Here is a 61480-nt window from a genome sequence, read left to right as displayed (position 1 = left end):
TGCGAGCCGGAGGCGCTCGCCAAGCGCCCGGCCGCGCTGCCCCTGCTGGAGCGCGGGAGCGAGGGCGCCGCCGCCGGCTCGCTGCCCTCCACGCCGCCGCCGGCCGACGACGACGACGACGACGAGCTGTACCGCCAGTCGCTGGAGATCATCTCGCGCTACCTGCGGGAGCAGGCGGGCGGCCGCAAGGACGCCAAGCCGCTGGGCGCGCCGGGCCGGCGGGCGCTCGAGACCCTGCGGCGCGTGGGCGACGGCGTGCAGCGCAACCACGAGACGGCCTTCCAGGGTAAGGGCGCCGGGGCGGGCCGGCCGGGGGGCATTGTTTCCGCCCCGCCGGCCGTTGGCCTCTCAGTGGCCGGAAAGGGTGGGAGGTCAGCGGCGGCGTGGGGTCCGCCGGAGTCCCCCCTCGCCGCGGGTGGACAGGGGTCCCGCCCCGCGGCGCACAAAGGAGGCTCTGAGGTTGCGGCCTTTTCTCCTCCCCCCCCCCCCCAGGCATGCTTCGGAAACTGGACATCAAGAACGATGACGATGTGAAATCTTTTTCTCGAGTGATGGTCCATGTTTTCAAAGATGGCGTAACAAACTGGGGCAGGATTGTGACTCTTATTTCTTTTGGTGCCTTTGTGGCCAAACACTTGAAGAGCATAAACCAGGAAAGCTGCATCGAACCATTAGCAGAAAGTATCACAGATGTTCTTGTAAGGACGAAACGGGACTGGCTTGTCAAACAAAGAGGCTGGGTAAGTTTGCCTCATCGTTTAAAGGGGCCGTGGAGTGGAAATGGGGTGCAGGGTTTTGTGTAGGTGGGAGCACGGAATGGTTTTTACGGAGCTCCTCCCCGGTTTCAGATCGAAGTTCTGTATCTCTGGTTGCTTGATGTTGGTTGTTGTAAGTGGTAGGTCCAGAGAGAAAGTGGTTATGACTCGTTTTGAATTGTACCATAAGGTCTTGTATTCTGTAGGTTGTTCTTCTAATTCAGTTGGATAATCTTCAGAGCAGTGGATTCAAACCGTGAAGAAGTAAGAGTCACCTGTGGTGACTAAATTACGTTTCCATTGGGCCCCTCATTTTAATCATATGGATCCTGCATTTTAGAAGTTAATACCCAAAGAGCTCTGGTGTAAGGTGCACACAGCCTTGTCAGGAAGCACTGACCCATGGGAGAAATGCTAGAGGGGTCTCTGAAGAGTGGTTAGAATTTTTGTCTTGTCTGAAAACGGGAGCCTCACAATTCTTTTGTTCAGAATATGCCAAAATAATTGAGGTGCAATACGGCTGCTGTAAGTTTGAGTGTAACCGAATTCACTGAAAAGAACTCTACAAGCACCTCTTTTCCATCCTAGGAGTGGATAATGGATCCACCATTGTTGTGGGAGATGTTTTAATTCCCATACTTGAAAAATGTGCTTTTCTTTTTGTTTTCTAGGATGGGTTTGTGGAATTCTTCCACGTACAGGACCTAGAAGGCGGCATCAGAAATGTGCTGCTGGCTTTTGCAGGTGTTGCTGGAGTAGGGGCTGGTCTGGCTTACCTAATCAGATAGCCTTGAGTACAGTGGGTGACTCCAGCCACCAAACTACATGCTTCTGTGGACACAAGTGTATTTATCAAGTTGGACTTGAAGCTGCCCGCCTTTAACAATCCATGAATTCTTCTCTAGCAACATAGCCAGAGAGAAAGCAAGTGGCAACAGGATTGTGGCTAACAAGAATAAATACATGGGAAAAGTGCTCCCTCTGGAAGATTAATGTCTGAAAGAAGCAAAGTTCACTCTCAGCAACTTTGGGAGGCCATGGAGGAGGACTTGTAGATTGAATGAGAGTGGGTGGATGGAAAATTCGATTTCCTTGTTTAAAACTAGAAGAGGGGCCAGTCACCAGGCTAGTCATAGTCAGTAACCTCGCAGAATCCGTTGTTCTGCTGTAGTGTTGAAGAGGAGCAGTAACAGTGGTGGAGACCTGTGGGAAATGGATTTTTAAGCTACAAGTGACCGAACTATGACTAGAAGCTGCGGTGCTGTCCGAGAATTGGAAAGGAGGCGCGCTCTTAGCCTTGCCAGGTGGACTTCCAGACAGGGCCCAAGTGGGACTTTAGACCTGTCCACACTGACCTGGTTTGGATGATTCTTAAGTTTATTAGCCTCGTAATGGCCAAACGTACTTGACTTAAGGTTCACTAATTAGTTACCAAACGGAATAGCCTCAATTTTTAAGAAAAGCCGCTTATAAAATATTTGTCTGTAAAAATTGTATATATTTTTACAGAAAATCTATTTCTTTGAACATAAAAAGAGGGAACTCTTGGGACTAGTTTTTTTCATGCCCTTTTGAAAATTGCAACTTCTCTAGTTAGAAATCTATTTCTTACAGCTTTTTAAAGACTTTGTCATGATCAGTTCTAGAGTATATACAGAACCAGCTGTATGTGTGGACTGGTTGTAGAATAAATCATAACTATGCAGGCTTAATTTTCCAATCTGATTTTGTATTTAAGGATCACAGGTAGATGTAAGGCATTTGATCCAACCCTGTTGACAGTGAAGTTGTGAAGTTTGGGAGCGCTCTAGAGTCTTAACAATGGTGCTATTTACGGGGCTTACTTGTTCAGTACAAGGTGAAGCCTGGTGGTGTCAATAAAACAAATACATATTTCTTTTCTACTAATTATTGCCAGCCTTTGTTTTGAATTTCTGTCTTGTCTGTAGATGTCCCGCCTGTTGTATTGAATTAACCTTTCCTTCCTCTCCCTTTACACAGCGGGCTTGTTTGCTGTGCTCTCTCTGCCCCCTACGGATAGAATTGAAGTCTATATTTCCCCCTGGGATCTTGACTGGCCATCTTAGTTCTCTGCAGTAGAATCCACATCTCACCCCCAAAACTGGGGACATGAGTAACCTCCCTCCTTCCTATCAGGATTGGCAGGACTTTCTTGTTAGAGGGTAGTAATGCTTCCTCTTTGAGCCCCCGACAACGGTAACAGCTATGGGCATTTTTGGATTGGCATATTTCCCATTGTTACTTTGTCCTATTTTGGCAAGAAAACTATCAACAGTCTCCTTGGGAATTTCAAAAGTTGGCGTGAGCTGCATAGCTTTATCTACAGTTTTATCGAATATGCTCACTTATATTTAGAGAAAGGTGAGTTTGGAAAACTCTGGATATATGAAGCCACTGGTAAACCGAAGTGTTTGAGCTAGGGTTGTCTGAAAGCTGGCCTTGCAAGTCCTGACCTTTAGTCAGGACTAAGATAAAAATAGGGCATGAATCAAATGACTAAGAATGTAATGGGGAAGAAGTGCCCTGCCTGCCCATAAGGTCATCTTGCTGGAGCTGTTGTACCCATGTATTTATTTATCCTCCTCGATCCATAAATTGCTAATTTATGTTTGTCTCTTTGGGGTTGAAAGCACTTTATGTAGTTTGATTAGCCCTGTAAGTTCAAGTGACTGAAGGTTAGCCTCCCATACCCAGTCTTGTAAGTTTTGTTTACTAGGAGCCTGACTTCCCAGCTCACCAGGTGTGATAGCTGAAGTACAGACAGGATCTTAGTAGGTGTCTTAGGTGTGGGGCTGTGAAGACTTGGAGAGGCCAAGTGCTCGGGAAGAGGGATTGATTTAGATGGAGAAGAGGCATGTGGTCTTGAGTGCTGACTAGCTGGGTAGTTGGGGCTCCGCCTCCAAAGTGAAGAGGGAGGGGCTGCTTGGAAAGATGGCTCTCAGTAAATCTGTCTTTTACTTCTCAGGGAAAACATTGCTCAAGCATCAGCATGTACATGCTACCCAGGGTGAACATCTTCGTTTTGGTAGAGCAGCTGGCATTTTTAACAGCTGTTACCGAAAGGGTTAGGACCAAGTGGCTTGTAAAAAAAATGTTTCCCTAACTTCTGTTTCTTATCCCTGAGGAAAAATAAATAAACCTTTTTTTTTTTCCCTAAGTAAGGTGTGGTATGGGTCTTTTTTTTTTTTTTTTTTTTTTTTAATCGCCTTTCTCTTTTTTGGGGGAGGGAGGTAGATCAGGGTGGGGTAGGGGTTGGGTTCAGGGTTTCTCTGTAGCCTTGGCTATCCTGGATTTGCGTTGTAGACCAGGCTGGCCTCATAGATCCTGCTTCTGGCCTGTTGCCTTTCTGTTACACAAGTCTTTTTAGAGAAGTCAGTAGAACGAATACATGTTAAGTGAGTTAAAAGCAAATGTCACAAAGTTGACTTCCCTTGTAACAAAGGAATGTAGTGCCTGTAGTTTAAATTGAAAGTCTTGTTTTTAATGTAACACTGTTTTAAACTACTGTGCTATTTGGGTGATGGAGAATGCTTTTCATTTCCTTTGAGGAGACAATCTTAAGCTGATCTCTTAGCAGAAAGCCAAGTTTCTTGTATGTTCACTAGCCAAGATAGACCTTGAACTTCTAATGCTCTTGCAGGATTTTGGGTATGATCAACCTACCCCTTGTAGGGCATGTGCTTGGACAAAAGGACCCCCCCCAACCTCTCAAACCCACCAGTCAACTGCAAGCTTTCACCTTGTGAGATACCAAGTGTCAGTGTACAGGAAAATGATTTCATGACCTGGGAGGAACTAAGTTCAACTTGGAAGTCAAGGCTGTCCCACTGTGGGGCACGGAAATCAAACTCAGGCTTGCTGGCAAGTGCTCTTAAACCCACTCGGCCACCTCACCAGCCCAAAGGCTGGGTATGTTTAATGTCAGAGGGTTACACAAGCAACGTCTCCACTTTATAGTCCTTTTGAGATGAACAAGATCAATCACTTGAGGTTTTTAGTAGGGCTTGCTATCCATCAGTGTCCCTTCTTCCAAGAACAAGTCGAGAAGAAGCCAGTTTGAAGAACTGTCCTGCCTTTATTGTCAAATACCTTGAAAGGAAGCTGAATCACCATGGAAATGTGCAAATTTGAGTTTTGCATAGGTGGTTTTCAGCCACAAACACCAAACGCTAATCATGCAAACAGGATCCTTCGCCTTCTCGATTTTGATGGTTTAAAACATCTGTTCCCTCTTCACATGGGTTTCATTACCAGATGATTTTTTTACTGTAAAGCTGTTCTGTGCTGGGCATTCATGCCCAGCAGTACCTCCTGGAGTTCAAGGCTGCCATGGGCTGGATAGTGAAATGTTATAAAAGTGTGTGTGTGGGCAAGAGCTGGAGAGATGGCCCTGCCATTTAGGAGCTCTGACTGTTCCCAGCATCCATGGAAGGCAGCTCATCACCTGAGGAACTGATGCTCTCCTATCTGGAGCCCTGTTCACATTCTCAGGCACAGAGGGAAAGGAAAGCGGCCCATTTGTTGGGAATGTGGTTCAGTGGCTGTGTGAACTCACGAGGTCCCAAGTCTGGTTCCTAGGACTGAAAAAGCAGAGTTGTGGACAAGTGTTCCCTTAGCAGAGGCATGTTGGGACAGTGACACTTAACATGCTAAATCTTGCTTGGCGTACACCTGTGATCCCAGCAGAAAGATTGCCTCAGGCCCAAAGCAAGCCTGTGCTATATAACAAGACCCTGTCTCAAAGACAGGCCCCCAAATGTTGACCTGGATTAAGTTCTCAGTATGGTTCCTGTTGACAATTTGCAGTTCTTGACACAGGGCCTGGGCTTTCATTGAACTTTGGATACTTCTGCCTTGGCCTTACATGCCACCAACATGGGCCCCACTGATGTTTCATGACTGGCCCTTACCTTAACTTGAATCAAGCCTGGGGCAGTGGTACAAGCCACTCCAGGAGGCAGAGGCAGGCAGATCTCTTGAGGCCAGGATGCAGGGCTACACAGAGAAATCCTGTCTCAAACAAGAGGTGAGGCCAGGAGAGAAATGGTGCAATCCTGGGAAGCTTGGTGGCTTGGAGATAGAGGCCCTGCTGTTAAGGGCAGTCTTTGCCGCTTGGGGGGTTTGAAGCCAGTTCAGGCTGCCTGGAAAGTTGTTTGGGGAAATGGTTAAAAGTGGCTGTGGTGGCACACATCCTAATTTCACCACCACTTGGGAGGAGTTTAAAGCCAACTAGGACTGTTACTCAGAGTCACTGGAGGAATGACACACACACACACACACACACACACACACACACTCCCACCCCTGCGTTTGATACAGCTAAGGTTCGGCTTGCTTGTTGCTAGGGTAGGAACCCAGAGCCTTTTGAATGCCAGGCGAGCCATCAGACAGCATCTAGTCCTTTCCTTTTCTGGTGTTGACATCGGAGCTGTGTTGGTGAGGGCCCCTGCAGTCGAAGCCACAACTGCTGCTCTGCACACAAGTTGTGCTGAGCACCTGCTAGTCCTGTCCAGTGAGTCAGCCAGGTCATGGTGTTGCTGGAGTGCTTTCCAAGGTAGGGTGTCACTCATTTGTTGGCTGTATGTTTGGGTGCATGTTTACAGTCCCCTGCAGTGCCACCTGCTCCCCACCTTTTCTTGAGATGAGGTTACGCTCTAGCCCAGGCTGGGATCGAATTTGGCGTGACAGCCTTGCCTCCGAAGAGCCTTGCCTCTGAAGCCCTGACGTGAGGTGACCTTTTCTCCGAAAACAGATTTTGGTAAACTAGAGGATTTTACAAAAATGAGAGTGAGGAAAGTACCATTAGTGCACAGCGTGGCTACAGGCTGCTCCCACAGCTGAATCTACAGAGTGTTTTAGTGCTTCTGGGCTTGTTCAGTGATTTCAAAATTCTGCCTTCAGGAACCTCCTCCACCCCTCTTCAAAGGCTTCTCTGCGGATTTGAAAGCTTCTTAGTCAACAGTAGTTTCAGTGTTAGCTTAGCTTATCTCAGTTATGTGAAGCATCCGGAAGGGGGGAGGGGCATCCGCCTGGGAGGCCTGGGACTACAACAACTTGAGAATTGACTATTTTGTCTTTGGAGACCAAATGGTCACTGTGTTGCCCAGGGAAAACCTGGACTTAGTGACTCTCCTACCCGAGACAAGGGAGAAGGGACTTGCTTCGGGTCAGTAATTCCTTACTAATAATTTGAGACAGGATCTCATATACCCTAGGCTAGCCTTGAACTCCCTACTTGGTAGAGGTTGCCCTTGAACTACTGATCTTCCTGCCTTCGCCTCTCAGGTGCTGAAATTATAGGCCTTTACTGCTGCACCAGGCTGTCCACTGATAGTTGTTCCTTTCCTACCTCCGCCTCTTGGGTTTGGTAGGTTTGTGATTCTACAAAATAATAGTTCCCGACGGCTGGGAGATGTCTTAGGACCCCTTCCAAGAACAAAGTACCATTGATCTTTAAATTACCAAGACCAACTTTGCAGTGGTTTGAAAGCCACTGTAGACTGCTGGGTGTGGTTGAACACGCCTGTAATCCCAGACTCTAGGAGGCAGGGGCAGGCAGCTCACAAGAGTTCTAGGCCAGCCTGGTCTACAAATGAGTCCAGAACAGGCAAGGTTACACAGAGAACCCCGTCTCAAACAAATACAGTGAACTGTGGTTTTGTTCATTCGTTTGGGAGTGGGGTTTTTTGCTGGTTTTTTTTTTTTTTTTTTTTTTTTTTTAAGATTCTATATTCATTTATTTTAGTTTTTGAGACAGGGCTTCACTATGTAGCTGTGGCTATCCTGGAATTTGCCGGCCAGGCAAATTTATAAACCAGGTTGGCCTCAAACTCAGCTCCACCTGCCCCTCCTCCCAGGTGCTAGGATGTGTGTTGTGTGTCACCACATCCTGCTGTGTTTATTTTTGATCCAGGGTCCACTACGTAGTTTTAGCTGGTGTGGAACTTGCTGTATAGTGGATCATGAGAGCCTTGAATGCCCAGAGATCTACCTCCCAAGTGCTGGGACTAAAGGTTCATGGCCCAGCCAGCCTGGCTTTATTTAGTTTTAGTTACCTGAATGTGGGAGAGAGTTCTGTGCCTGTGAGTGGGTTGGACCCTTTGAAGCTGGAGTTGGACATTTTCAGGCTACCTGGTTTCTGCAAGAGCACCGTATGCTCCTAATGGCTGAGTTCCCACCACCGGCCCCCCCCCCCCCCCCACACACACAAAGGAGCCTAGATTGGAGTTTTCCTTTTCCTCCTGGGGTAGGGATAGATAGTACTATATGTTCTGGGTAGTGGCACATTTCTGCCTAGCTCGCAGGGGAACAACTGATGTGACCCCACAGTCTACCACAGTGTACTGGGAGTTTTTGATACTACATTGACTAGCTATATTAAGTGCCTGGCCTTACTCCAGACAGTCTTGTTCCGTGGGCTGTCTTCCTCATGCTGGGATTACTACCCTGTCCTTAACTAAATTTCTGCATGGATAACCTATTGTACTAGAGCTCAAAGCTCACAGCTGCCCAGCCCTTCACCTTCCCGACTCTCAAGAGTCGGAAAGCAAGCATGTTTTTGAGCTTAGGACTGAAAGCTACACTCTACACAACAAAATTTAGTAGGAACCCCTGAAAGTTACTAAATGCATGCTGGCTTCTACCCTTGTTCCCGTGGGAGACTCAGGCCCTCTTCCTGTTCTGATTCAGAAACCAGTTTGCTCTGGCTGCCAGACTTCCCCAGACTGCATTTTTCTTGCCCATGAGCTCATTGTTTTGGCTTCTTTGCCGTATAAGTCCACCCAGCCCGTTGGGGAGGTCTCAGCTCCTGCTCCCCTAACTGGCCCGGCCTGCATTCCATTCAGAATTTCACCACCCCCACCCCCACTTGCTGTGGTCACGTGTGTGTTTATTCAAGTTAGCCTGGGACAAGGTGTGCTGGGAAAGAGTCCAAGAAAATAGTCAAGAAACAGCTTAACTGTTAGGTAATATCCTGGGTTTAAGAAGCTTGCAGCTTTTTTTTTTTTTTTTTAGGACATGATTTGTGGTGTGTACTCGAACTTGCAGCATTCTCCTGTCTCAGCCACCACTGCATGTTAAAATCCCGAGCATGAGCTGCCGTGCCTGCTATTCCTCTACCTAGGTCTGCCTGCCGTGCTTTCTTGCTCAGCTCACACCTCCGCTCCTCAGTGTGCCTGGAGCAATCTCTGCCTGGGAAGTGGGCCTGGGGGAGACAGCTGGGCAAGGATGGCAGCTGTCAGCTTTGTTCCAGCTTCCTGAGGATGACAGTCTCCTTTATTTCCTTAGGTCTGGGGTGAGGGCTGCAAGGAGGGTGCTTCTCCTATCGGGGAGTGTTCTGGATTTGTAGCAGCCTGAGATACGCACTCCCACCTTCCCTCTGCCATCTCCTCATTAAACAAAGAAGTCCTTAAATTATGCCAACAGTTCCAGCACATGAGAGGCAGACGCAAAAGGATCGCCTCCAGTTCAAGGGCAGCTTGGGCTACAAAAAAACTATTCCAAATAAAATAAGATAAAACTAACGTTAAAAAAAAACAACAAAAAAACTGCAGACAGAGGCTGTGGGAAGTGACGTTACCTCATTTCTCAGAAATCCCTCATGAGGCAGTGAAACAGAAACAGGGAAACAACTGTGTTGAAATGAGGGTGTGTGTGTGTGTGTATGTGTGTGTGTGTGTGTGTGTAGATACTGTGGCTTGTTTTGAATTGTTTTGGTCCTGGGGATCTATTTGGGGCCCTTAGGCATGCTAAGCATAAACTCTCCCACTGAGGAGGACCCCAAACCTGACCCAACATCGGCTTTAGGAACAGCCACTCTGCCAAGCACCTTGGTAATGCTGGGTTCAGGGAGCCCTTGTTGCCTGGCCACATCCTGCACACGCGCACACTCACACACACACTTGGGTGGTTGAAGTCTGCTCTGAAGTAGGATGGCTGTCTCTCTGTTTTGTTGTGTCTATGCAGAACACAGCAGTGAAGCCAGGTGTGGTCGGTAGAAAGCAAAGGGAGCTCTGGCTTGGTGGCCAGCCTCGTGCACGAGTGACGCCCTGTCTTAGAGGAGATGGGAATCGGGGCTTGGGGACTGGAGGGCGGCAGTTCAGTCCCCACCGTCACAGGTGCCTCACAGGTGCCTGTCGCTCTGGCTTCAGGTGATGCAATGCTCCTTCCTGGCGATTGGGGGCACCTGTATACACGCGAGTATGCACACATAGGCAAAAATAAATTTCAGGGCTGCAGAGATGGCTCAGAGGTTAAGAGCACTGGCTGTTCTTTCAAAGGTCCTGAGTTCAATTCCTAGCAACCACGTGGTGGCTCACAACCATCTATAATGAGATCTGGTGCCCTCTTCTGGCATGCAGGCATAGGTTCAGGCAGAATATTGTATAAATAAACATCTTTTTTTAAAAAAAAGACAATAAATTTTAAACTTTAAGAAAGAAGAATGTATCAATGCTGAGGGGAAAAAAAAAAAAACACGTGGCATACGGATATGGCAAAAACGACCAGTGTGGTGGCCCACACCTGTGACCCCAGCACTCGGGAGGCAGAGGGAGGTGCATCTCCGAATTTGAGGCCAGCCTGGTCCCAGAGCGAGTTCTGGGACAGCCAGGGCTACGCAGAGAAACTGGAAAAAAACAAAACAACAAAAGGCATTCTGTTGCTTTGAAAATAGCTTACTGAAATAACAGCATCAAGCTTGTCATAGGAAAAATTCTTACTGCTTACAATAATAACGGTGAATGTGGATAATTAGTGTGTCCCTACCTCGAAAGCCCCAGAACTACAGGCCACCAACACCTGACTTGCATTATTGACTAATTATAATTTTGTTTTGTTTTCTTTTTTTTTTCTTTCTTTTTTATTTTTTTAGTATTTCAAGACAGGGCTTCTCTGTGTAGCTTTTGCTGTCCTGGAACTCACACTGTAGACCAGGGTGGTCTCGAACACCCAGAGATCTGCCTGCTGAGATTAAAGGCAGGTGCCACCGCACCTGGCTCTGTGTGCCATTGGGAACACCTGTGTGCCACATCGCACAGGTAGAGGTCAGGGGTCAACCTTGAGGAGGCTGTTCTCTCGTACCCTGTGAGGAATCCAGCCCCAGAAGTCCTGCTTGGCAACAGCACCTTCCGTCCCTGGATCACCTGGCTGGAGACACGGGGTTAGGGAAGATGCAGGTGTGGACGGCAGAAGATAGCTTGTAGGCATCGGTCTCGGGTTCCTCTTAGGGCATCAGTCTCAGTGGCAAATGCCTTGACCCACACAGCCAACTTGACAGCCTGGCTTGTGCTTTAAAATAGTTAATAAAAGTCTGAGGCTGGAGAGATGATTCAGGTTAAGAGCACTGGCTGCTCTGCCAACAGTCCTGAGTTCCAGCAACCATCTATAATGACATCTGATGCTGCCTATTGGTGGGCAAGTGTACATGCAGACAGAACATTGTATACACAATAAACACATAAATAAACATTAAAAAAGCCTGGAAAGTATTTTGTGATTTGTGGCAATATTATGCAATTGAAAGTGTCCTACGCGGGTGGGAGCACAGCTTTGCTCATTTAACGTGGCTGCAGCACACAGTGCAGCCTGTGCACCCTAAGCATCGACCATGCAGTTGGGTAGAGAAAAGAGTGCTGGCTGCTCCTCCAGAGTTCAAGTCCCAGCATCTGCGAGGCAGCGCACAACTGTTTGTAACTCCCAGTCCAGGGGCTACGACACCCCACACCGACATACGTGCGAACAAACTGCCAGTGCGCTTAGAAACAACAAAGCCCAGGGCAACAACCCGGCACCCGTCCCAGGGGGACAGGGAAGCCGAGATCTTTGGCATGAGAAAGTGTTAGCTGGTCCAGGGCCGGGTGGGCTCGGCACCTCCCATGTTAGGGAGCCCGTGTGGCACCCTTCCCTTGCATTGGGATCTAGGCATTTAGAATGCGGCTCTCCTACGGCAAAGCCTGGAAGAATCCAGTGTGGAAGCAGCAGGAAAGCTCAGCTCGGCAGGTAAAGGCACTTGCTGCCAAGTGTGATGACCTAGTGCTGTTCCCAGGACCCACGTGATAGAAAGTTGACCCCTGATCTCAGCACTTGCATGTCCTCCACGCACAAAATAAGCGGGTGGGGGGAGGCTTGGGTGGCTCCTTCACACCTGAACCAACAGGTTTTGGTTCCCACGCAGGAAATGAATGCACTGGTCTGTTTACTTTTGTGGGGGTGGGAGCGGAGCGAAATGGAGGGTTCATTCTGTGGTCCAGGTTGGCCTGGACCTCCGGATCGTTTCCTCGGCTTCAGGTGTTGGGGCAAAGGCGTGCAGCACACCGGCGCTCCGGCTCTGAGCAGACACAGCTGATGCTCCCACCAGCGAATCGCTGGTCTCCAGTCCTTCCCACCATCCAGCCTTAGCCCCGAAACACCCTTCTTTGAAGTTTCCCCCATCACTCCGGTAGAGGAGCTCAACCTCAGATCCGTGACTAGTGCTAGTTATGTTGAGGGTAACTCACGCTCTCTCCTCGTCAGACCTAGGTACTTTCCTGACACTTCCCACTTCCTGTACAAAGAAGGTGCCTTTTTCACCTCTTCACCTGCCTGCAACAAGTGAACCTCTCTCTTAAGACACCCCCACTCAGCCCAGGGACCCTGGGCTTGAGGGGTGCTGGGGTGGAAAGGGAGACCTCCACAGGCCACTCAAGCAAGGTGCTCCTTAAGGGCCCCCGGTTCAGTCTGCTAATAAGAGAAATCAAAGGATGTAAAGATGTAACAATAGCAAATGTTAACCCCCGAATACAACAGCCGGGTTTGGCGTGGGGGCTCCACCCCGAGCTCTGGAGCATCACCGCAAGCTCCAGGCAAGCCAGAGTTGTGGAGGAGCAGGCAAGAAAAGAAAGAAAGCGGACAGCTGCAGAGAGCTGGAAGGCAGAAGCTCCTACATTCCCTCCATCTCACATCCTTGATCCTTAGAGTCCCCCTTGACCCTCCCCTACAGCCTTGGCACAGGTAGCTTGTGCAGAGACACTCAAGCCCTGGGCAGCAGCCTGGTATTTTGGGCTCCACTTCACTCATGGGGACCAGAAAGTGGACGGGGCAGGGAGTGTAGAAACTCTGGCAGGCCCACCTTTGCAGCTGGGCGCACCTGCCTACCGCGTGGCCGAGAGGGGTGAGGAAGGCCAGTCACTGAAGTTAGCAGAGGCTGAAGCGCAATTGAGCAGGTATTTACCCCAGGAAGTTGAAGTAAGCGGGAGGGGAATCCCTGCCCACTGGAGCCTTTTAAAAATAACGCATGCCCCAGAGCTTCCTGCATGCAAAGTGGACTCTCACCCAGCTCCGCCCAGCACAGCTGAACCTGAGACCACACAGTCCATCAGTATCCCTGAACCACCTCCTCCTGGCAGCAGACACTCAGAACGGAGGACTCCTTGCCATGTGCTGGCCTCTGCGCACGCTTGTGCTCTGTGCACGTCCTTTCTCCTGTCCCTGCCACCCCATCTCAAGTCTCAAAGGTCCAGTTCTTTTAAGCCCTTGCCTAAATTCCCCCCAGCGCACCCAAACCAGGGCTTCACCACATCAACCCGCCCCTGCTCAGACCCTCCAGAGTTTCAGAGGTCAGCAAAGCAGTGTCTGGCCACATCGCTCCTTCTTGGGGACAGGGGGAAGGCTGCCTTAAGTCAGGCCTCCCTTCCCAGAAAGGTCTGCTCTGACCCCACACTGCTCACAGTCCCTAAGGACAGTCCAGTCCTTAGGGACTGCGAGGAGGAAGAGGAGGGCAGGGCTCCTCCCACCCCCCAGAGTGGGACCACACTCAGGGGCTATCAGAAAAAGAAGGGAAGTGTTCTTGAGGTTCAGGGGAACTCCAGAAGGCCAGGGCTTGTTCTCCACCTGTGATTGGCTCTCAAGCCCAGACCAAACTCTAACCCTGCCCAGCAACAGCCCTAAAAGGCCTGAGAAGGGAGGGGAAGTTGAGCCGTGGCCTCCACCCTAGCCCTGCTTCCAGGAACTGATGGGAGTCGGCGCAGCCACCCTCCTTTGCTCTGGGACTCTGCCTTCCCTGCCTGTGTCTAGAAACTAGTTCCTATGCCCCGTGTTCCTAGACCCCACATCTTTGACTTCCCTTCCAGGCTCTCCAGAGAAAGAAATACATCTTGACACCTCTTCAGAGGCAGAGCATTCTTGTAGCCTCCTTGCTTAAGCTCTGTCCTGGGTGAAGTCAGTTTTCCCCCCGCCCCCCCTTGGTGTTTCTTGAGTCAGGGCCTTGGCCTTGTGATTCCTCTGCCTTAGCTGGGATCACCCCATGGCTTCATTATTGTTATTATTATTATTATTATTATTATGAAGAAAAAAAGAGAAAGGAAAGGACATGACTGCTCCTAGGTATGATGAAGAAAACTTACAGATAAAAGGGAGAGCATAACCAGAGGCAGCCACAGCTGGGAGAATCCAGAGTGGTCAGGACCATAAGGAGATGGGGGAGGGGAGAAAGGAGCCAGGTGTAGCAGCCACGAGGCCAAAGGTACAAAAGGGGCGGGTGTCCAGCCTGGTTAATTATATAGGAAAGAGCAGCCCAGGCCCTGGAGCTGGGAGAGCCAGGGCAGGGGGTGGAGTATACCAGTCAAACCCTGTAACAGGTAGAAACTGAGGGATGCTGGGAGATCCTGGCAGCCAGGTCCTCTTTGATATGATAAGTAGGTGCCTCCGGCCGTTTGTCTACGTTTGAAAAATAACAATTTTCCAACCCCTCCTTCCTCACCCACTCTCCTGCCACTGTGCTGTCTGTCTGCGCAACCACATCCAGCCCGAGGAGTCCCAGTGTACCGAGCTAAAGGATTTGCTACAGTAGAGAAACCCCCGCAGAGTCTAAATATGGTCAGAAAACAGAGTCGCTAAGAAAAACTGTCTGCAGGCTTTTGCTAATGGCCGAACTCAGCTCGTGTGGAGAAGCAGGGATGGGATGGGCTGCCCCCAAAGGGGGTAAGGGGGCTCCTGACCTCAGAAACTCGGGCCTCAGAACTGTAAGGGCAAGGGAAGGAAGGGTTTGCGCTAGGGAAAAAGCTGAACCCTTTACCTTTAGCAAGTTATTTACTTTGAAAGAAACACAGGCGAGAGAGAAGGGGAGGAGGCCGGTGAGACATCTCTGAGGAATGTGTCTCTGGCAGGACATCGGGTACTGCCCTTGGCCCCTCCTCCCTCAGTCCCAGAGAGTCAGGCGAGGGAGCAAAGTCACCACCACGTGCCCCGGTGGGAAGCCGTAAGCCAGGCTTTCAACAGGGAAGTGGGTAAAAGACATGACAGAGCTATAGCAAGAGGACCTGAAAAGTGGAACCCGCACACACGAGCCAGCTTGGCCCTGGATCGAAAAGTCCTGCTGGCTTCCTACCCAGGAGGAGCCCACCACAGGCTCTGTGCCGGGGTCCTTGCACCCACCGGGCTCCCAATCAGGGAGTAGTGACCTCTAGTGGCCCATGAGCCACCTGCAGTTCTGGGCAGGACAGGGTCTCAGAGCCTGGCCGCCCAGCTCTGAGGCTTTCCTCCACAGCCCTTGAAAGACCACCCTGCCCTCCGATCCCAACGTGCTGGTCCCCCTCACGCACCATATTCTGGCTTCACACTGCTCGGATGGCGGGGTCCCCACGAGGGTGATGGAAAGCATGTTTCTTACTTGTCACAATCAACTTTAATAAAAAATAAATTAGTTCTGGGGTGGGCATCGTTTTCGGCGTGAAGCGGGGGCTGGGGCCAGGGCGTTTTAGGCTGACATTTGTCTACCTCACCCTCTACAAAACTGGTCCCTGCTCTGGAGAGGTGCTCCTCCCTGGGCAGGGCAGGGTAGCAGCGGCACCCCCAGCTGGGCAGGGAGGTCGGGGTGCAGAGACTAGATAAGGCAGGATCCACAAGGTCGCTGGAGGGGCGTGAGGGGCCTGACGCGGAAATGATTGGGCCGCAACACTGGACGTCCACCTCAGGGAGCACACTCCGAGTGGCTCAGGTTCGTGTGGAAACGTAACCTTCCTCCGCGGCCCGGGCCGCGGCCCACGCTCTCTCAGCCTGCTTTTGAGGAAGCCATATACATGTGGAGGGGGACAGCCGCCCAGGGAGGCCAGGGGCATCACACCGCCCTCGCCCTGGAGGACACCTCCGGTGAGACTGAGACGGGGTGAAAAGCCAGAGGACACAGAGTGGCTAGTCAACGGGTGACCGGTGGCGGCGTGAGAAAACCACGAAAGACGGGGTCTCCTGGGCCCGGTTCAAGCAGGCTCCGGCTGGGACCGCTCCAGGACGTGCGCGCAGGAGCGGCAGCAGGTCGCTGTGTAGTAGGGGTAGACGCAGAGCCGGGCCTGCACCACCAGGGGGCAGTGTGGAGAGCTGTCCTTGCATTGGTCATCTGAGGACAGGGGTCAAAGGGCACAAGACAGGACTGGCGTCCCCCCCCCCCCCCCGGAAGCGCGCTCTCCACGCCCACCAGCCCATCTCACATCTGCCCCCCCACCCCGTTCCAGCTAAACCCCCTCTGTTCGGGGTGGGCGGGGAAGCTCTTTACCCGGGCGCTGGTTGCAGGGTTGGCCGTTACAGGGCCGCTTCCTGGAGGGTCGCAGGTGAGGGGGACATCGGGCGCTGAGAGTGTGGTTGGCGCTCAGGCACTGGACCTCTCTCGTCTGCGTGCCTCCCTGGCAGGAGCGAGAACACTGGGGAGACCATAGCCATCAGAGGAGATCTCTCAGGTTCCCAGGGCCGCTGCCCTGGCCACCCCCTTCCTCTCTGCAGGATAATGGCAGAACATTATCCAGGGACACGATGAAATCCCAGATGGAGGGGATCTGTGTCCTCCGAGGCTACGTGACATGGGGGCAAAACTCAACTGGGTTGTCCTGGGCTGGTAGGGACCTGGCTGCGTGCACAGCTTTGCTGGAGGCCCAGGCGGAGCAGGGCGCGGGAGCCAGGCACTCACCGGGCTCCAGAGCGTAGAAAACCATCGGTCCTCACAGGCCTGGCCCTGGCAGGGCTGCAGGGCAGGGGGCCTGGGCAGGTGGGAACAGTTGCCGGGAGGAGTCACGTTGAACTCAGCCCCCAGTTTGGACACACAAATAACGTCTCTGTGCTGTGTGCCGGACCCACACTCTGAGGAGCACTGTAAGGCAGGGGGAGAGAGATCACCCTTCCGCCACCAGCGTGGAACTCACAGGACTGGCTTCACTCCCTCCTGATGGTCTCAGGGCCCTCAGCTGACCTCACTCCAGGGCCCTGTGTACCAGCGCCACGTCCTCTCACAGGGCCCCAGGCTGCAGGCTCGCATGTCCGGAGGGCGGCTCCTGAGGGGGCAGCCCTGCTCGCTGCTCCCCGCTTCCCGGTCTCCCTGCAGGCTCTCCCCGCTCCTCAGGCACACCACAGAGCGCCTCTGGATTCCTGTCCCGCACTCCGCCGAGCACTGTCGGAAGGAGAGGGCCTGTGTGAAGGGAGGCTGCCGGGGCCAGGACCCAGGTGGGGAGGGCCCCCATCCGGGGAGCTCAGGAATGCCCCTGGGGCGCCAGCCTGGGGGAGAAGACAGCTGCTGGCCTCGAACTTGGTGTAAGGCTGAGATAACCTTAAATGTCTGGTCCTCTGGCCTCTTTGTGTGCTGGGATTACAGGCGTGTGCCACCACATCCGGTTTATGTGGTGGTGGGGATCATAAGTAGGGCATCATACATGCTAGACAGGCACGCTACCAACCCAGCTACAGCCCACCTTGTTCATCTTTTTTATAAAATTGCACATATGTGATTTTTTTTTAAGGCAGGATCTCCTTAGGTAGCGCTGGCCTTCTTGGAACTCACTGTGTGAAGCACACTAGCCTCAAACTCGGGTAGGATTAAAGTGTTGGTCACCGCCTCGTCCAGCCTATGTGTGTGCTGTGCGGGCGCGGGGCGCATACGATTGGTCCCCTCCCTCCACTGTGAGCTCCTCGCTCAGGTCATCAGGCTTTCCCTGCAAGTGCTTTTCACCTGCTGAGCCATCTGCTCGGTCTGTTGTTTTATGTGTGTGTGCCTGCGTGTGCCACAGAGGCCAGGAGAGGGTGCACAGAGCTCGTGGAACTGGAGTCGTCAGTGGTTGTAAGCCACTTGATGTAAGTGCTGAGAACTGAACCCAGGTCCTCGGGACGAGCAGGGTGTGCCTGCCCTTACCTACTGAGCCATCTCTCCCGCCCATATTTTGTTCGTTGGTTGGTAGTATTTTTTTCAGACAGGGTCTCGTTTTGTAGCCCTGGCTAGGCTAGAACTCAGTATGTAGACCAGGCTGGCCTCAAACTCACAGAGATCCCCCTGCCTCAGCTGGGATTAAAGTTGTGCGCTGCCATCCTTGGTTAGCCCGGTTTTGTTTTCATTTTTTTTAAATATGTAATTTATTTTATGTAGGTAAGTGCTCTATCTGCATGTACACCAGCACGCCAGAAGAGGGCACCAGATCTCATTACAGGTGATTGTGAGCCACCATGTGGTTGCTGGGAATTGAACTCAGGACCTCTGGAAGAGCAGTTGTTTTTGTTTTTGTTTTCGAGACAGGGTTTCTCTGTGTAGCCTTGGCTGTCCTGGACTCTTTGAAGACTAGGCTGGCCTCAAACTCAACAGCAGTCCGCCTGCCTGCCTCTGCCTCTCAGAGTGCTGAGATCACAGGTGTGCACCACCATGCCTGGGTCTGCTAGGTGATCGTGGCGCACACCTTTAGTCCCAGCACTCAGGAGGCAGAGGCAGGCATATCTCTGTGAGTTTGAGGCCAGCCTGCTCTTCAGAGCTAGTTCTAGGACAGCCAAGGCTACACAAAGAAACCCTGTCTCCAAACAAAACAAAATAAAACCAGAGGGGTTCTACTACAGCTCATGTGACCAGGAGCTGTGGAGTCCAGCCTGGCCTGGCCCTCTCAAATCAGCCTCCCAAATACCGACGTGACGGGTGGGAAGGTCAGTATTGCCTACTCAACTCTGAGTCCCTAGGTCACGAACAAAAAGTTCCAGCAGTGAAAGTCTGTGTCGCACAGGCTGTGACAGGGTGGCCCGGGGCGCAGTCGGCAGGGAAGCCGGACTTGCCCGAAGAAGTGTGGGACCCACCTTGGAACTCCAGTCACTGTAGAACCAGGCTGTGGTACAGGGGCCCATGTCGCAGGCCTCTCTGCTGGGAGGTGGGGGTGGCCCGGAAGCACATTCCTGCTTGCTCACTTCATCACCGTTGTTTCCAACACACCGAACCTGCCGGCTCCTTTGACCGCGACCACAGCGCACAGAGCACTGAAGGATGAGAGACCCAGGCCGGGCGTCAGCCATCCTCCAGCCCCGCTTCTACGGAACCAGGGCTCTACAGACGGAGGGAGCGGAGCACAGGGCCGCAGGCTGCCAGTCCTGCCTGGTGCGTCCATCTGACTGATACTGTCTGTAAAGTTCCTTTCTCACCTGGCTCCAGGGGGAGCTAATCTCCCAGTGGCCACAGAGGTGCAGCTGACAAGGCTGGGTGATGTTGGGCCGGGGCAGGTGGGCACAACGCTCTGGAGGTACTGAGGAGCCACCGTCTCCAAACTCCTGTCTGCAGAGCAGCTGGCGGTGCTGGGTGCCAGGGCCACAGGATCGGCTACAGGAAGTCCACTCACCAGCCTCCCAGCTGTGGGCGGGGCAGCGGGAAGGGGGTTGGGGGTGAGCAGAGACCTGTGGGGACGCTAGCCTGGACCCTCAGGGGAGAGGAGGCAGAGCTCACACTGCATTTCTAGCCGGGAAGGAGGTTGAAAGGGTTTTCTTCTAATGTCTCCCTGCGCCAGGAGCTGTGAAATTGCTACACAGTCCAGGTAAGAACCTGAGGGCAGGGAACAAGCCCGGGACCATATCCGGGTTAAGTATCCTGACCCTCCCTGTGGGCCATACTCACTATGGGGGACACGGGGGCCCATGGCAGGGTTCAGGGGAGGCCGGGGGTTTGGCACCCATGGCACAGCTCTGGTCCTCCAACTCCTCTCCCGACTCACGGGAAATGCAGAGGAAAAGGGGGCGCCAGACACCTGAAGGGAAAAGGAAGGCAGTCGGGGGAGGCAGGGCTCAGGGCCCAGATCCAGCGAGGTTCCACACACAGGGTCCAGGACAGACCCACGGTCCAGGATATAGAACCTATGCAGATCCATCTAGAACGGGGCTTTGGGATGAGGTGCCCGCAAGACAGGCATGAAGTCTCACCTTTTCCACAGGATGCTGAGCATGCAGAGTGCCCTGCCTGCTTCCAGTATCCCACCGAAGACCCAGCCGACCTGACGTGAGTCGCAGCAGGCACTTGGGGAATCCGCACCTGACGCTGGAGCGTGCCTGGTGCCCGAACTGGGCGGGGGGCTGAAGCGAGCAGGGGCTCCCCCCGCAGCATCTCTGTCGGGAAGTCCAGGGGCCAGATCAGATGGCTCCCTGCAACCCAGGAGCCCCATGGCAGCCTCGCCCTCCGCTTCTGGGTCTGGGGATCCTGGTTTTACCAGGCTGAGGCTGCAGGGCCGGACGCTGGGTGGACGGACTCTCTAGGACCGCAGGCGGGGAAGAGATGACATACTGATAAAAAACCCCGGGGTTGTCCTCCTGGAAGATCATCTGAGAGAGAAGATAACAAATGTTTCGGGCGTACACGAGCTTCTGCCATCTTTGATCCCCACTGCCTCGCCCTCAGGGGCCTTCCTCTCCAACTGCCTGGCCCCACCTCCCGCTTCAGGCTCACATAGACATCCACGGGCTGGGTGGTAGGGCCTTCGGCGGACAGACTCTCGCCCTTGCCTTCCTCCCTCGGAGGCCGGTTATACTGGAAGACAGTCCCGATGGCCGGATAGGCCCCTGGAGGATCCACAGCCCAGTTCCCATTGATGATGGAGCTGCCTCCAGGCCCACGAAGTGCTGAAAGACGGAGACCTGAGCTGAGCGATAGTGTGCTGGCTGGTGCTGTCTATGTCCTGAAGCCCTTGTGTGCCCAGAAGCCAAGGACCTCAGCCACCACCTTCCCCACCCTCTCCACAGGCCTGGGAGAAGGCCACCAACCTCTTCCTGTTGGGCCTTTTGCTGGGCTGAAGAGGGTGTGGAAGGCACATCAAAGAAACAGGATGGCCTGGGGCTGGGGGCCGAGGCCCAGTTTCTCACCGAGGTAATTGGAACTGGGTCTGAGCTGGGCAATCTGCAGGCGGGAGGCGCCAGCCGGGATCCACAGGATCTTCTGATAGCCCAAGGGGCCCCCTCGATCCGTGAGGTTTCCCGAAACAAGACGACAGGTAGAACCATCGCCTCCACAGACCCCACAGCCATCCGGACGCCTGCCAGAGCCAAGGATCCCATCACAGCCGGGGCTCTGGGGAGAGTGAGGTGAGGCAGGGCCACACAAAAGCCAGGCACACCTCACACCTGGCCCTACTCCACTCAGGGCCCCAGCTCAGCCCTGCCCTTCTGGTGCTTCCAGCGAGAGTGTGTTCTGTGAGCTCCTCCATCCTCAACCGGGTTTGGAGAACCCTAGCCAAGTCTGGTAGGACCCTGCCCTCCACCTACCCCTTACCCTGCAGCAAAAACTTCCCCCTTGACGGCCTCAGTCTAGCGTTTTCACTTTTGTAATAATGAACTAAAGGAGTGTGTGTGTGTGTGTGTGTGTGTGCACGCACACATGATCGAAGGTGCACATGCAGAAATCAACGCCTTGCCCTCCCTCACCAACGCTCTGTCCTCCCTCACCAGCACCCTGCCCTCCCTCACCAACACCCTGCCCTCCCTCACCAGCACCCTGCCCTCCCTCACCAGCACCCTGCCCTCCCTCACCAACGCTCTGCCCTCCCTCACCAACACCCTGCCTTCCCTCACCAAGCAGCGTCCAGCCACACAAATGTCTAAGGATCCGGGCTGGCACAGGGTCCCATCCTGCACCTTTTCCGTGTGACGGACATAGAACCGGAAGCCACGGGGACGGCAGTTCAGCTCACAGCGCTGGGAGCCCTGAACTAAAGGATGTTGGTGAGTTAGCTGGGATCCCTGGAGGACGCAGCACCGCAGAGCCCCGACAGCCTCTATCACATGTGGGGCACGCTGATGCTGCTGCGGAGGCAGGGAGGGCCGGCTGCCCGTGCTGAGGGCTTTACGGTATTTGTTAAGCCATGTTGGGCTCACGTTATATGTTATGTCATGTTACGCTTGTGAATTTGACTGATTCTCCCCGCTGGAGGTCCCTGGGCAGGGTGTCAGCATGCTTGGCCAGGGCTCACCTCCTGATCCTGGCAGAGCTGGAGGAGAGGCTGAAGCAGCATTACACATAGCCGGAGCCTGCACAGCAAGGGGGTGAGGACGTCAGAGGGAGCCAGAGGCTTACAGCACTGCCCGCCCCACCCAGGCTCCCCACAGCCTGGCTGCCAGCTTCTCAGGAAGCACAAGTTCCTTGTCGCTTGCCAGCCCCCCTCCAGCATCCCTTCCCTGCTCTTTCTCTTTCTACTCCTCCCCTTCCTCTCTCTCCTCTCTTTTGTTGCTGATTTGTTGTCTGTTCTTTTTTTTCTTCGAGACAGAAACCCTGTTGTAGCCTTGGCTGCCCTGCAACTCTCTCTGTAGACCAGGCTGGCCTCAAAGTCACAGAGATCCACCTGCCTCTGCCTCCCCAAGTGCTGGGACTACAGGGGTGCAGGGCCAAAGCCCCTCCCAGAGACAGAGCTGTCCCCTGAACGGACACCCCTGGCGCTTACCTGCCCAGCCAGGCCTCCATCGCTCTTCCGTGACCGCCCCTGGGCTGGGCAACAGGGGGCAGGGCAGCTACTCTGGCATCTGGGCATGGAGGGTGCTCTGAGGAGGAAGGAGCACGGTGCTTACCCCTCTAGATATCTGGGGGAACTGAAGGGCTGTCTTAGCACAGCACCAACAGTGTGGGGGGGATGGTCCATCCCTTTAGGACTTAAGGGTGGGAGTAATAAGGGGTGTTGTCTTGGTCATCTGCTGAGGCGAGGGTGGGAGTCTGACCTCAGCCTCCCAGTTCAGTTTAGTCCCCTCCCTATGGCCCAAGATGGGCTTAGCTCCTCAGGAAGCCTGAGGAGGGGCTGTTTGTGGGCAGCTTGGACCCAGGAGGTCCTTTTTCCCAGAGCTCCAGGACCTAGAGGAGGCAGGTTATGCCAGGCGCCCCTGTAAGGGGACAGCCAGAGGCCTCTTAGTATCAGGTGTAGGGGCACAAGCCTTAATACCACACTTGGGGTGGTATTTTCCTCCCCTCTTAACTAAGCTGCTGTGGAAGGAACAGTCTCATGGGCTGCCACAGGCATTTTTTGTCCAGGGGACACGCTAAATGGGAAAAGGTGGTGACTTAACCTTGCTATGGGTGCCAGCACCTCCGAGGCACAGGCTCATGTCGACTTAGTTCATGTGCAGTTTTCCTCTTTTTTATTTTTTCTCCTACTGCTCAGCCAAAATGGCTGGGGCGCCCGAAGAAGGAGAGAGGCAGCCATAGCTTCCCAGTCTGTCCTTCGGGTATGTGGCATGGGGTACAGTTTACCCTCAAGCCCAGCCTTGAACCCTGATTAGCCTGCTTAGACAGATTCCATACCCTGTCGCCAAAGTTTGCCTGTCCCTACTCCAGCCCCTCCCTTCTCTTTGAGGTCCTTTCTGCCCACACCCCTCAACCCATCTCAGTTCTGCTTTCCAGGAAAAACACTGTTTCTGCTGGATCTGAATGGCACCGTGACAGCAATCCAAGGATGCTGGCCAAGGTAGGCCAGCTCAGGGCAGGCAAAGGCCAGAGAGCAGGCAAAGCTAGGTCCCGCTGCTCCCCCCGGAACCCAGGCCTTGGGAATTTGGGGAGGGATCAAAGCGGCTCCTGCAGCTGGGGAAGAGGTAACAGGCACCCCCTCCTTCCCCTGGCTGGGCCAGCCACTGGGGTCCATGCTGCACAACCCACCAAGCACCAGCACGCTACCTGCCTGCCCGGAGGCTGGAAGAAAGAAGAAGGGGGTGTGATGGACCCAACCTGCCTCTTCTTCAATACTGGTCCCCTCTGCACCGCCCTCTGCTTCTCTCTGCTCCCCCGGTTCTGTCCCTGCTGCCTCTCCCTCCGTGGTCTACCCAGGACACATAATCCTGTCCTGAGCTGGTTTTGGCAGCTCTCTGGAGAAGTGAGGGGTGGGGGGTGATGAGAGCTCCTGGCTCCCTCTCTGGAAAAGTCCACCCCACCCTCCCCTGCAAAGGGGACAGGAGGCCGACACCACCTCCCTGCACAAGTGTGTGCTTGTTGTCCCTTTTAATGCCCAGGGTGAAGGTGGAGGTGGGCACCCTGAAGTCAGGGTGAGGACAAACCTAGGCTGTTCCTGGTCACCGTCCCCGTGCCCCCCATTGGACCAGTGACATCGAGGAGCGTGCCCTGCACAGAGCTAACCCTTCACCCCAGGGCAAAGGAGCCATCGCTGGGGAGAGGAGCGCTCCCGAGGGCTAGGCTGGCAGGAGAGGGGTGCTGTGCTGTCAGAGTGCCTGGGGTTCTACCGGCTCCTCAAAGGCCATCCATCCCGACAGGTGTCTTTCTTTTCCCTCAGCCTCTCCGCGCAGGCTGCGCTGTGCGAAGGTCACGCACGCGCAGCCCTCCCTGACACCCTATCCCCGCGTTCCCCAAGGCGTTGGGGTGCACGCTCCGGGAGGAGCGGGCGGCGCCGGCGCGCAGGGAGGTCCCGGGTGTCTCTTCCAACTCCACTATGTGAGTTAATAGGAATCTTGGCTCCAGCCCTCGCCCGGGTGATGGGACCCGGCGTCCCCGGGACCAGACCCCCTCCCCAGGAATTCGCTCGAGGGTCCGCTCTCCGGCTACCGTCCGAGCCCGGGCCGGGGGTCGGGGAGGCTCTACCTTCTCTGCGCCCGTTCTCTCCAGCTGCCCTCCGCGGCGGCTACGGCTGCCCCGAGCCCCGGGACAGCGCCGCCCGCGGCAAGCTCCGCCCCACGCCACGCGCGCCCCGCCCGCCACGCGCCGGCCCCAGCCACCCACCCCGGGTGCCCGACGGCTGCCACCCCGGCCTGCGCCCGCCCGAGGACTCCGGGCCCCACCGACCCTAGCGGGGCGGCCTTCGGGTGGAGGCTGAACCCGAAGGACCCGGGCAAGCCGCGGACCCCGAGCAGGGGCGTGTGGCCCTGCGCAAGCTCAGCTCCGCCCAAGCCCTCTCCTCCAGGCAGCCCGTGCCTCCGCTTTTCCCATGCTGGGCAGTGAACCATGTGGCTCTGATGGCCCGGGACGTCTGTGAGCCTCGGTTTCTTCATCCATAAAATTTTACACCCTGGAGCTTAGCGGAAGGAATGCGCGCTGAATTATGAGTCAGACGGATTTGGATTTGGATTTCAGCGTGAGCGCTTGCCAGCTCTGTGGTCTTCCCTGAGCACTTCGGCTTCAGCAGTGCCGTCTGCAGAATGGGAGAATCTGCTGTGTGCACGCGGCCGGGAATGTTTGTGAAGGATGACACTGAGGAGGAGTCCCAGGCTTGGACCTCGCTGTGCGCACACACCAGCTACCCCCAACTCAGAGGGTTGGGATTAAAGGCATCTGCCACCACTCCTATCCAACCCTGTAAATTTTTTAAAAAAACAAAAAACACGTAGGGCATTCGAGGCCAGCCTGGTCTACAAGGGTGAGTGCCAGCCAAGGAAGGCGACACAGAGAAACCCTGTCTTGTCTTTAACAGACAAACACAGAAGATTTGGTAGTCCATGCTTGTAATCGTAGCACTTGGGAGGCTGAGGCCGGGGAGCCACTGCAAGTTCAAGAGCAGCCTAGCGAGATCTCGGGCAGGCTGGGGTGCAGAGCGAGGCCATCCATCGCAACAGTAAAGGTACCGAGCAAGTTTAGGGAGATGGCTCGGCCGCTGAAGGCTAGGCTCCCCGCCCAAAAGTCCAGCAACATCAAAATAACCCTTGGTGCCACAGCCTGTTTCTTGGGTATTCTTACACCTTGTGCTGAGCACACAGAAATTTCTTTCTATACTCAAATGACCACTTCGGAGTTAACCCGGGGCCCTGCAGAAGCTGGGTCCGTCTCAAAGATGGAGGGTGTATTTATAAAACAGTGCTAGGGCCGGGGTGAAACTCAGTGATGACGGCAGAGCTTTGCCTGCAGGAAGCCCTGGGTTCCATACCCAGCCACCAGCAGGGCAAAGGGGTACCGTTTGCTATTCAGACAGGCTCCTGCAACTATCGGGGAGGATGAGGGAAACATGCTAGGTAGCCCAGGCTGGCCCCAAACTTGAACTTCCCTCGCTTCAGTCACTGGAGTCTGGGGTTACAGTATTGAAATAAGCCAGAATTTAAGGTGCAGGCTGGAGAGATGCTCAGAGGTTAAGAACACAGGCTGTTCTTCCAAAGGTCCTGAGTTCAATTCCCAGCAACCACATGGTGGCTCACAACCATCTGTGGTGAGATCTGGTGCCCTCTTCTGGTGTGCAGGCAGAATGCTGTATAGATAATAAATAAATAGCTAGATAAATAAATAACTAAATAAATGGAATTTAACATGTGTATTTTCTTTACTGCAGCAAATCCCAACATTCTCCCAGGACGGACATTACTTACACACTTCTGCTTTTCGTGTTCTGTGTTTGTGGTTTGTAGAGTTACAAGAAATATGGGAATTGGTGATAATAAGCTCGATCCTAGCATTAAGGAGTCTGGGCCCTGCACAAGAACTGTGAGTTCAAGGCTAGCCTGGAGAAAGAGAGGCTGGAGAGGTGGCTCAAAGGTCTGGAGTATTTGCAAGGGTTCTATTTCCAGGACCCACACGGCGGCTCACACCTGTCTGTACCCCAATACTGCAGTTCCGGGGGACTCCGTGCCGTGCCCTCTGCTGACCTCCTTGGGCACCAGGCATGCACATAGCACATGTACATCTGTGCAGGCAAAACACTCACACACATAAAGTAAGAAAAAAGATTTTTTAAAAAAGGATATGGAAGAAAGTTTGTTTTCAAAAAGGTGGGTGGCGAGGAAGAGAAGGGATAATAACATTCGGATTGGTCAGGGAGCTGAAGGGATGGCTCGAGAGCGAACAAGGCCAGGCTGCTCTAGCAAAGGCCGCAAGTTCCAGTCTCAGCAGTCAAGTCTGGAACGTCAGAGCTGCTCCTAATCCAGCTCCAGCACCTCTTCTGGACACCGTGCTCCTGTGCCAACACTCTCCCTGCACACAAACACAATTTAAAAATAGCTGGGTATCGAGGCACACACCTTTATTTTACTTCATTTTTTAAAGATTTGTTTGCATTAGTTGGGCTTGGTGGTGCACGCCTTTAATCCCAGCACTCTAGATGTAGAGGAAATGGATCCCTGTGAGTTCCAGGCTAGCCTAGTCTACACAGTCCCAGGATAACCAGAGCTACGTTGAGACACCCTGTCTCAACACACACCCCCAAATATTTATTTTTATATATTTTCTGAGTATGAGTGTTTTGCTTGCATGAATGGACACTCTCTGTGTGTCTGGTGCCTGCAGAGGGAAGAGGCCATTGGATCCCCTGGAACTGGAGTTACAGATGGCTGCTGGGAAACAGACCTGGCTCTTCTGTGAGAACAGTAAGCACTCTTGCCCACTGAACCATCTCTCCAGCTCTATTAGATAAATAATAAATAAAAGGTTTCTAAGCAGTAGTGGTGCACACCTTTAATCCCAGCACTTAGGAGGCAGAGGCAGGAGGATCTCTGAGTTTGAGGACAGCCTGATCTACAGAGTGAGTTTTGATATAGCCAGGGCAACACAGAGAAACCGCATCTTGAAAAAAAATGTTTACTAAATAAAAAAAAAAAAAATTAGTGTATTTTGGGCTGGAGAGGTGGCTAAGAGATTAAGAGAACTGGTTGCCCTTCCAAAGGTCCTGAGTTCAATTCCCAGTAACCACACAGGTGGCTCACAACTATCTACAATGAGCTCTGGTGCCCTCTTCTGGAGGGCAAGCACACATGCAGGCAGAATATTGAATACATAATAAATAAATAAATAAATAAAATGTATAAAATTAGTGTGTTTCTAAAAGAATCACCTCAAGCTAATTTTTCAGATTTATTTTAGATTTTGAGTTATGTGTGTGCACATGCTCTCTCCCTCTCTCTCTGAAGCCCAGAAGAGGGTGTCAGAGCTCTTGGAGCTGGAATTACAGGTAATGTGAGTTGCCTCATTTGGGAGTTGGGAACAGTCACAGTAGTCACAGCTCTCTTAACCCCTAGCTGTCTCTAGAGCCATGGCACCTACCCTAACCCTTTTCGTTAAGTTATAACATACTCTAGTTTAGAATGTCTGACAAGTCACTAAAAACAGCCCAATCAAACTTTGAAAACACAAAATGTATCACAAAACATGACAGCAGCCTCCAGTGGGGCCTCTCCTTATTCCTCCTCAGTTTCAGAAGAGCCTGGGAAAGCAATGCCCCTCTCAGGAGGTGTGGCTTCTCCAAAGAATGCTGTGGACACATTGTCCTAGCCTAGAGGTGTATTTATAGAGCAGTTTTCTCAGGGAAAGCCCCTTTGCCCAGGCGGGGAGTGCAGGGGCGGAGGATCAAAGGCAGAAGGCCTCTTGGGGGCGGGGGACGTTTTGAGGCCAGGCAGCTTTCTGTGCCAACCCTGGCTATTTACAGCCCCCTACCTATGAGGACGCCCGACTACAGGACAGGCAGGCTTTGCCACCTAAAGGTGGGTGGGAGAGGCAAGGCCTCCTTTGACATTTGTAACTGCTGAGATCTGCCGGCCACAAATAGTTCTTCCCATTAAGAAATGGCTGTGCACCAAAGAGCCCCACAGCTGTCACCTCCCTGGACTCGGTGGTCTAGGGAGCTTTCCGACGCCTCAGCAACTTGTGAAGGGTGAGATTAAATCTGTGGATCCTGCCTCAAACATAAAAGGGATTTGTTTTTTTAATAGAAAGATTATGTAAGAGCTGAGTCTAGTGGTTCATACCTGCTATCCCAGTGTTTGGGAGACTGTGGCCAAAGGATTGCTTCAAGGCCAGCCTGAAGCAAGAGTGAGTTTCGGGCCAGCCTGGGTTAAAGTGAGACCCTGTCTTTAAAGAACAAGCTAAGAAGAAGAAGAAGCAGATGCTTGATCAAAAGCATCTCTAGGGAAGGGGCAAATAAAAAACAAAGAGTGAGCGCTGACCCATCCGGGCGTGGTACCGAGTTCTTATAGTGCCAGCACTTGGAAACTGGAAGCAGGAAGACCCAACTATATAATATAGCTAGGCCCGCCAAGGCTGTCCTATTCCATAAGGCCCAACAGACGGCCAAAGCGCACGGATCAGACTCTTCGAAACAGTGCATCCCCTCTCTGCAGGCTGCCTTTCAGAATGTGCCATGCAGGCTGCCGGGGCAGGCATCAGCGGCCCAACCCAGCAGGGGACCCTGCGTGCACCAATACCAACATGCCAGGCAAGCTCCGCCCACAGGTGCAGTAGCAGGGTAACCAACAGCTCTTAGGTGGGCTCTGGAGTCCGAATCTGCAGTCTTGGAGGGATACCCTGGCCGGGAGGCCAGGCCCCGGGAGGAGCCTGCTTTGGGTATTTTGCTAAGGGGTCATGCTGCCAGGTTGCCCTCTGGAGTTTTCTGTTGATGACCACAGCCTCGGGCTGGTCTCAGCTTGGTCAGAGAACCTTGTTTTTGCAGTGGGCAGTTGTCAGTACAGAGAGGGTAGCTGGTCGGAGCGGCCGGGATAAGAGACTGAGTGGGGGCTCAGCCCTTCACCGGTCCCCTTTATCAGTTCACCAGCACAACCCTGGCTCAGGAAGAGCGCAAAGGTGGGGGAGAGGGAGGGTGCTGTGGCGTGCTGTCTCCTGCGTGTGACAGGGATTGTCACAGTCACGAAATCACAGCATGGCTACTTATACAAGAGCCAGCCATTCAAAATTCTGGCATGGCTGATTCAGGTGCGCGTGAGTGCATGCGCGCATGCGTGTATGTGTTCCTGGGCGTGTGCCTGCATGTGCGCATGCGTGCACTCGTGAATCCCCTAACCCTGAAGACAGAAACAGGAAGATCTGCACCTTTGAGTCCAACCTGATCTACAGAGCGAGTTCTGGGACAGCCGGGGCCGCACAGAGAAACTCCCATCTTGATGGAGAAGACCCGGCTGAAGAGATGGCTCTGTGGTTAAGCGCACAGGCTGTTCTCACAGAAGACTGGAGTTCAGTTGCCTGTGCTGGCCTGGTCTGTGCTTTGTATTTGCTTGTTGATTATTTGGCCCCCTGAGGTCTGCTTGCGGTGTCTTAGGAGCAGCTGCTTGCTCATGCATCCCAAAATGATGTTTGTAATCCTCGCCTCCAAATTATCACTGATGGAGTGAATAGGTGCCTACACACCTGAGCAGGACAGAAATAAGGTAGGCGTGGCCAAAGTTTGCAGGCTTGGAGGAGAGAAAGGTCACAGGGGAGAAGCAGACAGGTCGGGGAGAAAGAGGCACAGTCACCATAGGAGAGGCGAGCAACCACACGGGCCCAGAGGAGGAACAGGTGGAGACAAGAGGCTCACGCGGCAAGCATGTGCCAGGGTTTCTGGGGACTCGGGGTGGGAAGTAGCCAGATAGGAATGATTAAAGCAAATGGCATGGGATGAGGGCCTGAGAGGTAAGAAGGAGATTAGCCCCAGGTGAGACGAGGCTTGTTTAAATACAACAGGTGTCTGTGTCTTTTGTTGATATGGTATTGGGTTAGTGATACTGCCACAAGAATTATAGGCATTTAATAGTAAGCATTATTAGCAAATTATATTTTCTACAAGTATCCACAGCAGGCAGCTCACAATCTCCTATAACTTTAACTCCAAGGAATCAGACCCCCTCTTCTGGATTCTGTGGGTGCCTGTACTCACACGTGAACAAACCCACTTGTACACACAGACCCACACACATGCACATAACTGAAAAGAAAAGAAATCTGAAGAGGAAAAAGGGGAGGAACTGGGAGGTGAATATGATCCTATTTCATTGTATATATGTATGAAAAAGGAAGATACTTTTTAAAGACCCCCAGCAGACTGGCTTAATAATGAGGAGTTTCAGAGATGGCTCAGCAGTTAAGAGCTACACCTGCTGAGGACCCAGGTTCTGTCCCCCATGGTGAGTCATAAGTGTCAGTAGCTCTAGTTCTAGGAATTCCAACACCCTCTTCTGGCCTCCGTGGACACAGGCACTAGGCACACTTATGGTGAGCTGACATACAGGCAAACACTCGTGTCTGCTTGTCTGCTTGTTTGTTTTTGACACAGGGTTTCTCTGTGTAGCCCTGGCTGTCCTGGACTTACTTCGTAGACCAGGTTGGCCTCAAACTCAGAGATCCTCCTGCCTTGTCTCCCCGAGTGCTGGGATTACAGGTGTGGGCCATCACGACCCAGCTAAATAAAAATATTTTAACAATCTCAACAACATGCCCTCAGGGGGTAGCTCAGCTCAGGGGGTAGCTGAGTGATGGACTTAGCACCTACCATCAAAGCCCTGGGTCTGACCCCCAGCACCAAATCAATGGTCATTTAGTTACAGTCATGTATGTATGTAGCATTTACTCTGCCTGGGGCTGTTGGGCTTCGTATGTATTGTGTCACTTTGTCCAGTTGTAGCTCTGAACAGTGGGGACTGTTATCTATTTATAGGCATGTAAACAGAGAGAGAGTCCTAATGCCAAATGTGATGCCCTTGCCTGTGACTCTTGGGCTCTTGATCACGTGAGCTCAGGGTTGAGAAGAGAATATCCTGAAAAACTTGACTCTGAAAAACTCAAGAAAGGTACCAGTTTGCCACCCCTGGCCTTCTCCTCAATTTTCTTTTAAAATTATTTATTTTTATTTATCTGCATTGGTGCCTTGCATGCATGTATGTCTGTGTGAGGGTGTCGGATCCCCTGGAACTGGGGTTTCAGACAGTTGTGAGCTGCCATGTGGGTGCTGGGATTGAACTCTTGAAAAGCAGCCAGTGCTCTTAGCTGCTGAGCCACCTCCTCAGCGCCCTCCTGGGTTTTCTGTTGTCTCTGTCTGTATGTTTGTCCTAGGCCTCAGATTTGCTGTGTAGACAAGAATGACCCTAACCCCCTGATGCCCTTGCCGCTACCTCCCCAGTGCTGGGGATTACGGGTGTGGGCCCCGTGTCAGCTTGCTAACTATATGTTTTGTGTACAAGCAAATGTTACAAGAAATTCTGATAAACTTACTAAATCCTTGTTCCTACAGAGTATCTATATTGTCAGCGCTGACTGAGGCAGGAGGACTGGAAGTCAAAAACCTGCCTGAGCTATGTAGCTGGGTGTTGAATTAAATGACATATACAGCTGAGTTATTCTGCCCGATGGGTGCTGCATCCCTTTAGTTCCAGCACCTGGGAGCGAGAGGCAGGGGGATCTCTGGGAGTTCGAGGCCAGCCTGGTCTACAGAGCAAGTTCCAGGACAGCCAAGGCTACATAGAGAAACCCTGTCTTGAAAAACCAAAATCAACCAAACAAAAACAAAACAAAACTCTCATCCCGAAACCTGAGTTATCCTGGCAGATGTCACCCTTTCCCGAGAAGTGCTGACGCTGACACAGAACCCAGGAGGAATCTGAAGCTGTGTGTCTCGGGGTGTGGTCATGGCAACCAGTTCCTGAAAGTCTGGCTTTTGATTTTCCTCCTCTCAGAGTCACGGTTTGCTCATCTCTGTTCTTCCACAAACAACGTTCCATTCACAACAGTTACACGCCTGGCTGGTGGCTAGCCATGGTTTCCTGGTTTGTCACTCGGACCCATACAGCTCTCTCTCATTGAAGATGTCCTTCTGACCTTTAAGCTTTGGCTTGGTGCAGCTCACTCCCCACACTGTTCTGGAGGACACTGCCCTGCCTCCTCTCCTTCCAGGTGGATCCTCTAGCAGAACGTGTGCTCTGTGTGTGCCCATCCTGCCTGGCACACCGTGGCTATTTATTACATGCTGTGTGATGAGCAAGAGGAGCGAGTGCTTCCTAAACAACCCTGGCCACATTCCAGCACTTTCTGACTATTGTCTCATGCCGCCCTGGGTGAGCTGGTTCTTGGGTATTGAGACAATGAAGAAACAGGACGTGACCTATTGGGCAAGATGAGGACCAAGGTGTGGATGGGCACCCTGGACTCCCAGGCAGCTGCTCTGTGAAGTCCAAACTTAACCAGGATCTCCAAAGCCGGAGTCCTTCTTGGTCTTATCTGTGTTTCCATCTATGAGCGTCTCCCAGCCATGCCCAGGGGTCCCCATGCTGAGCATGTCTGCTTGCTGATGAAGGCTTTCAGAACAGGAGGTACATACTTCCTGGATGAACTGACCAGATCTGACCTTGACAAGCATAAGGGTTACACAACCAGCAGTGCTATGACAATTATGTTAAGTGTGTTTGAATGCCTACAAATCCCCCTACGTTTCTTCTTGGGAAACAAGGCCACTAGCTGGAGCTTCTGGGTTAGATTTCTAGAATGGCCTCTGCTGATTGGAAAGGCTTCTCAGATGATGGTCTTGGTGCTGTCTTGACCTAACCATCTTACAGAATTTTGAGAATTTATTTATTTATCGTGTGTATGGGTGTTTTGCCTGCATGGGTGTGTACCCGGTGCCCATATTGTTCAGAAGAGGAATTCCCTGGAATTGGTGTTGGGACCTGAACCCAGGTCCTCTGCGAGAGGAACACACATTCTCAACTGCTGGACCATCTCTCCCATCCCCATTTGACGTATTTGATTAAATGGTAGCTATTACGAGGTAGGGGAAAGAATGACTAGGACTCCCTTCATCTGACACAAGCCCTCCTGGGGCCCTGTCCCTAGGGTCTTAAGGAACAAAGTAGCTGCACATATGGTCATCTGTCTGGGAAGCCCATAGTGGTACCCAAGCCTGTGGCTGTTGCTGGGCCCTGGGCCTGGAGACACAGGAAAGTGCAGGACAGGGAGCTTGCCTTCTGTGAGACCTGTGGCCTTGGGTGCTTTGAGCCTCTGCTTTCCCCTCTATGAAGTCTTGGCTAACAGCAGAACCTAGCTTATCTATTCATAGGCTGTTATTAAAACTAAAAGAGAGAGAGTGTGTGTGAAAGCTGTAGTCGCATACAAAAATAGCACAATGTTATAGTTAATGATGCTGTAAGAAAAACATTATTTTTAGCTGATGTACCACTTCAAGTCGCCTGCCCTGATGCCTGTGGTTCTTGGCTCATGGTGCTTCGGCTCCAGTAGGACACTCTTAGCCTTTCTACTGACAGCATAGTCATATGTTTTCAGGCTGGGTGACCACAATGGGCAGTGGTACATGAGCCGCTGGACAAGGCACTCCAAGAAATTGTGTGTGGCTATCTGGATGAAACCTGCCTTCTATTTCTGTTGTTTTCTGAGACAAGGTGCCAATACAGAGCCCAGCCTGACCTGCCTCTGCCCCCTGAGGGCCAGAGTAAAGGCCAGGCAAGAGATAGGACCTCAGCCAACATGGTACTAGGGCTGAACTCGGACCTCAGCCAGTGTGGTACCAGGGTGAGAAATTACCTCTGTAATTTCTTCCCGGCTTAGCTGGTTTCCTGGGCTGGGATCTGAGATGACCCTGGACTGAGGAATTTCTATGGATTTTGAGAGTAAATACTCTGGGGGGGGGGGGGGACACAAGACCACTGAAGGAAGGTGGGCACTGCCTAGAAGGAGGGATTCCGGCTGAGGCCTCGAAGCTTGTGAGAATACAGAGGAACCTATTGTTTCATTCCTCAGTCTGGAACTACACTTAACTACTGACCACAGCTGAACTGTGACCAATTCTCAGATCAACGGCAGATGCTGGAGCAAGGGAAATAATGCATTTTGTCTGGAGTAAGTAAGGTTATATAAACCTGCCTTCCTCCTCAAGTGTCTCCTAGGAAGACAGCAGGGTGATTCATGTGGTAACCTGGCTGACGCTGGGCCTGTCAGATCATCTAAGAACCTAAACCAAGAATGTTCCACACAGAGTCCCGAACACAGGGAGCTCTGCTCTGGAAGTGACAGGGTGCTGTCAAGTCACTGGAGGGTACCTCTTTAAGAATTAGGGAGAAGATCAAGAAGATCGGGGTGGGGGGAAGCAGAATAAATCATTTCCATCCCCGTGGCCTCTAACAAAAAAGTGTCTTTTCTTCCTGGGCTGTGGTGGTCCAGCCTCTGGCCACAGGTCAGCCTTATCTTGGGACTCTTGCCCTCATGCATCTTGTTCTGACAGCTAGACATTTCCAGAGAGAGCCAGCTTAGTGTCCAATTAATCATGACAAATGGCGTTGAAGGCTTAAGAGACCCAACCGGTAGGGAGAAGGGCACAAGCCTCTACTGTGGTCAGAGGTGGGCCAGCGAGCCGCAGGAGAGGCAAGAATTTCCAACATACCAAGGGCCTGAAGTCAGAGGTAGGAGAGCCCCAGCTATGAGGGAAGCAAGCTGAGGCACGAGGTAACTTGTCTGGCCTCTGACCACAGGCTCTAGCCCATCCCAGTGAACAAAGTGTGGCCTGAAATGGGACCTTATCTGCCCCGGCGCCCAGCCGATCGTGTTTGCTTACAGTCTCCCTTAACCCCACCACAGCTGTGGGACCTTGTCCTGGCTCTCGTGTTCTTCACACAGCTTTCTCTTCTGGACTCTGCACACCCCCCCTTTCCAGTTTTACTATTCAGCCAGGCCCTGACACCTCATTAGATAGAGCTCTCTGTGGAGACATAACTCAGTCAGTCACTAGACAAGACTGTCACCTCCTTGGGACCAACCATTTTGCCCAATCCCGGTGGCTGCTTTCCCACCCCCCACCCCAACCCAGGCATCTCTAAATGTGTGCCTGACAATTCCCCTTGGAGAATGCCTTACACAATCCCAGAGAGAGGCGCCTGGCTCTGACTTCCCGAGGGAAATTTGCTGGGAACCAGACACTGCTTTGCACCCTCAGGCACGGATCTTTGGAACAAGTCCCCTTTGATTTGTTTCCCCATAACAACTGAATTTCCAGTCCAGGAGCTCATTGCCCCATTGTCCCGGGTAGGTTTTGTTTGGTTTGGTTTGTTGTCAGTTTGATACAAGCTGGAGTCATCCGGGAAAAGGAATCAAAACTGAGGACATCCCCCCCATCTAATTCTCCTTTAGGCCAGCCTATGGTGTCATTTTTTTTTTTTTTGGTTAAGGACTGGTGGGGGAGGGCTGGACCTCTGGGCTGGTGGTCCTGGGGTTATAGAAGAAACCAGGCTGAGCAAGCCAGAGGGAGGCAGCCAGTAAGCAGCACTCGTCCATGGCCTCTGCTTTGGATTCTACCTCCAGGTCCCTGCCTTGCCGTCCCCTGATGATGGGCCTGTGACCTCTAAGCCAGATCATCGTGTTCTTTACCACACAACAGAAAACAAACCAGAACAGAAGTTGGTACCAGGTTTGTGGGAACTTGCTGTGACAGACCTGCTCACATTCTGAGGAGGACTGTGGAGGGACTTTCTCACTTTGGGCTAGAAAAGCCACTGGGTGCTCAGAACTTAGTGGGTTGTTGTAGGAACTAGTAACGAGATGCTTTGAGCAGTGTGGATGATGGAGGCCTGGCCTCTGAAGTTTCAGAGGGAAGGCTCTGTCAGAGCCATTCACATGCTAGTTTGTATTAAGAATCTGTGATTCACGGGGCTGGAGAGGTGGCTCAGAGGTTAAGAGCACTTGCTGTTCTTCCAAAGGTCCTGAGTTCAATTCCCAGCAACCACATGGTGGCTCACAGCCATCTATACTGTGACTTGGTGCCCTCTTTTCTAGCTTACAGGCACACCTGCAGGCAGAATACTGTATACTGTATAAATAATAAATAAATCTAAAAAAAAAAGAAGAATCTGTGATTCTGGTCACCTGAAGAGCCAGGCATGATTAAGAAGAGGCCAGAACCACTGAAGTGAAGCCTTTACTCTACTGGATAATTGACACTGGTGCTGGGGCTGTGATTAAGAGGTGATCAGCATCACTGAGGTAAAACCTTCTGGGAATACTTCCGCAGCCCAGCTCTGCCGGCACTTGCAGAGAGACTAGGATCCCAGCATCAGGAAGCTGATGCCTTTATTTAAGTGTGTGTGCATGTGAGAGTATGTATACATACATATGATACCCCACCACAGCTGTGGGACCTTGTCCTGGCTCTCGTGTATCATATGTATGATGGGGCGTTCAGAGGCCAGAAGAGAGGTCTCAGAACTACAGTCTAAGCCTCAGGAGTTGGTGCTGGGAACCAAACCCAGGTCCTCTGGAAGAGCAGCAAGTATTCTCAACTGCTAAGCCATCTCTCTAAATCCCTCTATTACTTTATTTAGTTAGTTCATGCCTTTCTTTTGTCTGTTTGCTTGTTTTGTTTTTTGAGACAGGGTTTCTCTGTGTAGCCCTGGCTGTCCTGTCTGTAAACCAGGCTGGCCTCGAACTCAGAGGTCCTCCTGCCTCTGCCTCCCGTGCTGGGATTAAAGTCCCGTCCCACCACCAAGTGTGACACACCGGGCACACCAAGTGTGGCTGGCTGTCACTTTGGCTCTTTAAACCTTCCATCTTCTCCATTTTTTTATGTGTGTGGCTGAGCACACGCATGCCCACGTGGAAGGCAGAGAAAACTCTCAGTAATTGGTTACCTCCTTCCACTTTGGAGCTGCTGGGGATCGAGGTCGGGTCTTCAGGCCACCTCGCCACCCTCGACATTAAAACGTTTTGTCTATACGGGTATGTGGGGACATGTTCTCATGCCCCCTCCTTCCTCCTGTAGGCCTCAGGTGGAAGCTGGGGAAAGTGGTTGTTTTAATTGCCCATTAAACGTTTTTATGTTTTGTTGAGGCAGAGTGGGGGGCTGGGAGGCTCTGCCCTTGCTTTGCACCTTTCGAGGACCTGTCATCAGTGACTGACATACCACCATCAAGGCCTCAGGTTTCGGGAGGTTTGCATACCAAGCGAGGCTGGTGGCTGCTACAAGCTGATGGCTGAGAACAGGTGGGTCCTCAGGACTGGCCAGAGCCAAGCCATCCAAGCAAAGATTCTAGAGAAGCCAAAGAGAACATTCCCTTCCCTGCCTCCACCTATGGGGGAGCTGGGTGCAAAGGCAACTGCCAAGCTGGGCACAGGCCCCTCACAAAGCCACTGACGTGCTGAACTTAGCAAAGTGTTCATGAGGTTGGCAGAGTGCTGAGCCAGTTGGCTCTGCCTTCTCCCCCAAAATGTGAGGGCTCAGTGGAGGCCAGGGTGTGGGCCTACAAGGACAGTGGCTTTGGTGACCTGAGCAAAGGGCGTCATTGTGGAATCTCTCCAAGAACTGCACAACAGGCATTTGGGAGGTTAGCCAAGGCTCTGGTGAGGCCTTGATGCTTAAGTGAGAGTATAGGTCAGGGGAGCTCGGGGCCACCTGAGGACCTAGAGGAAGGTGTATCACAGTCTCCTGACTAAGAAAGCAACATTAAGGATGCAGAGAAGGTTTCCCCAGAACCAGGCATGGGAAGACATCAGCCGAGGCCCCCACCCCGTCTGTCCTTCTCCAGGGAGCCCTGTACAGTTCAGGTGGGATTTATCACTTACACGCTTTTGTTTGTTTTGAGATAGGGTCTCAACTACACAGCCCCAGCTGGCTTGGATAGCCCAGGCTGGCCTTAAACTCATGGCAATCCTTCTGCCTCAGCCTCCCAAGTGTTAGGATTATAGGTGTGAGCCACCATGGCCAGCTTCTTCTTCTTTCCCATTTTTGCTTGTTTCTCTTTTATAACATTGAGGTTCTAAACTAGACCCTTATTCATGCTAGGCAGTGTTTAATGAACTGAGTTCCCCAGTCCTGATGTTGCTTTCAGGATTAATTTTTGTTTAAGACAATATTTCCCAGCCTGGTCTTGAACCTCCAGGGGCTGGAGGTGCCTCATCTTCCCCAGCAGTTGGATTGGGTCTATGCCTGTAGCTTTTCTTTCTGTTGTTTACTGAATACATCAAAGCTAGCCCCACCTCATTTAAGCAACACTCTCCAACATTTACTCTGCAGCCTCCTGGCCATTTAGGTGTCAGTGCAAATGTTATTTACGTGAGTGAGAGCCCCAGTCATCCTTTCTAGTGTTGGGCACCAGCCCACGTCAACGCCTCCTACTTCATTCTCTCATTTTCTTCTTAAAGATTTGTCATCCAGCCAGGATGGTGGCATATGCATGTAATCTCAGCACTCGGGGAGGCAGAGGTAGGTGGATCTCTGTGAGTTTGAGGCCAGCCTGTTCTACAAAGCAGGTCCAGGACAGCCAAGGCTACACAGAGAAACCCTGCCACAAAACAATCTCTCTCTCTCTCTCTCTCTCTCTCTCTCTCTCTCTCTCTCTCTCATCTTTTGATGACAGTATGGTGGTCACATCTTTAAAATCCCAGCACATGGGGGAGGTAAAGGCAGGGCATCACTGTGAGCTTGAGGCCAGCCTGGTCTGTGTAGGTATTTTGCCTGTTTCTATGACTATACACCATGTGCATGCATGGCCTCAAGAGGCCAGAGGAAGATGAGAGATCCCCTAAACTGACTTCTGAGCTGCCGTGTGGGTGGTGGGAATCAAACCGTGGTTCTGAAAGAACAATATTAGGTCCCAACCCCCTAAACTCCCAAAATGGCAGCACCACTAACAGTGTCCCCAAATGACGGTCTGGGCCCAGCTCAGAATGGACTCTGACAGGATTAAAAAAAAAGTTTGCCTGGGGATAGACAAAAGCTTACACTGAGCATTCTCCAGACACCTATGACATGGGTTTCTTCCAGGAAGAGCCATTTCCCTCATCTTCCCCTACCAAATGGGGCATCTAGCTCCGTATTTGCATATTCCTGGAACGCAAACCAAAACCCCTGGGCTCTTCTGACTCTCTCCTCTACCACCACTCTGAACTTCCAGGCTGTTCTGGCTTCTGTGCCTTCCTCTGGGAAGGCTTTCCCTACCTTTTTGCTATCCTCTCTGGCCCCTGAGAGATAGCGGTGGCAATTTCAACAAACTTTTCCTTTTCCACGCACAGCTCAGTGGCTTCACTGTAACCTCCCACGCAAGCGACAAGGCAACATGCGTTCTTAACTGCTGCGGCATCTCTCCGGCTCTTTCTCCTTTTCATTCTCTTTTCTTTCCCCATCAGGCTATTTGATTTGCCACTTTGCCTGTTTTTTTGTTTTGTTTTGTTTGGACGGGGTGTTCTGCGTCCCTGGCTGGCCCGGAGCTCACTGTGAAACAGGACCTCCTGCCTCTGCAGTGCTGGGATCGAGGGCAAATGGATGCCCTTGGTTTTCAGTCGTTTATCAGGAGCTGTTCTCCACACTTCGCCCTGGACTGACACATTTCTCAAGCCTTGGGCTCCCACGGCACCCAGACCCAGCAACTACCCGGTGAACCCGCGCGAGCCCAGCTCAGGGTCCTCTCAGGCTGGCTTCCTGGCTCAGTCTGCAGAGGTCGGGCCTTTCCTTCTCTGCATCTGGCCTCCTTTGCCCACTTCGCTCAACCACTCCCTCCCCAATCAGCATCTAACAAAAACTCTTTTGTGATTTTATGCCTGGGGGAGTCATCTGAGTCAACAGTTGAAGCGGTTCCCGCAGCGCTGAGTCCAAAGGTCTGCTCGGCCTTTCCTCCCCGCAGTCCAGAGGCCCGCCCCGAGGCCCCGCCCCGCCCCGAGGCCCCGCCCCGGAGCCCCACCCCTCCCGGAGCCCGCCCCGCCCCTGAGCCGGGTCTCTAAGCCCCCGCAGGCTGGGTGCGCTGGGGTCTAGGGAAGTAGAGGTCACTCGAGACCAAATCAGCAAACCTAAGGCGGGGTACTGTGAACCGGGGGTCGGGAGGGTGGGATCTGAAACCAGGAGGAGGCTGCCGGCCCTGGGAGACGGCACGTGGCCTCCTCAGCTGCCCCTGGTACAGTGCCTCGCCTGTAAAGCAGGATTCCCACAAGGTTACAGGTAACCCGTATGGGCATCCCAGAAAGGTCCTCCATCTTGGCAAATAAGAACTTCCGTATTGCCAGGGTCTCTCAAGGCACCCCTCTAAACGGTCTCAGCCAGTTCCCCCTAGCCCCTGCGTGTCCCTCAGCTTCCCAGGGGAGATAGGCGGCCTCTTGCTGAGCGCTAGTGAACACTCAGCAAGAGGCCTGGCTGTTGAAGGTCAGGCTCCTGTCTTTTCTGCCTCCTGTCTCCTTAAGCTGCCTCAGAAATCTAACAGTCCCAAGAGATGGCCTTTTGGCCTCCTACAAATCTGACTACTTCTGTGGACCTGGCAGGTTCTCCTGGCTGCAGGTTGCTGAATACAGTTGTAATATTTTTTTTCAACGTTGTGTGTGTGTTTGTGTGCACGAGCTAGTTTGGTTATTGGCATATGGTAATTACCTGTAGCAATAGGCTTCGTTAGCTGTTCTCACACACAAATATGATGCATTTGCTCATATTCACCCTAAAAGTCCCATTTTCTAGTTTACTTTCTGTTGCTGTGATAAAGACAATGACCAAAGCAGCCTGGAAAGGAAAGGGTTTCCTACATCTGACAGTCTGCAGTCCATCCTTTATGGACGTCAGAGCAAAGCTGGGGCAGGAAGCTGGGAGCAGGACTAGAAGCAGAGGCCATGGAGGAACACTTGGCTGAGCAGCTCAAGATGACCTTAAGTTCCTGTGCCTTCTACATGTTGGGATCACAGATGCCACTGTGGGGGTGTGACAGCCAGGCCTAACCTGATGGCCCTGTGCTTTGGCCGCCCGGAATGAACTGTTCCACTCCGGTCATTAGAGTGATCAAACCTGAGTGATAATTTACACGGCTTCCATGTGATGACTAAAAGAACCTAATCTGGAGCCAGGGATCCCTCCACGCCAGCCGTTGAGCTTTTGCTCTGGAATGCCAGGGAGCCCCCAGCAGCCTGGAGGTGAGAAGAGATTAGGATGATACTGTGAGGTGTGAGCAGCTGCCTTTGCTCCTGTAAAACCTGCTAAATCGATGTGGATGAACACATGCATAGTAGGACACTAAGAAACTTAGGGAAGTAAAACAATTTTTCTGCCCAGTGTGGAGTCCATGGACAGTTGTAATACCCACCTTTCTGACGTCTGCTTTAAAGCTCCACAGTGACCCCACTTCTGCACTGCGCGCTCTTTGGCTTCAAGGCTGCCGTCGTTCTGGTAGCAGTAAGAATACATTCATATGATCTAAATTTGGATTGAGCCTTATGGTCTTTGGTCTTTCCCACTTGGTTTATCTCTCTTGCCTTCATTCAGGTAGTTTACCTAAGGGCCTTAAGTATGGTTCTACCTCCAAAGTGTTCCAGATCTTCCTGGGTGATGAGTCTGGCCTTTCTGTGAGGGTGTGAGGGCCGGGAATTGCTGACTCAGGGAGCCCTTCCTTTCCTTCACTCAGCAGCTTCTATCTAGCAAGGCCGTCCTGGCAGGCCTGCTTTTGAAGCCTGTTAAAACTAAGTAAGTTCCATTTTATGCTCAGCAGTCTTTTTGATACATACTAGCCTGACTACTAGACTCTGACTCCAGTCTCTGGAGGATAAGTTCCCAGTAACCTGACTCAATGACCCACACTCAAAAACGTACAGCCGTGACTATGTAACTGACTGCTTTTTGTTGTTGTTGTTTTGCTTCTATAACTTGCTTGCATAGATGCCCAAAGATTGCTTTAAGTTGCCCTAACCATTTAACTTGGCAGAACAGAACAGCTTTTGCTCGCTTGCATTAGATATTGAAGGTCTTCCTGAGTTTTTCCCCTTTAAATCCTTCCACAGGGGCTGCAGAGATGGTTCAGCAGTTAAGAGCACTGGCTGCTCTTCCAGAGGTCCTGACAGCTCACAACTGTCTGTAATTCCATTTCCAGAGGATCCAACACACTTACACAGACAGACATACATGCAGGCAAAACACGAATGTACATAAAATGAGAATAAATAAATAGGTCGCTTAATTTTTTTTGTTTTATTTTTTTAAAAAAAAGGCCTTCCTCATATTCCTCCTGGACAGAAATATCAGATTTGGCTCTGAGATTGTTCATCCTGCTAGCAGCTAATCAATTAATCTTTTACTTGTGATTGGATTGAGTCTGTGGTCTTTCTCCGGGGTCAGGGACTCCCTAACAAGTCCATGTAGTGAAATCAAACAGTGACACAGATGTTTGAATGGTCCCTGTGCACACATTGATTCCTTCAGTGTTTCATGACCTTCTCTCTCCCTGTTGTTGGTCTTTTGACAGGGTTTTTCTGTGTATCCTTAGCTGTCTTAGACTCGCTCTATGGATCACGCTGGCCTTGAACTCACAGAGATCCACCTGCCTCTGCTTCTCAGAGCACGGGGATTACAGGCGTGCCCCATCACAGCCAGCTGTTTGTTTTTTAACCAGGGTCTCCTGTAGCTGAGGCTAGCCTTGACTCTCCAGGACTCTACCCGCTCCCAAAAGGGCTAGAATTACAGACAAGACCCACTCAGGATACCTGATTAGCTTACAGTTTAATAATTTAGAGAAGGACAGACACAGGGAGGGAGAGAAAGACAAAAAAGAAAAGAAAACAAAAGATGATGGCCCAGGCCTGTAATCCCAGCTGCCCCCCGGGAGGCAGAGGCAGGAGGAGCTCTGTGGGTTCAATGAGGTCAGCCTGGGCTACAAAGCAAGTCTAGGACAGTCAGGGCTACACAGAGAAACTCTGTCTAGAAAAAAAAAAAAAGAAAGAAAGAAAAGAAGGCTGGTGTAATGGCACAACACCTGAAAACCTAGGCTGAGGCGAGAGTAAATTAAATTAAGTTTGAAGCCAGCATCAGCTACACAAGATACTGGTGTCAAGACAAAAGCAAAAAAATAATTATTAGTTCATTAAAAATAAATAATAAGCCAGGCATGATGGCTTTAATTCCAGCACTGGGGAAGGCCAGCCTGGTCTACATAGTGAGTTCTAAGACAGCAAGGGCTACTCTGAGAAACCCTGTTCCCAAAATGACCATCATTCTTAAAAGGGATGTCTTCATCAAACCCTTCCTCTCAGGTTCAGGGAACTATGAGGAAGAGGAAGCAGAAAGACCATAAGAGCCAGAGGGAAAGGATGACTCCAAGGCAACAGTGTCTCCCAGACACAACAGCACTGACGCACATATGACCTCCCAGAAACTGGCAGTGCCTGCCCGAGGCCAGCAGGATGGGGCCCTGCTGAGAGGGGGACGTGGCCAGGGCCCCATCCCAAGGCAAGCAGCTCTTTCAGTGACACGCACTGACAAAGGAAACATTTTCTCCAACAGAGTCTCACTGGCTTATTGAGCCCCCAGGGGCAGTCCCTGTGCCCACACAAGACACAACGTATTTTTGTACACCTCCTGACTGCTTTGTCTGGACTTTCCTTGTCCTACTGCTCTTTTGCTTGTGTATTGTATTTCCTGGATTTGTTTTGTTATTTTGTTTTGCTTTCGGGAGGGGGGGTGTTTGTTTGTTGTTTGCTTGTTTCTTTCCCGTGTGTGTGTCTTTCTCTGTTCTAATGCTTTCTCTGTTTGTTTTGTATTTAAAAAGTTTTATTCTGAGCCAGGCATGGTGGTGCATGCCAATAATCTCAGCACCCAGGGAGGCAGAGGCAGGCAGATCTCTGTGAGTTCAAGGCCATCCTGGTCTACAGAGCAAGTCCAGGACAGGCAAAAGCTACACAGAGAAACCCTTTCTCAAAATACACACACACACACAAAGTTCAAGGTTATCCTAAACTACATTAGCAAGCAAGGCCGGGGGGTGGCGGCGCACGATCTCTGTCAGTTCAAGGCCAGCCTGGTCTACAAAGTGAATCCAGGACAGGCAAGCCTACAGAGAAACCTTGTCTCAAAAAACAAACCTAAAACTAGAGAGAGAGAGAGAAACAAAAGCAAGGGGCTGAAGAGATGGCTCAGCAGTTAGAGCCATGTGTGTTCTTACAGAGGACCCTCACCCAGTTCCCAGTACCCCCATGGCAGCTCATTCCAGTGCTGGGGTACATGGTCAAACACGCGGGCAAAACACCCATACTTGTGAATTAAAATGATTTAAAAATGTAAATAAGTAAAGGAGAAGCGGGCGCAGGTGGGTGGCCGAGCAGTGCCCTGTGACGTGGCAGTCCCGTGTGGTTGGAACCTGGAGCCCCGATTTCAGGATCCTAAGGGCTTTGGGACCGGAAAACGGAATTTTCGTAGAAAGGAAAGAGGGAGAGATCTGGTCAGGGAACACCGTGAGGGAGGGGACGGGCGGGGGCCCTGGGTTTAGTCACTTCCTCTCTGTGGTTCGGTTCTGCAGCCTGTAGGCTGTGGTGAGAGGGAAGACTATAAGCTGAGACGTTCCTGGGCCATGGGAACCGGCGGGAAGTGCCTGTCCCCTTAAAAGAAGTGTCGCCCTGGGCTGTGACAGCAATTCACTGCTGTCTGGGAATGTGCATCAGCCACCAAAGCCCTGGGAAACCCTGCAACACTCACGAATTAGTTGTTTTCGTTTTGTTTAATGGATACAGGAACCTCCCTATGTAGTCCTGGCTGGCCTTGAACCTGTAGCAATCCCTCTGCCTCAGCCTCCCAAGTGTCAGGATTCCAGGCCTCCATGCCTGCCTAGCTATAACCTCTCAAAGCTTAGAGAGGCGACAGCAATTGTAAAATTTTGAATCTTGATTTGTGTTACGGATACTGGTGTTCTGTGCACAGGTGGGTCGGCACACCAGAAGAGGGTATCAGATCCCACGGAACTACAGCTACAGTCTGTGTGAGTCACCATGTTCATGCTGGGACTTGAACTCGCAACCTCTGAAAAGAGCAGCCATTTCTCCAGTCCCGATAGTAAGAATTGTTAACTAAAGAGAAATGACAGCTGGGTATGGTTGCAAATCAAGACCCTGTCTCTCTCTCTCTCTCTCTCTCTCTCTCTCTCTCTTTCCTGTCTCTTAAGAAAAAATAAGAGCTCTCTGCACAATCGAGCACCCGGCACAGCCTCTGCACCACGTGCGCTCAGCAATTTGCGCTGTTGTGAAGCTCAGGAGAAAAAGGCCGAGGAGCTGGGGATTTCCTTGAGGTGCCAGGACCCACACCCTGGGTCTTCCTCCGCCGGGTCACACTCTGGCTTATGGACAAGCAGGGAGGTCCGTGCCCACCAGCCAAGCCCTGAGGCAGAGTCCAACCTCACTGGTGGGCTCGTGTTCCTGGTCACAGACCCCTCAGAGAAGTCCCACACAGGTATTCTCTCAAACACACATGCTCACACACGTTTTCCATTCTAGGAAGTGCACGCACTCCCTTCAAGCTGTTGTCTCATCCTAACTGCCAGGGGATCATCGAGCACTTCTGGGCTGGACGCTGAAGGCCGGGACTCTTCAGTCTGGCACCAGAAGATGAGCCACGGCGCTCTGAAAGGGCTCGCTTCCTGCGTTTGCCCCCAGTGCCTCATGGGCACAAGCCGTCCAGCTCTGAGCCCCGGTTTGGGGTTGGTCTCATCACGCAGCCCTCTCCCACACAGTGGGCTGTGGGGAAAGTCTCACAATCCTGCCAGCCCCGCCAATGCACATTTCTGGCTTCCAGGCCCAGCGCAGGCTCTAATGCCGCCTGGCTTGAACCAGACAGACAGGGCATGCACCTACTCCCCACAGTGCCCATCCCACAGCCCTCTGAACGACTAATCCAGCTTTAAAGGTTTCAGCTCATTGAAGAGGCACAACTGTGCGCGCTTTAGTTCCTATTTGAGTATTTTTATCCTGTTCCCCTCCCACCTGCTTTTTCATTTTGTTGAGAAAGAGTGGCTAGTTTCCAGGTTGCTCTGTAGATGAGCTGGCCTTGAACTTGATCCTTCTTGCCTTTATTTCCTGAGTGCTGGGATTATAGGTGTGTGCCACCAGGCCCACCTTTTTTTTTTTTTTTTTTTTTTTTTTTTTTTTTTTAACTTATTTTTAGTTTATGTGCATTGGTGCTTGTCCTGCATGTCTGTCTGTGTGAAGGTGTCAGATCTTGAAGTTACAGTCAGGCGTGAGCTGCCATGTGGGTGCTGGCAAATGAAGAACCCGGGTCTTCTGGAGAGCAGTCAGCCATCTTAACCGCTGAGCCGTCTCTCCAGCCCCCACCCTCACCCCCACCCTCTCCCTCTCTATCATCTCTTGATTCATGAGCCTGATGCTGGGAGAGATGCTAGGATATTACACTAGTCTTAGCACAAGATATGTGAAGCAGCAAAATCAGTGCTCTAAAGGATTTCCTGCTAAACATGCTCGGGAGATACCACGCTCCGGAGAGCGGAGTCTAGCTGCAGGAAGGCTGCCTCCAACCTGACTGCAGATTGGTGTGCTAAGCGGCTGACTGGAGGGTGTAAGAAAGGAAAAGTACCAGGACGGAAGTGTAGGGTTGCTGAGGAAGCTCCTGCTAAGGTTTATTTGCCGAGACTGACCTTCGCTAGACTCCATTCCCCCAGTTAAACGACACAGCCCTGACTCACAAGTGGACGTTAGCCCCTTCCTCATATCAAGCCTGTAGGGGCAGCTCAGGGGGCACTTCAGGGTCACAACTGTCATCAAGCCCTATCTGCTCCCATCAGGGAAGCATAATTCTGACACGTGGGCAGGTGCCCTGGGTAACAGCTGTTCAAAAAGAGCAGCGCTGGTGTGCTTAGAAATAACTGTGGCCCTGTCTTTGCCGTGTATGTTTCTCCCACCTGCTCAAGTGGCCAGACTGACAGTCTCCTGTCTCTGTTTAAACTATTCCAAGCGTACCCAGGGGCCAGGACCTGAGAGAGATTTAAGGATGACGGTGTATGTGAGGTCTCTAGAATGCTCAAGGATGTCTCCTTGAGAAAATGACATTTAAATGGACACTTGAGAGACCAGGCCGTTAGAGATGCGCGAGCTCCTCTCAGGAGCGAAGGCCTCAGTCTGCCTGTGTTTCCCCAGCATGAAGCCCTAAGGATTCTTTTCATTTCTGTAGCACACGGAAGCAAACAGCTCCAAGATCCTCTCCTGGGCTCAAGGATGTCCTGGGCCAGGTCGTTAAGACAGAACCCACAAGGTGGAAGAAAAAAACAGACTACAGAAAGGTAACCTTATCTGACCTCCACATGCCATGCTGAGAGGCATGCACATCACACACACACACACACGCACACACACACACACACACACACACACACACACACGGCAGACAGATGGACAGACATGGACATGCCTGTATGCACGCACACACAGATGAGCATGCAAACTAAGTGAATAAATAAAGATGCAATAAAAATATCCGAGACCACCAACTGACAACTGTAATTCTCTGGCTTTCCCCTCAGTTGAAAGAGGGCCAACACAGCCACAAGAGGGACATCCTCACTGCAAACAGTCTCAGAGCCCGAGAACAAGGAGTCCGGCCCCCGAACAGCCGTTTTCCACAAGTCGTGGAAATTCAGTGTCTCAGGTCTTCCGGGACACACACGGGCCACAGAGCCCCTCAGACAGGGCCAAGAAGCAATCATGGTTTAGACCAACCATGATTTATTTTTCAGTTTCATGGTACTGTGAGAACCCACCTCACCTGACCACAGGGATCAGGCCCTCTTGCCTCCTACCCAAGAATTCTTACTTTCCTTTTTTTAAAAAGACTTACAGGCAGGCCAGCAGCACAAGCCTTTAATCTCAGGACTCAGGGAGGCAGAGGCAGGTGGATCGCTGTGAGTTGGAGGCCAGCCTGGTCTACAAAGCGAGTCCAGGACAGCCAGGGCTATACAGAGAAACCCTGTCTCCCTGTCTCAGAAAACCAAAATAATAATAATAATTTATTTTATGTGTGTGGGTATTTTGTCTTCACGTGTCTACATACCGTGTGTGTCCATGCAGTGCTTGGGGAGGCCAGAGAAGGTGCTAGATCCCCTGGAACTGGAGTTTCAGATGGCTGTGGGTGCTGGGAATTGAATCCCAGTCCTCTGGAAGAGCAGCCAGCGCTCCTAACTGCTGAGCCATCGCTCCAATCCCCAAAGAACAGTTTCTTGGATAGCCCTTTCTATCAGCACGTGTTAGTCATGCATAATGAATGGCGTTCTGGCTAGCTTTTTGTCAGTTTGGTACAAGCTAGAGGGACCTACAGTGAGAAAAATGCCTGCGTCAGATTGACCTGTGGGCAAGACTGTGGGACCTTTTCTTCATTGCCAACAGCTAATGGAGGGCTCAGCCCCCTGTGGACAGGTGGTCCTGGATGGCATAAAAAGTAAGATGAGGAGCCATGGAGAGCAATCCTGAAAGCTGAGCTCCTCCGTGGTCCCTGCGGCAGCCAGGCTGACACACTGGATTCCTGCCCTGCCCCTTCTGGGTGAGGTGACAGAGTGTGACCCGAGGGTTGGAAACCAAAATGAACCCTTTGCTTCCCTAGCTGCGCTCAGTCGTAGTGTTTATCATAGCAACAGAAAGCAAACCAAGGCAAACTGGTCTCGCGATGACATTTCCTTTCTTTTTATTTTCTTTATTTGTTTTTCAAGACAGGGTGTCTCTGTGTGGCCCTGGATGTCCTAGAACTCACTCTTCAGACCAGGCTGGCCTCGAACTCAGAGATTCACCTACTTCTGCCTCCCGTGTGCTGGGATTAAAGGTGTGTGGCACCACCACCTGGCGTTTTCACACACACTGATAGGCCTCAAGCTCGGGACAAACAGCTAGCTGAAGTGGTCCTGGCTTCAAGGTTCTCCCAGAATGCTTTAGTCCAGAACCCACAGTGTTCGTGACTGGAAAGAGCTGGCATACCCCACCCCTTACTCTAAACCTCTCAGCTGCCCCTTGTTATATAAGCTAACCGTTTGGGTTACCCCCCCCCCCGTCCGCCCCTCACTCTCCTTGTTCTCTCCTTCCCTCCACACACAGCCCAGCTCAGAGTCATGCTTACTTTGTCCTCCCCTGAATTCCCTGCCTCTGGCTGTGCCCTCCATTTTATTTACAATAAGCCTTCTCCTCCATCAGACCTGGAGCGGTCAGGTCCTTTCCTTTTCATGTTCTTTTTCACTCATGTCCTGTGTGTGTTGACAGGTGTTCACCACCTGTCCCTTCCCCATCACAAACAGCCCCACTTCTTGTTTATTTTATTTTTAACAGATATTTACTCTATTTATTTACTTATTTGTATTTTACTTTTATTGAAAATAGATTATGTTTTCTCAAATAATATATCCCGATTACAGTTTCCCTCTCTCTTCTCTTCCCAGTTTCTTTCCACCTCCCCCCCATCCAGATCTACTCTCTTTCTGTCTCTCTTTAGAAAAGAAACAGGCTTCTAAGGAATGATAATAAAATAGAATAAGATAAATCAAAAAAATTAATGTTGGAATTGGAGAAGACAAACAAACAGAAGGAAAGGGGGCCAAGAGAAAGCAAAAGGATCAGAGCTCCACTTGTTCACACACTTAGGAATCCCTGGAAGCCATGAACTCACTACATACTCAGAGGCCCTGGTGCAGACCCGTGCAGGCCCTTTGCCTGCTGCTCCAGTCTCTGTGAGGTCACATGAGCTTTGAGCATGTTGATTTGAGGCTCTTGTCCTGGTGTGCTCTGTGCCCTCTGGCTCTTCCCCGCTTTCTGCCTCCTCTTTTGCAGGGTTCCCTGAGCCCTGTGGAGGGAACTCCACAGGGCTGGAAGACTCCCATTCAGGGTTGAGTGTTCTAAGGTCTCTCACTCTCAGCGTAATACCTGGCTGTGAGTCTCTGTATCTGTTCCCACTGCTGCATGAAGAAGCTTCTCTGATGATGGCTGAGCAATATGAGTGTAGAAGAACGTCATTAGGAGTCTTTTTACTGCATTTTTGTTTTGAGCAATAGTATTTGGCTTTACCCTAGATCCCCGAGCTATCTAATAACAGGTATGTGATATCACCAAGCAGTGTCGTGTGCGTTCTGACGTAGTTAGGGTTACCATCGCTGTGTTAGACACTGTGACCACAGCAGCTTAAGAAAAGATTCCATATACCAGTTAGTCATTCAAAGCAGTTAGGGTAGAAACTCAAACAGGGCAGGAACCTGGAGCAGGAGCTGACGAAGAGGCCATGGAGGGTGCTGCTTACTGGCTTGCTCAGACAGCTTTCTGATAGAACCTAGGACCAGCCCTGGGTGATATCACCCACACTGGGCTGGGCTCTCCCCATCAATCGTTAAGAAAATGCCCTACATGTTTGCCTACAGCCCAGTCTTTGAGAGGCATTTTCTCCATTGAGGCTTCCTCTTCTCTGATGATTCTAGTTTCTAAAACTAGCCAGTACAGGTTCCATCTCATGGAGTAGGCCTTACATCAAAACAGATACTGGTTTGTTGCGAGGGTTTTTTTCTCCCTGCCCCAGGCTCATGAGACTCCAAATATACATACAAATACTTAGGCCATCTACCTGGGCTTTTTCCCTGAGTAGCTCATAACTTAAAATAACCCATTTATGCTGGGCAGTGGTGGTGCATGCCTTTAATCCCAGCACTCAAGAGTAGATCGCTGTGAGTTCAAGGCTGGCCTGGTCTACAGAGTGAGTTCCAGGACAGCCAAGGCTGCACTTGAAAAAAATAAAACAAACAAACAAAAACATTTATACTAGTCTATAATCTGCCACATGGCTGGTTACCTCTGCTCAGGTACTGTGCATCTGTCCTCCTCACATCTACCCAGACGGATCTCCCAGGAAACTGGCTCTATCCCAGAATCCTTTCTGCCTGCCAGATGTTCTGCCTCCTAACTCCTGGCTCAGCTGTAGGCCATTAGCTTTTTATTGACAGGTGATGCTTCCACACAGACATAAGAGATTTCTTCTACAGTGGTTGGACACTCCCACAGGCTCTGTGCCGCCATTGCCCTGGCATGCTGTGCAGGCCTGACACCATTGTAGACAAAGGATTTGTGGCTGGGCTGGTGTTTACGTTTCTCTGTGTGCAGAGCACCTTCCTGTACCAAAGATGCTAGAACACAGGGGTGAAGACTCTGTACAGGCACCAGCTCAACTTCTCCATGTTCAATGACTTGTTTAGATCATTGTCCTCAGCAATGGGGCCTTGACATCAGTTTGCTGGGAGCAACCTGTAGTCTTGGCAACAATCTGGGTTGTTTGGGGATTCCCACGTGGCCCTGTTGGCCAACAACTCAGTTAGCTGTGACCCGATCCTGCTGCTGAAATCCATGCTCACCTGGGGACCCTGCCTCCCCATTATTTATGGATTTTATTTCTATCACTTTGATACATGTGCCTATTTTAGGATGCTTCTACCGTATTAGATTTCCATACTTCCCCTCAAATGGCCCTTAATTTTACCTGTCTCTGCCAGCATTTCCTCCCTCCCCTCTCAAGACAAATTATTTGATTTTCTATGCATGAATATTTTGCTTGCATGCATGTGTGTATACCATGTGTGTGTCTGTTGGATGCCCCGGAACTGGAGTTAGAAATGGTTATGAGCCGTTAGTCAGTGCTGAGAACTGAACCTGGGTTCTCTGCAAAAGCAACAAGTGTTCCTAATTGCTGAGCCATCTCTTCAACCCCCTACAGTTTGGTTTTTGTTGTTGTTGTTTTGTTCATTTGTTTTTGACATAGGGTTTTACTGTGTAGCTCTGGCTGGCCTGGAGCTCACTTTGTAGACCAGATTAGTTTGGAATTCATAGAGATCTGCAAGTCCCTGCCTTCCAAATGCTGGGGTTGAAAGTGTGTACCACCAGGCCTGGATGAAAAAGCTAACTTTAAAGAATCAGAAGCCAGGCGTGGTGGCTTTAATCCCAGCGCTCAGGAGGCAGAGGCAGGTAGATCTCTGTGAGTGCCAGCCTGGTCTACAAAGCGAGTCCAGGGCAGTCAGGACCTGTTACAGAGAGAAACCTTGTCTGGAAAAAAAAATGAGAGACTGCAGGGCTGGAGAAATGGAGAAAGAGTTCAAGGAATGAGCTGCTCTTGCAAAGGACCGGAGTTGGCTCCCAGCATCCATACTGGGTGGGCGGCTCACACCCCTGCAGGTCCAGCTCCAGGACAGCCAACGCCCTCTCTGGCTTCCATGGGTACCTGCCAGCACACGTCTGCCCCCTGCACACACTGAGGACATGACTGCTCCAAAATATGGTGAGGGGAAGGTTTCTACTGTAGACACGAGGGAGAGAACGGCCTGAGGCCCCTGGACGAGTCAGAGCAGGGAGAGAAAGAAGTGAACTGAATGTGGCCAGGGGGCTGGACCCGGCTCTGAGAGGAAGGGGGGGGGGGGCAGGAATAACCAGGTTATAAGGGAATGAGAAGCTGGGCAAGGGAAGCGGATTAGCTGAAGAAGCTTAAAGCAGTTCAAGGCCAGCCTGGTCTAGAGAGTGAGTTCTCAGACTTCCAGGGCTACGTAGAGAAACCCTGTCTCAAATAACCATAAGGAAAAAAAAAAAAAAAAAAAAGGAAGATGAAAAATAGGATAGAAGAGGGTGCTGAATCACGTGGGTGCTGGGAACCAGCCTAGGGTTCTCATTTGCAAGAGCAGCAAAAGTTCACCTGCTGACTCATCTCTTCTTCATGAGATATCATATGTCCCAGGTTGTCCTGAAACTGACCGTGCAGCTGGGAGACCTTGAGCTTCTGATCCCCTGGAGATTTTGTTGTTTTATTTTGTTCTTCAAGACAGGGTTTCTCTGGCTGTCCTGGAACTCGCTCTGTAGACCAGGCTGGCCTTGAACTCACAGAGATCCACCTGCCTCTGCTTCCCAAGGGCTGGGGCTAAAGGCCTGTGCCACTACCACCCGGCGACTGGGAAGACTTTAATACAGGTTTTTCAGCTCAAGAGTTCAAAGAGAGAGCAGTGCTCCAGAGGAAAGCAAGCTTCTCAGTGAATACTCACCTGTGTGTCTTCAATAACAGTTGCGGATGCCATTCTGTGAGGCTTGAAGCATTATCTTCAAAGAGTTGGTAGGGACTTAAAGGGGGTCCTAGGTTCTCTAGGAACACCTGGCAGGGTTACAGTTGAAAAGTCTAGATCTCAGGGATGCAGGAAGTTGGGCTGCTCCACTGTAAACAAAGTTAATGGTCTTGTTCAAACTATTTCCAAAAAGCACTCGGAAGAGGCTGGCCCCTTTCTCCCTTCATTTGCTTTTTTTTTTTAAGTCACAGCAATATAGGGTAACTTAGCCATCCGGCCACCATATTTGCCTTTCTATATTGCCTCAGTGCTGAGAAGGGAGGTCTGGGAGCCATGTGCTCCGGGTCTGATGCTAAATAGTGTCAGCTAAGTTTAAAGCGACACAGAAAACTCAAGCCTGAACTTGATTTACGGTGCTCACAGATGGCCAGTGCCCGCAGTAATCTGACAAAAAGCAGAGTTCCTTTCAAAGGGTGTGGTGCATACACCTCTAAACTCAGCACTGCGCAGTCAGAGGGGGGCGGTCTGGAGTTGAGGCTTAGACTGAGAGATATAGCCAGCTCTCAGGAAAAAATAAAACAAAAAATCTCTTCTTAAGCCTCACAGAGCCTTTTTCTTTTCCTTTCTCTTCTCTCTGTGTCTCTCCTCTGACAGAGCCTCATGTACTCTAGGCTCAAACCTTCTTATGTAGCTGAGGATAATCTTAAAATTTGGATGTTCTTGCTCTCATTTTCAAGTGCTGGGACTATAGGTATGTACCATCATGCCCAGTATCGTACATTTCTGCAAATTTTTAAAAGCAAAATTTTATTACTATGTTTTTTTTGTTGTTTGTTTGCTTGCTTGCTTGACTTTTATTGTGATTTTGTTTTGTTTTCTGAGACAGGGCTTCTCTGCATAGCCCTCACTGTCCTGGAGCTCACTCTGTAGAGCAGGCTGGCCTCGAACTCACAGAATCCACCTTCCTCTACCTCCCAAGTGCTGGGATTAAAGGCCTGCTTGTTTTCTGCAGACAGGGTCTTACTGTGTTATCTCTGCCTCCAGAGTGCTGGGATCAAAGCCCTTCACTACCACTCCTGGCCAAAACCAAATAAAAAAAATTGTTTTTAAAACCTGGACATGATGGCATCTCCCTTTAATCCCAGCACTCAGGAACAGAGGCAGACAAACACATAAGCAAACAAAGAAGCAAATAAAGCATGCCTGGCAGTCAAGACACCTCGGTTCAATCCCCAGCACTGCATAACTGGGGATGGAGGCTCACATTTGTAGTCCCAGCAGCTTGGAGGTGGAAAATCAGTGCTGAAGGTCATCCCTGGCAACACGGTGAGTTCAAGGCCAGCTTAGGCTAATGGAATCACCTTCTTAAAAAAAACAAAAGGTAGATAGGCAAGGCTACACAAAGAAACCCTGTCTCAAATAACCGGAAAAAAAAAATCAAAAAGGCAGGCAGGCATGGTGGTGCAAGCCTCTAATCCCAGCACTGAGGAGGCAGGCAAATCTCTGTGAGTTCGAGGCTAGCGTGTTCTACAAAATGAGTCCAGGACAGCCAAGCTTACCCAGAGAAACCCTGTCTTGAAGAAAAAAAAAAAGCAAAAAGTATGAAGTCAAACCAAACTACAACAAAACAATCCCTTGGAGCCCGATGAAGGTCTGTACCCAGCTGTTTGGGAGGCTGGAGTAGAAGGCTCAGGTGAGTCCAGGAATTCCAGATCAGCCTGGACAACGTAGAAAGACACTAAAACTAAAACTGAGCACAGAGTGACTGGGGAGCACGGCACAGCTCCACTGAACATAGAACGAAATGGAGATTTGTGTGGTGTTGATGCCCAGAGTCCCAACACAAGGGAAGCCAACAAGATCCTGAATTCTGACCGCCCCACGATACAGTCAAAACGAGACAAAGTATGATCTGTATGATCTGTCACTGTAGTGACAGATTTCTGAGAGCTTTTGGCCAGCCTGGTCTACATTCTGAGTCCCAGGCCAGCCAGGGCTAAATACAACACAAGTAAACAAACCCAAAATAACACCAGCAAAAGAATAGTAGGTATAGGAGATCATAGAAACAGACCCACAAGATTTCCAGATGCTAAAGTAAACAGCATGGATTACAAAGCAAGGGAACATCAAATATTCACGAGTAAAAGTCGGGACTAGCTAACCGGCTGAGGATTAGAAATCCTAAGAAAACAATACAGCAGGAAGTGAGCGTGACACACACCTGAGTCCCAGCACCAAGGCCTGGAGGGTCAGGAATTCAGAGGCCCCCTTGGCGTTAGAGCATACAGCAACAGGTTAGCCAGCACTCCATGGAATCCTGTCGGGGCGGGGGGGAGGATGGGGGTGGCCTATGGCGGGACAGCTGCTATCTCTGGATTCTCCCAAGTTATGAAAAAAGCCTTGAAGGAAAACGGCTGACTGGGTAAGTCTTCGTTAACACATTCTGTGTTCAAACCTTTCCCTCAGGTCTAAAGATCAATAGCCACCGCAGGCAGGGAGGTGTGGTCTCCTTCTCTACCCAAGGAGTTTGAGGGGACAGCATCCGGGCTGCTTCTAAGTTTCTCTGAGGGTGTGCCCACAGAGAGTGGATGTTGGGAGCCTCTTCAGTTCATACAGGAATTGGTACCTTAGATTGATCTATTTATTCATTTATTTTGGTTCTTTGAGACAGGATTTCTCTGTGTAGCCCTGGCTGTCCTGGACTCACTTTTGTAGACCAAGCCGACCTTGAACTCGCAGAGATCCGCCTGCCTCCGCCTCCCTGATGCTGGGATCACAGGCGCGCACCGCCACTTTAGATTTATTTTTATTTATGTGTGTGGGTGTATTGCACCACGTATGTGTGCCGTGTGTGTGTGCGGTGCATGCAGTGGCCAGAAGAGGGCGTAACTAGCGTTCTGGGTCAGTGTGAGCCTCCCCAGGAGGAGGAGATCAGAAAGAGTCCGTGGGGCGTTCCGAGGCCAACAGCATTTCTTAGTGATAGACAGTGCTCGCCTTGCTCACCTGCCCTCTCTGTAAGCTGCGGCCTTTCTTTCAGTTTAACGTTGTACACAGGGGACACAAACTCAAACAGGCCGTGTTGTACCACGGCGTCCTTTCGTCCTTTCCGATACCTGTGTGGAGAGGCCCTCAGCATTCACAGAACAAGCAGACAGGCATAGCTTCGTGGGACTTAGAATCCAGCAGAGAAACAATTATCAATAAGAAACTGTCTCAAAACACAACACAAACAATACATACATGCATATGTACACACACACAAACATATATAATTTTTTAAAATCAGGTTTCAGGTGTAAGACCTGGCGTCTCACTGCTCAGGAGCTCAGGATCTCGCCCTTCCCAGGAACCCTCACAGACCACAGCTCGATGCAAAAGCAAGAGGTTTATTGCTATCGTGATAGGGTCGCCCCTCCAAAAGCAGGAGACGACCCCGAACATGCAAAGCACAGGGTTTTTAACCCTGAAAATCAGGTCACTTTGCTCTATAGTTCACAGCTGGTTGCAGATGGTTTACAGCTGGTTGTTTCTCAGAACAGTTCACCCCGCCCTTCAAAGCTCTCTGCACCTGGCTTCAATTCAAAGAAGAACAGTTGTTCTTCTCGTTCCCGGGTGGCCCCTCACAGGTATTTCAGGCTGACTTCAAAGTCAGTCCGAAGACCCATACTGACTTCGGCTTTGTGATTCTGTCTCCTCAGGCTCCTGAGTACTGGAATTCCAGGCTTCGGTTGGACTCAACCAAGTTTTCTGTTTTGTTTTGTTTTGTTTTTTTCTGAGACAGGGTTTTTCTGTGTGGCCTTAGCCTCCTTGGACTCTCCTTGTAGACCAGGCTGGCCTGGAACTCCGAGATCCGCCTGCCTCTGTCCCCCAGTGCTGGGGTTACAGCCAGGCTTTTTCTCCTTGTTTTTAAGCCTTTGAACACGTGCGGATAGTATTCGGAGGAGCGCGTTGCCACTTTTCACCCTCCGCCCTCCTTAGGTCCCTCTGTCCCAAGTTTTCTTTCCTCATGGCCATGCCAGGCCCACCCAGTCTCAGTCTCTCTGTCCTCAGCTGCTGCTCGGGGGCCACCCTGTCTGCTCCCCACCAGGACCGAAGGCCTAACCCTCTGAAACTGTAAGTAAGCCCCATTAAACACTTTCTTTCACACACGCTGCCGTGGCCACAGTGTCTCTTCACAGCAATTGAACAGTGTGCGGTGGTTGGATGCCTTTAATCCCAGGAGGCAGGCGGATCTCTGTGAGTTCAAGGCCAGCCTGGGCTACAAAAATGAGTCCAGGACAGCCAGGGGTCTGTTACACAGAGAAGCCCTGTCTCGAAAAACCAAACCAAATCAAAAGACATTAACGATATGATTGTCATTCACTGGGTCTACTTTCTGAAAAGGACATGATTTCATTCTTCTTTTTGGTTAAAAAAAAAAACAATGTAGGGACTGGGGAACAGCGCAGTTGATGATGTATCTGCTACTTAAGACCTGACTTTTCGCCAGTAGCACAGGAATGTGTACACGGCGGGCGTGGTGGTCTGTGCCTGTAATTTGAGTTTTAGAGGCAAAGGCAGGAGACAGCAGGTCACTGGAGCCCCTTGGTCAGGCAGCGAGAGATCTTGTCTCAAAAAGTTAAGTCAGCTAGGAGAGAGGGATAAGGGAGGAAGAGGGAGGGAGGGTTGGCCAGGAGGAGAAAAGGGAGGGGGCTTCAGCCGGGATACAAAGTGAATTAAATGTAAAAAAAACAATAAGTATAATAATAATAAAAAAGTTAAGTCAGAGCATTTGAGGAAGGCAGCTGAGCTGGGCTCCGTGTGCGCACGCGTGGCCTCCACAGGCACGTGAGCGCGCTCCCCTGCTGTATTTCCTCTTGCGTTCCAGTGCCGTCAGACACTTTATGGCCCCGCTTAGCTACTGTGGGCAGACGTGTGTAACTACCTGTGAGCGTGACACCGTGCACGGGGAAGGCCTGCTCTCGGTTTTCTGAGAAACCTGCCCCTGACGTCCACAGTGGCCGGGCCCGTTTGCATCCCCACCAGCCACGTGTGCGGGTCCTTTCTGTCTACATCCCTGTCAACACTGGTAGCGGGTTGTTTTTCTTAATGGCTACCATTCTGAGCAGGGAGAGATGGAATCTCATCGTGGTTCCGACTTGCATTCCTCTGGTGGCCGGTGAGATGAGGCATTTTTCATGTTTCCTCTTTTGAGGACGGTCTGTTCGTTTCATAAGCCCGTTCCTTGAATGGGTTGCTTGCTTGTTTAGCTTCTTGAGTTTCCTCTGCCCCCCCCCAAAGCCTTTTAATTTCATGAGGTTCCCTTACCCGGTTGTTGGCCTTGTTTCCTCAATAACCAAAGTTGGTGGGTTTGTTTTGTTTTGTTTGTTGTTGTTCATTTTTTTGAGGCAGGGTTTTTCTGTGTCATCCTGGCTGTCCTGGAACTCTTTTCTGTAGACCAGGCTGGCCTAAAATTCAGAGATTCACTGTGCCACCATGACCCTAGCCTCCAAGGGCACCAGACACACTTGTGGTATAAAGACATAACCTCAGGCCAAACACCATATAGATTAAATAAAAATGTGTAAGGGAGAAAAATGAAATACCAGCTTTACTTATTTGAAGCCAGGCTCTCGTGTAGCCCAGGCTGGCCTTAAACTTGCTGTGTAACCAAAGATGACCTTGAACTTCTGATCCTCTTTCCTGCCTCCTTAGTGCTGGGATTCTAGGTGAGCCCCACCATTCTGGGGCGCAACCACAGACCACTGTGCCCCTTAGCCACTCTCTAGGACCTATACGCCCAGCTTCACAGTGAATCTAAATAGGACCAAAACAAACCCATGAATTCTGGGTGCTGGAGCTGTGGCTCAGTGGTAGAATGCTCACCCAGGATACAGACACTCGCACAAAAGTGAATTCTGGGAACTGAAAATCACAGTGACCAAAAAGAAGAACTGAAATCAAAAGAGATTCAGTGCCGAGACAGTGTTTGCTAGTGTGCAGGCAAGGCCCAGAGGTTCAGTTCCAGCAAGACGCAAAAAAAAAGTGAAGCAAGCTCTAGCAGCATACAGGACAGGAGAATGAAGCATAGGTAAAAGGCAGAAAAGGACCTGGACACAGCGGCACATGCTCATAATCCCAATTACAGGAAAGTCACAAGTTCAAGGCTGGCCAATGCAACTTATTTTTACATTTATTGACATAGGTTTATTTATTTATTTTTATTCTCTTTTTACTGGGTAGCCACGGCTGACTTGAACTTAAGATTTTCCTGATACAGCCTCTTGAATGCTGGGGTGACAAATGTACCACCATTTGTTTTTCACATGGCTGGGCAGTGCTGGCACATACCTTTAATTTCAGCACCCAGGAGGCAGAGGCAGGGGGATCTCTGTGAGTTCAAGGCCAGCCTGGTCTACAGAGTGAGTCCAGGACAGCCAGAGAAACCCTGTTTCAAAAAAACCAAACAAACAAACAACATCAACATATTTTTCCTCTCGTGGATCAGGGTTTTTCTGTGTAGCCTTGGCTGTCCTGGAACTTACTCTGTAGACCAGGCTAGGCTTGAACTCTCAGAGATTCACCTACTTCTGCCTCCCAAGCTTAAAGGATTAAAGATGTGCCCTACCACTACCAAGCTGAGGACTGGAAGTTTAAGCTCATTCTTTCTGCATAGCAAGCTGAGGTCAGCCTGATTTGCACAGAGAAAGAAGTCAGGAGAATTCTGTGAGCTTCATGCTAAAAGCACTTGGAAATGTTTATGAAATTTTGTAAACTCCCACAGAGGAAAAAATGTTTACAAAAAAAAAAAAAAAAGTATCCAAGATGAGAAATTCTGATTTAAAAACTTAAAAAAATATATGAAAGAAAAAAATATGAAAGATGGGGCTGGAGAGATGGCTCAGTGGTTAAGAGCACTGACTGCTCTTTCAGAGTGACCCAGGTTCAATTCCCAACACCCACATGGCAGCTCACAACTGTCTGTAACTCCAAGATCTGACACCCACAGCTGTACATGCAGGCAAAATACCAATGCACATAAAATAAAAATAAATCATTTAAAAAAGTATATATGAAAGAAAAACATATGAAAGAGGCCAGGTATGGTGGCGCAGACCTTAAATCCCAGCGGAGGCCAGCATATCTCTGAGTTTGTAGACCAGCCTGGTCTAGATCGTGGGCTCTGGGACAGGGCTACATGGAGAGACCATGTCTTCTAAAACAAGAGAAACAACAAAACAAAACAGCAAAGTAAACAAACAAACAAACAAACCCCCCCCCAAAAAAAAAGCAAAACCAGGCATGGTCCATGCTTGCAAGCCCAGCACTTAGGCTAGCTTTGAACTTGTGATCCTTTAGCCTAAGATGTCTATCTTAAACAGTTAAACTGTTTCAAAATAAACTTTAACAGGTACCTACAAAGCACAAACAAATGAATGTAAAATGTTTTCTTTGAGATCAGTGATTTACTACTATGTAGCTAATTAGCCCAACACTAAGTAAATGGAAACAGCAAAATGTTTTTGCAGAGTCTGTGCTTAGGAATTTTGGAAGCGGCTTAATTGGATCAGGATCAGGCACCGACTACAATGTCTTCTTGTAGGAAGGTGGGGTGGTTGCCAGGTCTCTCTGCCCTGTATGTGGTACTCCAGTGGTAAACACCAGCCTGACACAGATGTGATTAATGCTATGGAGCTGCGCCACCAGGCCTTGGCCTCTTTCTCTCCTTCCTTCCTTTCTTCCTTCCTTCCTTTCTTCCTTCCTTCCTTCCTTCCTTCCTTCCTTCCTTCCTTCCTTCCTTTCTTTCTTTCTTTCTTTCTTCCTTTCTTCCTTTCTTTTCTTTCTATTTCCTTCTCTGCCCTTCCTTTTTTGTTTTGTTTTGGAGCAGGGTTTTGTTGTGTAGCTTGTCTTGCTGGGAGCTCACCTTGTAGACAGGCCTCACATGCACTGAGATCCACCTACATCTGCCTCCCGGATGAGGGGACTTTCCTCTTCCTTTCTTTCTTTCTTTCTTTCTTTCTTTCTTTCTTTCTTTCTTTCTT

General features: G+C 51.0%; 2 protein-coding genes and 1 long non-coding RNA gene across 3 annotated transcripts in view; 2 read left to right on the top strand and 1 right to left on the bottom strand.

The window, feature by feature from the left end:
* Positions 1 to 3933, top strand: part of Mcl1 (MCL1 apoptosis regulator, BCL2 family member) — a 21045-nt gene extending 17112 nt beyond the window's left edge. Inside the window, exons 3-5 of the mRNA XM_055603742.1 lie at positions 7 to 286; positions 493 to 740; positions 1427 to 3933. Coding sequence (XP_055459717.1) covers positions 7 to 286; positions 493 to 740; positions 1427 to 1543 — 645 coding nt within the window. The 3' untranslated portion in view covers positions 1544 to 3933. The remainder of the gene's footprint in view (positions 1 to 6; positions 287 to 492; positions 741 to 1426) is intronic.
* Positions 3934 to 15418: 11485 nt separating this feature from the next.
* On the bottom strand, positions 15419 to 24678 carry Adamtsl4 (ADAMTS like 4). The gene is made up of 15 exons (XM_055603798.1): positions 24583 to 24678; positions 22451 to 22547; positions 21983 to 22040; positions 21585 to 21721; positions 20880 to 21084; positions 20467 to 20639; positions 20231 to 20342; positions 19947 to 20129; positions 19645 to 19774; positions 19179 to 19383; positions 18840 to 19016; positions 16987 to 17184; positions 16708 to 16887; positions 16300 to 16444; positions 15419 to 16143 (listed from the first exon to the last, which is right to left on the bottom strand). The coding sequence occupies exons 2-15, from the start codon at positions 22535 to 22537 to the stop codon at positions 16007 to 16009; spliced, it is 2127 nt and encodes a 708-aa protein (XP_055459773.1). The 5' UTR covers positions 22538 to 22547; positions 24583 to 24678; the 3' UTR covers positions 15419 to 16006.
* Positions 24679 to 29715: 5037 nt separating this feature from the next.
* On the top strand, positions 29716 to 34790 carry LOC129673920 (uncharacterized). The gene is made up of 3 exons (XR_008719745.1): positions 29716 to 30071; positions 31337 to 31469; positions 31910 to 34790. It is a non-coding gene; the product is annotated as an uncharacterized LOC129673920 (long non-coding RNA).
* The last annotated feature ends 26690 nt before the right edge of the window (positions 34791 to 61480 follow it).

The sequence above is a fragment of the Psammomys obesus genome, unplaced genomic scaffold, assembly GCF_907164565.1.
Source record: "Psammomys obesus unplaced genomic scaffold, mPsaObe1.curated_primary_1811, whole genome shotgun sequence".
NCBI classification, from domain to species: Eukaryota; Metazoa; Chordata; class Mammalia; order Rodentia; family Muridae; genus Psammomys; species Psammomys obesus.
The sequence above is the reverse complement of the archived record's forward strand: the minus strand, read 5'-3'. Positions and strand labels throughout refer to the sequence as shown.

Coding starts and splice junctions, on each gene's coding strand:
- Adamtsl4 (XM_055603798.1), bottom strand. CDS start 22,537: ATGCCCAGATGCCAGAGTAGCTGCCCTGCCCCCTGTTGCCCAGCCCAG. Junction 21,722..21,982: donor AGCTCTGCCAGGATCAGGAG/GTGAGCCCTGGC, acceptor AACATCCTTTAG/TTCAGGGCTCCCAGCGCTGT. Junction 16,144..16,299: donor ACCCTGCAACCAGCGCCCGG/GTAAAGAGCTTC, acceptor CCCTGTCCTCAG/ATGACCAATGCAAGGACAGC.